At 44.9% G+C, this 72,089-nt stretch overlaps 1 protein-coding gene across 3 annotated transcripts; it reads left to right on the top strand.

Annotated features, from left to right (window-relative positions):
• Positions 1-27,931: 27,931 nt before the first annotated feature.
• LOC309567714 (uncharacterized protein) lies at positions 27,932-62,890 on the top strand. Of its 3 annotated transcripts, none has more exons than XM_082273156.1 (7): positions 27,932-28,064; positions 28,255-28,391; positions 34,158-34,331; positions 38,285-38,371; positions 45,952-46,032; positions 55,105-55,297; positions 62,507-62,890. In XM_082273156.1, the coding sequence occupies exons 2-7, from the start codon at positions 28,304-28,306 to the stop codon at positions 62,604-62,606; spliced, it is 723 nt and encodes a 240-aa protein (XP_082129282.1). In that variant the 5' UTR covers positions 27,932-28,064; positions 28,255-28,303; the 3' UTR covers positions 62,607-62,890. The 3 variants fall into 3 exon arrangements, with proteins under 3 accessions (XP_082129282.1, XP_082129283.1, XP_082129281.1); XM_082273157.1 differs by having other exon boundaries at positions 28,230-28,391; XM_082273155.1 differs by having other exon boundaries at positions 27,932-28,391.
• The last annotated feature ends 9,199 nt before the right edge of the window (positions 62,891-72,089 follow it).

Below are 72,089 nucleotides of genomic sequence, written 5' to 3'. Positions count from 1 at the left end.
TACAGGAGATGGTCAGAGACTGAGGACATGATACAGGAGATGGTCAGAGACTGAGGACATGATACAGGAGATGGTCAGAGACTGAGGACATGATACAAGAGATGGTCAGAGACTGCAGACATGATACAGGAGATGGTCAGAGACTACAGACATGATACAAGAGATGGTCAGAGACTGCGGACATGATACAAGAGATGGTCAGAGACTGCAGACATGATACAGGAGATGGTCAGAGACTGCAGACATGATACAGGAGATGCTCAGTCAGAGACTGCAGACATGATACAGTATATGGTCAGAGACTGAGGACATGATACAGGAGATGGTCAGAGACTGCAGACATGATACAAGAGATGGTCAGAGACTGCAGTCATGATACAGGAGATGGTCAGAGACTGCAGACATGATACAGGAGATGGTCAGACTGCAGACATGATACAGGAGATGGTCAGAGACTGAGGACATGATACAGGAGATGCTCAGAGACTGCAGACATGATACTGGAGATGGTCAGACTGCAGACATAGTACAGGAGATGGTCAGAGACTGAGGACATGATACAGAAGATGCTCAGAGACTGCAGACATGACACAGTAGATGGTCAGACTGCAGACATGATACAGGAGATGGTCAGAGACTGCAGACATGATACAGGAGATGGTCAGAGACTGCAGACATGATACAGGAGATGGTCAGAGACTGCAGACATGATACAGGAGATGGTCAGAGACTGCAGACATGATACAGAAGATGCTCAGAGACTGCAGACATGATACAGAAGATGGTCAGAGACTGAGGACATGATACAGGAGATGCTCAGAGACTGCAGACATGATACAAGAGATGGTCAGAGACTGCAGTCATGATACAGGAGATGGTCAGAGACTGCAGACATGATACAGGAGATGGTCAGACTGCAGACATGATACAGGAGATGGTCAGAGACTGAGGACATGATACAGAAGATGCTCAGAGACTGCAGACATGACACAGTAGATGGTCAGACTGCAGACATGATACAGGAGTTGGTCAGAGACTGAGGACATGATAGAAGATAGAAGAGCACTAGGGGGGCCGGAGAGCACAGGTGAAGCAGAGAGCACTGGAGGAGCTGAAGGGCACGGTGGGGGGGCTGGAGAGAATTAAGAGGGGGTTTGGAAAGCATTGCAGGGTTGGTTGGAAGGCACAGGGGGTGGAGAGCACTGGGGGGGGGGACAGGGAGCACTTGGGGGCGTGCAGGGAAAACCAGGGAGGTGGAGAGCACTGGGGGGACAGGGAGCACTTGGGGGGTGGGCAGGGAAAACCAGGGGGGTGGAGAGAACTGGGGGGGACAGGTAGCACTTGGGGGGCGGGCAGGGAAAACCAGGGGGGTGGAGAGCACTGGGGGGGGACAGGTAGCACTTGGGGGGCGGGCAGGGAAAACCAGGGGGGTGGAGAGCACTGAGGGGGGACAGGGAGCACTTGGGGGGCGGGCAGGGAAAACCAGGGGGGTGGAGAGCACTGGGGGGGGGGCAGGGAGCATTTGGGGGACAGGCAGGGAAAACCAGGGGGGTGGAGAGCACTGGGGGGGGGCAGGGAGCACTTGGGGGGTGGGGAGCGAAAACCAGGGGGTGGAGAGCACTGGGGGGGACAGGTAGCACTTGGGGGGTGGGCAGGGAAAACCAGGGGGTGGAGAGCACTGGGGGGGGGACAGGTAGCACTTGGGGGGGTTGGCAGGGAAAACCAGGGGGGTGGAGAGCACTGGGGGGGACAGGTAGCACTTGGGGGGTGGGCAGGGAAAACCAGGGGGTGGAGAGCACTGGGGGGGACAGGTAGCACTTGGGGGGTGGGCAGGGAAAACCAAGGGGTGGAGAGCACTGGGGGGGGGGGACAGGTAGCACTTGGGGGGTGGGCAGGGAAAACCAGGGGGTGGAGAGCACAGGGGGGGGCAGGGAGCACTTGGGGGGTGGGCAGGGAAAACCAGGTGGTGGAGAGCACTGGGGGGGGGACAGGTAGCACTTGGGGGGTGGGCAGGGAAAACCAGGGGGGTGGAGAGCACAGGGGGGGACAGGTAGCACTTGGGGGGCGGCCAGGGAAAACCAGGGGGGTGGAGAGCACTGGGGGGGGACAGGTAGCACTTGGGGGGCGGGCAGGGAAAACCAGGGGGGTGGAGAGCACTGGGGGGGACAGGGAGTACTTGGGGGGCAGGCAGGGAAAACCAGGGGGGTGGAGAGCACTGGGGGGGGCAGGGAGCATTTGGGGGACAGGCAGGGAAAACCAGGGGGGTGGAGAGCACTGGGGGGGGGGCAGGGAGCACTTGGGGGGTGGGCAGGGAAAACCAGGGGGGTGGAGAGCACTGGGGGGGACAAGTAGCACTTGGGGGGTGGGCAGGGAAAACCAGGGGGTGGAGAGCACTGGGGGGGACAGGTAGCACTTGGGGGGTGGGCAGGGAAAACCAGGGGGTGGAGAGCACTGGGGGGGGGGACAGGTAGCACTTGGGGGGTGGGCAGGGAAAACCAGGGGGGTGGAGAGCACTGGGGGGGGGGACAGGTAGCACTTGGGGGGTGGGCAGGGAAAACCAGGGGGTGGAGAGCACAGGGGGGGGCAGGGAGCACTTGGGGGGTGGGCAGGGAAAACCAGGTGGTGTAGAGCACTGGGGGGGGGGACAGGTAGCACTTGGGGGGTGGGCAGGGAAAACCAGGGGGGTGGAGAGAACAGGGGGGGCAGGTAGCACTTGGGGGGTGGGCAGGGAAAACCAGGGGGTGGAGAGCACTGGGGGGGGGGGACAGGTAGTACTTGGGGGGCGGGCAGGGAAAACCAGGGGGGTGGAGAGCACTGGGGGGGGCAGGTAGCACTTGGGGGGTGGGCAGGGAAAACTAGGGGGTGGAGAGCACAGGGGGGGGCAGGGAGCACTTGGGGGGTGGGCAGGGAAAACCAGGTGGTGGAGAGCACTGGGGGGGGGGGGGGACAGGTAGCACTTGGGGGGTGGGCAGGGAAAACCAGGTGGTGGAGAGCACTGGGGGGGGGGACAGGTAGCACTTGGGGGGTGGGCAGGGAAAACCAGGGGGGTGGAGAGCACAGGGGGGGACAGGTAGCACTTGGGGGGCGGCCAGGGAAAACCAGGGGGGTGGAGAGCACTGGGGGGGGACAGGTAGCACTTGGGGGGCGGGCAGGGAAAACCAGGGGGGTGGAGAGCACTGGGGGGGACAGGGAGCACTTGGGGGGCAGGCAGGGAAAACCAGGGGGGTGGAGAGCACTGGGGGGGGGGCAGGGAGCATTTGGGGGACAGGCAGGGAAAACCAGGGGGGTGGAGAGCACTGGGGGGGGCAGGGAGCACTTGGGGGGTGGGCAGGGAAAACCAGGGGGGTGGAGAGCACTGGGGGGGACAAGTAGCACTTGGGGGGTGGGCAGGGAAAACCAGGGGGTGGAGAGCACTGGGGGGGACAGGTAGCACTTGGGGGGTGGGCAGGGAAAACCAGGGGGTGGAGAGCACTGGGGGGGGGACAGGTAGCACTTGGGGGGTGGGCAGGGAAAACCAGGGGGTGGAGAGCACAGGGGGGGGCAGGGAGCACTTGGGGGGTGGGCAGGGAAAACCAGGTGGTGTAGAGCACTGGGGGGGGGGGACAGGTAGCACTTGGGGGGTGGGCAGGGAAAACCAGGGGGGTGGAGAGAACAGGGGGGGGCAGGTAGCACTTGGGGGGTGGGCAGGGAAAACCAGGGGGTGGAGAGCACTGGGGGGGGGGACAGGTAGTACTTGGGGGGCGGGCAGGGAAAACCAGGGGGGTGGAGAGCACCGGGGGTGGGGCAGGTAGCACTTGGGGGGTGGGCAGGGAAAACTAGGGGGTGGAGAGCACAGGGGGGGGCAGGGAGCACTTGGGGGGTGGGCAGGGAAAACCAGGTGGTGGAGAGCACTGGGGGGGGGGACAGGTAGCACTTGGGGGTGGGCAGGGAAAACCAGGTGGTGGAGAGCACTGGGGGGGGGACAGGTAGCACTTGGGGGGTGGGCAGGGAAAACCAGGGGGGTGGAGAGCACAGGGGGGGGCAGGTAGCACTTGGGGGGTGGGCAGGGAAAACCAGGGGGGTGGAGAGCACTGGGGGGGACAGGTAGCACTTGGGGGGCGGGCAGAGAAAACCAGGGGGGTGGAGAGCACTGAAGGGGACAGGGAGCTAGGGAAAGATGAATTCCTCATATGCAGCTGCCCCATCCCCCTCCTATTCAGCACACACTTCGGCACTCACCTTCTTCCTGCCGAGGCTGAGACTCCGCCCCTTCTTCCCACCGAGGCCCCGCCCCCTTCTTCCGCCGCAGCTCCGCCCCTTATTCCCGCCGCGGCTCCGCCCCTTATTCCCGCCGCCGTTCCCCCCCCCCGCAGTGCTGACTGAAGGAGCTGCCTTCACAGCGATACGGAACACGCCGGGCAGGACACCGGCTGACACCCCCCAGTGCGTGGCACCCGGGGCGGGCCGCCCCCCCCGCCCCCCCCTTGGTACGCCACTGCTTAGAACCCCCAAACATTATATATATTTTTTAGCAAAGACTTTGGAGAATAAAATGTCGGTCATTGCAATTTTTTTTTGTCACGCGGTATTTGCGCAGCGGTCTTTAAAACGCCATTGGAAAAATTACGAAAAATCACACTTGACTGCATTTAAAAAAAACTAAACAGCAAAGTTAGCCCATTTATTTGTATACTGTGAAAGATGATGTCACGCCGAGTAAATAGATACCCAACATGTTACGGTTTAAAATTGCGCACACCCGTGGGATGGCGACAAACTACAGTCAATAGAAATCTCAATAGGCGACGCTTTTTAAAATTTTTACCGGTTACCAGTTTTGAGTTAGAGTGTAGCTCTTTTTTTTAAATTATTGCTCACTCTCTGGCGAACGCGGCGATATCTCACATGTGTGGTTTGAACAGTGATTTAATTCGCGGCTCGACTTCCATATGCGTTTTCTTTCGTGCACAAGCTAACGGTGACGGGCGTGGCTAAAATGTTTTTTTTTTTTCCTATTTATTTTATTTATTTTTTTAACTTTATCACAGGTTTAAAAAAAAAATTAAAAATCTGATCACTTTATTGCTGTCAGAAGCAATGTAAACATCCCTTGTGACAGCAATATGCAGTGACAGGTACACTTTATGGAGGGATCGAGGGTCTAAAAGACCCAAGACCCCTCCACTACACTTCCATGTATTCAAAATGCCGCAAACAGCATTTTTGAATACCCTGTTTTTTTTAATTTGCCGCCTTTAGCAGCAGAGTAGCTCGGACGTGATGTCCGCTTCCGGGTTACTTCATCCGAGACCCGATTTGATCTGCTTCCAGCTTTGATCGGGACTCCATCCAGCCGGCGGACGTGCGGGCTGGGTGCTCGGGTCTCCTGGTGGGACGGGAGACCCGGGCAAAGCCACGGAAGGCGGCGGGAGGGGGGGGGATGTCCCATCCCGCTCCCTGGGGTAACGACCGAGCGGCACCCAAGCCGCATTGGTTGTTACCGCCAGAAAGGCGACCGCCGGCTCTAAACAATGGTACCAGGATGATGCCTCTAGTTAGAGGCATCACCCCGGTATAACACCGCAAAATCTGCCAACGTACCCATACGTCACTTTGCGGTAAGTGGTTAATACATAGAATGCATTAGGATAAAAAAAAAATGTACATGTACATTTTACTCTAATAGTGTTATAACAGACAATATTATTATTATTATACAGGATTTATATAGCGCCAACAGTTTGCGCAGCGCTTTACAATATGAGGGAAGACAATACAGTTACAATGCAATTCAATACAGGAGGAATTAGAGGGCCCTGCTCATTACAGCTTACAATCTAGAAGATGTGCTTTCTGTGACTTGCCCGACCCAGTTTGGGCTCTTTCACACGGGCGTTCTGATCAGATCCGCCTGTCAGTTTTTTAGGCGGATCTGATCGGATGCCCCATTCAGCCCTATGGAGCAGCGGTGACATGTCCGCTGACACCCGCTGCCATCCGCATCCAAACCTGTCCATGAAATCCGGACGGATGGAAACCCTATTTTCCATCCGTCCTGGGGATCTGATCGGATCGGATGGGATCGGATGAGAGCGGACAGGCGGTCCGCTCTCATCCGATTCCCCATAGAGAGTAGTGGGGCTCTGACACACAATTCGGAGACGGAGCTGTCATCCGCCGCCTCAGCGGGGATCGGCGGATCGATCCCCGCTGAGCAGAGCACGGTCCGCAAGGGAATGCAGACCGTGTGAAAGAGGCCTTAATCACAGATCAGACGTCGGCCTCTGCTTTTCGCCCCCGTCTAACGTCTGCAGAATAATTTACAATGATACTTGTCCTACTTGAACTTTTGATTATTTGCATAAATTCCTAGTTACCTCTGTACAGGTATGAACAACAACACAAAAAAGAAATGTGTATAAGATTGTATTGATGCTATATATGCAATATTTCTAATTGGTATGTTCTCATTTTAGAAGATAACCTCTTCTCCTAAATATGTTCATGCACCCCTGAAGAAGAAAAGAAAAAGAAATTAAAATTTGAAACGCGTTGGATATCCATCACTTTAATTTCCTGTTTGGTGTTATCAATTGGAAATCAGAGTGCCCTATAGAATATCTAGAAATTGTGTAATAATAATTTTATTATTGAATAATGTATATATATCTTTTATATTTGTGTTACAATTATAAAGGTTTTGTATAATTTTAGCAGTTGACTCAAAGTCCCAACTCTTTATGTTTAACTATTTGTTGCCATTAAAAGTCCCATTATGAGGGTTTTTCTCCACAGAAGGACACTGCCACCACCATGATTCACTGTAGGCAGTGCTGCATCTTGGCCTAGGCCAACAAGGCCCAGGCCTAGGGCAGCACTTTGCAGGGGGGGGCAGCAAAAAAGCTGCAACCCGCAAGAAAAGAAACAGTCCCCGTTGACTTGCGCTACAATTTTAGTATAGTGTCAGTCTTATGGGGCGAATTGGGCCGGGGTCCAGGATCCAGGAGGCAAGTCAGTCTGGCAGCCCCATAAAGCGGTCACACTGCTACCTCCTGGTATGATAATATTGGCCGGTGAGGACTTTTGGACAGACTGCAGGCACTAATAGGCTGCACTGATGGCCACTGATGAGGCAGCACTGATGGGCACTGATATGATGCACTGATAGGCTGCACTAATGAGCACTGATAGACTGTGGTTGTGGTCTGTGGTTTACAGATGACAGGGCGGGTCATAAACAGGAAAGGGTGTGGCCTTTACAGGAAGGGGTGGGTCCTATTTAAATTAGGGGCTGCCCAAGTTTAGTCAGGCCTAGGGCAGCACAAAACCTAAATACACTGCTGACTATAGGCACCATGCATTCTTCTTTGTACTCCTCACCTTTGTGACGCCATATAGTTTTGAAGCCATCCGTTTCATAATAAATGTATCTTGGTCTCATCCCTCCACAGTACAGAGTCTCAGTAGTCTTCTTTTTCAGCATGGGCCCTGGTAAATTCTAGGCAGGCTTTTTTGTGCACGGGCTTTAGGAGAGGCTTACTTCATGGATGACACCCATGCATTACATTCCCCTGCAGTGTACGCCGTATTGTGTCACAGGAAACAATCACCCCAGTTTGGCTTTCTACTTCTTTACTAACTGCATTGAATTAAGATAGCAATTTTCTTCACTTTTTCTCATCAGAAGGCGCTCCTGTCGAGGTGTTAACTTCCGTGGGTGGCCTGGACATCTCTCTGTGAGATGATTGCAGTTCCATCTTTGTTACGTTTTTGTATCACTTTTGCTGCAGTATTCTGACTGATAGGTAAAGCTTTGCTGATCTTCTTGTAGCCTTCAATTTTCTTGTGTAAAGAAATTATTTTCTTTCTCAGGCCTTGTGACATTTCTCTTCCATGTGGTGCCATTGCTGAGTGCATGAAATAGGAAGGGGTTGTCTTTGTTAACCACTTGCTGACTGCCTAACGTCTATCTACGTCGGCAGGCAGCCCCTCACAGGCAAAGTGACGTAGATCTACCTCGCTAGCCTTTGAGGCTCCAGGGAGCGCGCGCGCGCCGCCGGAGGCGTGCTCCCGCTCGCGCCGCCGGAGGCGCGCTCCCGCTCGCTCACTGACCCCCCGCGCGTGTGAGCGGCGGACGCGATGCCCGCCGCTCACTCGCGATCGTCGGTTACACCGGGAGAAAGGCAGGCGGCTAATGTAAACACAGCCGCCTGTCATTCTCCCCTGTGTAACAGCAGAGATCATACGGTCCTGCTATGTAGGTCCGTAGATCTCTGCTGTTACATCACTAGTCACATCCAATCACAGTTAGAAGCACGCCCCAAGGGACACACTTAACCCCTCCTTCTCAAATAAAGTTAACCCCTTCCCTGCCAGTGTCATTTTTACAGTAACAGTGCATAGGTATAGCACTGATTACTGTAGCAATGTCACTGGTACCCCCAAAAGGTACTGTCCACTGCTATGTCGCAGTCCTGCAAAAAAAATCGCAGATCGCTGCCACTCTTTAAAAAAAATAAAATAATAAAAATGACAAAAATCTTTCACTTAGTAAACGCAATAACTTTTGCGCAAACCAATCAAAATACGCTTTTTGCGATTTTTTTTTTTTTACCAAACATATGTAGCAGAAAACAAATTGGCCTAAAATGTTAAAAAAATTTGATTTTTACATTTGGGGGGGGGGGGGGATTTCACATAAAAAAATGTGAAAAATATTGTTATTTTTGCAAAATTGTCGCTCTTCTTTTGTTTATAGCGCGTGATCAAAAAATTGCACAGGTGTTCAAATACCACCAAAAGAAAGCTCTGTTTGTGGGAAAAAAAGGACGTCAATTTCATTTGGGTACAGCGTCGCACGACCGCGCAATTGTCCGTTAAAGTCACACAGTGCCGAAACGCAAAATAGGCCATGGTCAGGAAGGGGGTAAAATCTTCCGGGGCTTAAGTGGTTAAGTAACACCCTATTATAATCAGCTGTCTGCTGGACACCTGTTAAATGAATAATTAGACTGGCCTGTAGTTGAATTCTTGTTTATTAGGGTTTTGTTGTCTAAAATTTAGCTTTGCCCCTAAGACTTCCATTGGGGTGTATTCATTTTTGCAACATGGTCTTGAATTAATCAATGGCCCGCATTTGTGGGAGTATTTTGTAGTATAGTGTCCCATGGAAAATGTTGATTCTGAAAGGAAAGTAAAGGTTTTCTGACAAATCTTTTGGGGTGTACTCATTTGTACATTACACATATACAGTATATACAGGCGCACCATCAAAAAGTTAATTTATTTCATTGATTCAATTAAAAAAGTGAAACTCATATATTTTATATAGAAGCATTACACACATATATGATATGTAATATATTTCAAGCATTTCTTTCTTTTAATTTTGATGACTATGTCTTAGAGTTAGGGAAAACCCAAAATTCAGTATCTCAGAAAATTAGAATATTACATAAGACCAATAGAAAAAAAATATTTTTAATACAGAAATATTGGCTTACTGAAACATATGTCAATTTACAGTATAGTATGCACTCAATACTTGGTTGGGGCTCCTTTTGCATGAATTACTGCATCAATGTGGCTTGGCATGGAGGTGATCAGCCTGTTACATAGTTACATAGTTACATAGTTAGTGAGGTTGAAAAAAGACATCAGTCCATCCAGTTCAACCTATGATGTGTGTGTGTGTTTGCTTTTAAACGTACATTGTATACCCCTGTATGTTGTGGTCTTTAAGGTGTCCATCTAATAGTTTTTTGAAACTATCAATGCTCCCCGCTGATACAACTGCTTGTGGAAGAGAATTCCACATCCTTACCGCTCTTACAGTGAAGAACCCCTTACGCACTTTAAGGTTAAACCGCCTTTCCTCAAGTTTTAGTGAGTGGCCACGTGTCTTATTGTATCTCCTTTCTCTGAATAGTTTGTTCCTTATGCTCGGGTCGCCAGTACAGTATTTGTACATTGATATCATATCCCCCCTCAATCGTCTCTTCTCCAGAGAGAATAGGTTCAGTGCTTGTAGTCTTTCCTCATAGCTGATGTCCTCCATTCCCCTAATTATTTTTGTTGCCCTTCTCTGGACTTTCTCCAGTTCCAGCACATCCTTCCTGAGGACCGGTGCCCAGAACTGGACAGCATACTCCAGATGTGGCCGGACCAAAGTCTTGTAGAGTGGAAGAATAATCTCTTTATTTCTGGAGTGAATCCCCTTTTTTATACAACCCAGTATTCTGTTGGCTTTGCTTGCGGTGGCTTGGCATTGCATGCCACTGCCAAGCCTGTTGTCTACCAGTACCCCCAGGTCCCTTTCCATCCTAGACTCACCCAGAGGTTCCCCCCCTAGTGAGTAGCTTGCTTTCTGGTTTCTGGCCCCCAAGTGCATTACTTTACATTTTTCTACATTAAATCTCATCTGCCATGTAGTTGCCCACCCCGTTATTTTGTTCAGGTCTGCTTGCAAGATTTCCACATCCTGCATAGAAGATATTGGCATGCCTAATTTAGTATCATCTGCAAATACTGAGATTGTACTAGATATCCCCTCCTCTAGATCATTTATGAATAAATTAAACAGGATTGGTCCCAGGACAAAACCCTGGGGGACCCCACTTTCCACACCCGCCCAATCCGAGTACTCCCCATTGATCACCACCCTCTGTACTCTCCCCTGGAGCCAGTTCTCTATCCAGGTACTCACCTTATGGTCCATACCTACCTTCCTTAGTTTGTACAGTAAGCGTTTGTGGGGAACGGTGTCAAAGGCCTTTGCAAAGTCCAGATACACCACATCCACAGGCATACCTTTATCTAAGTGGCAGCTCACTTCATCGTAGAAGGTTAATAGATTGGTTTGGCACAAACGATTTTTCATGAATCCATGCTGATTACTACTTATAATACCGTTTTCATTACTAAAGTCTTGTATGTGGTCCCTTATCATCCCCTCCAAAATTTTGCAGACTACTGATGTTAGGCTGACCGGCCTATAGTTACCCGGGATATATCTCGGCCCCTTTTTAAATATTGGTACCACGTTGGCTTTTTTCCAATCAGCTGGCACCATACCCGTCTGTAAACTATCCTTAAAGATCAAGAATAATGGTCTGGCAATCACCTGGCTGAGCTCATTAAGAACCCTCGGGTGCAAGCCATCCGGTCCCGGGGATTTATTTATGTTAAGTTTCTCTAGTTTAGCTCTAAGTCTAACCTCTGTTAGCCATGGCGGCACTTCCTGAGGTGTATTATTTAGTTCGGCCTGTGGCACTGCTGAGGTGTTATGGAAGCCCAGGTTGCTTTGATAGTGGCCTCAGCTTGTTTGCATTGTTTGGTTGTATGCCTCTCTTCTTCATCTTGACAATACCCCAAAGATTCTCTATGGGCTTTAGGTCAGTGGAATTTGCTGGCCAATCAAGCACAGTGATACCATGATCATCAACCCAGGTATTGGTACTTTTGGCAGTGTGGGCAGGTGCCAAGTCCTGCTGGAAAATGAAATCAGCATCTCCGTAAAGCTGGTTAGCAGAGGGAAAAATGAAATGCTCTAGAATTTCCTGCTAGAGGGCTGCACTGACTTTGGACTTAATAAAACACAGTGGACCAACACCAGCAGATGACATGTCTCCCCAAATTATCACTGACTGTAAAAATGTTGCATTTAATTTGGAAATCAAGGTCCCGGAGTCTGAAAGAAGAGTGGTGAGGCACAGAATCCATGTTGCATGAGGTCCAGTGTGAAGTTTCCACAGTCCATAATGATTTGGGGAGCCATGTCATCTTCTGGTGTTGGTCCACTGTGTTTTATCAAGTTCAAAGTCATCGCAGCCCTCTAACAGGAAATTCTAGAGCACTTCTTTCTTCCCTCAGCTGACCAGCTTTATGGAGATGCTGATTTAATTTCCCTGCAGAATTTGGCACCTGCCCACACTGCAAAAAGTACCAATACCTGGTTTATTGATCATGGTATCACTGTGCTTAATTAGCAAGCAAACACTGACAACACTGAAGAAATGACACTTTGCTACAATGTAAAGTAGTGCGTGTAAAGTGTAAATTTGCTGTTCCCTCCAAATAACTCAACACACAGCCATTAATGTCTAAACCACTGGCAACAAAAGTGAGTACACCCCTATTTGAAAATGTCCACATTGGGCCTAATTAGCCATATTCCCTCCCCGGTGTCATGTAACTCATTAATGTTACAAGGTCTCAGGTGTGAATGAGGAGCAGGTGTGATAAATTTGGTGTTATCGCTCTCACTCTCTCATACTGGTCACTGGAAGTTCAACATGGCACCTCATGGCAAAGAACTCTCTGAGGATCTGAAAAAAAGAATTGTTGCTCTACATAAAGATGGCCTAGGCCAGTGATGGCCAACCTTGGCACCCCAGATGTTTTGGAACTACATTTCCAATGATTCTCATGCACCCTGCAGTATAGCTGAGCATCATGGGAAATATAGTTCCAAAACATCTGGGGTGCCAAGGTTCGCCATCACTCGCCTAGGCTATAAGAAGGTTGTCAAAACACTGAAACTGAGCTGCAGCACGGTGGCCAAGACCACACAGCAGTTTACCAGGACAGATTTCACTCACAACAGGCCTCGCCATGGTCGACCAATGAGTTAGGTGCACGTGCTCAGTGTCATATTCAGAGGTTGTCTTTGGGAAATAGACGTATGAGTGCTGCCAGCATTGCTGCAGAGATTGCAGGGGTGGGGGGGTCAGCCTGTCAGTGCTCAGACCATACGCCGCACACTGCATCAAATTGGTCTGCATGGCTGTCTTTCCAGAAGGAAGCCTCTTCTAAAGATGATGCACAATAAAGCCTGCAAACAGTTTGCTGAAGACAAGCAGACTAAGGACATGGATTACTGGAACCATGTCCTGTGGTCTGATGAGTCCAAGATAAACTTACTTGGTTCAGATGGTGTCAAGTGCGTGTGTCGGCAACCTGGTGAGGAGTACAAAGACAAGTGTGTCTTGCCTACAGTCGAGTATGGTGGGGGGAGTGTCATGGTCTGGGGCTGCATGAGTACTGCCAGCACTGGGGAGCCACAGTACATTGAGGGAACCTTGAATGCCAACATATACTGTAACGTACTGAAGCAGAGAATGATCCCCTCCCTTCGGAGACTGGGCCACAGGGCAGTATTCCAACATGATAACGACCTCAAACACACCTCCAAGACAACCACTGCCTTGCCAAAGAAGCTGAGGGTAAAGGTGATGGATTGACCAAGCATGTCTCCAGACCTAAACCCTATTGAGCATCTGTGGGGCATCCTCAAATGGAACGTGGAGGAGCGCAAGGTCTCTAACATCCACCAGCTCAGTGATTTCGTCATGGAGGAGTGGAAGAGGACTCCAGTGGCAACCTGTGAAGCTCTGGTGAACTCCATGCCCAAGAGGGTTAAGGCAGTGCTGGAAAATAATGGCGGCCACACAAAATATTGACACTTTGGCCCAATTTGCAAATTTGCACTTAGGGGTGTACTCACTTTTATTGCCAGTGGTTTAGACATTAATGGCTGCGTGCTGAGGTATTTTTAGGGGACAAAAAATTTAGGGCTCTTTCACACGGGCGGTCCGATCAGATCCGCCTGTCAGTTTTTTAAGCGGATCTGATCGGATCCTCCATGCAGCTCTATGGGGCAGCGGATGTCAGCGGAGACACCTCCGCTGAAACCCGCTGCCATCCGTATCCGATCCTGTCCGTGAAATCTGGACGGATGGAAACCCTATTTTTCCATCCGTTCAGGGATCGGATCGGGTCGGATGAGAGCGGACCGTCTGAACCCCCATAGAGAGCAGTGGGAGCTGTGACACCTCCCTCTCCGCTCTGCAAGCGGAGACGGAGCTGTCATCTGCCGGCTCAGCAGGGATCGGCGGATCGATCCCCGCTGAGCAGCACGGATCCGCCTACGGAGGCGGACCGTGTGAAAGAGCCCTTACACTGTTATACAAGCTGTACACTCACTACTTCACATCGTAGCAAAGTGTCATTCCTTCAGTGATGTCACATGAAAAGATATGATAAAATATTTACAAAAACGTGAGGGGTACTGTATATCTATATATATATATATATATATATATATATATATATATATATATACACACATACACATATGAAGAAGTGCTGGTGGTTCTGTGGTTTCCAATGTTTACCCCTCCCTTCACCTTGCTATTTTTGATGATTTATTGACCATTTTTATATCTGTTTTTCTATGACCTCTACTACTACATTTTTTTTTTTTTATCATGAGCTCGGTTTAATTTGCCCTTGTTTAAGACACGTTTCTTTAAATTGTATATCCCATTGTAATTGAGAACATTTTTGATCATACAGTGGAAATTCACTTAGTCTTAGTAGTGGCAGGAGATAGAGAGGACAAGCCTCCATGCCCAGCATGACAGTTCTATATTATTTCTACAAGGACCTTCACACCATTGCTTGGAACAAATGACATGGTATGTGCAATGGCCGATCGATGCAAAATGATAGATATTAACAAGAAAACATTTTACTCCAGCTGTAAATAAAACAAGTTTTGCCTCCCAAACATTCACTCACAAGCTGAAAAATTGTTTAAACTGCTATATAGACATATCATTGTGTTAAAATGTTTTATTATATCATTTTGTTGCACAACATAAAAAAAAATCAAATAAACATCCAAGTAACATAGAGGAAAACAGAAAATGTGTGGTAAATGTTTGAGAAAAAAAATACGCTCCCCCCCCCCCCCCCCGTTCTTCTCTTTAATATTCATCTAACACTAACAGGCGACTCGTCTTCTCCGTAGACATAGATGACGTCAGTGCAGGGACAAGGTCATCTAGAGCCCGGGGCGAACATGAAATTGCGCTCTTCCCCTACAAGATGCATGCTTAACCCCTAAGCATAAATTGCGCTCCCCCTAAGCATAAATTGCTCCCAGTACAAATCCAGCCCCCTACTGAAATTCCCTCCTTCCCAAATCTTTGCCCCCCCCCAGCTAAAATCCTCTGTCCCCATATGCCCCCAGCACAAATTCCCCCCCCCCCCCCCGAAAAAAAATGTCCCCCTCCTAGCACAAACCCCCTAAATGCTCTCTCTGAGTACGATTCCCCTCCCCCCCCCGCTCCAAATCCCCCCTCAGCACAAATTCCTCTCCCCCAATTCCCCATCCTTACACAAATCCCTCCCCCTCAAAGTTTCCCTCCTGGCACAAATACCCTCCAATCATCCATAATTACACAAACCCCCCCCCCCCAAAAAAAAAAAAAAATCCCCTCCAAGCACCAATCCCTTTCACCCTCTACCATGTCGCCGTTTCTGGCACAAACCCCCCAAATCCCCCCTCCTAGAACAAACCCTGTTCCTACCCTACCAACACCAATCCCCCCAAATCACCACTTCTAGCACACTTCTAGCACGATTTCCTCCGCCTAACACAAATTCCCTCCCCCTATCTCCTTGTGGTACCCTCCCACCTCACATGACATCACAGTGCCCAGGGCAGCCGTCCCCTCCTGCCCACCCCTTGTCCTAGCCCTGGATGACGTGTCATGTGAGCACTGTTGATTTTGAAGAAACTGAGCCCCTAACTGGTTGGTTAAGCACAACCAAGTTCTACATCAATAAACAATATCAAATGCATGTGTTGAAATGATCCTACTATTCACTATGTAGCTCAGCCTCTCTCACCCTTTACAATATGAAGGGTCTATTAACATTTGATAATAACTGCTATATTCACAGCTCAGGGTACATTGGTGTGATCAGATAAGATATAAGAATACTTTTAAAGCGGAAGTCCAGCCTAATACCTTAAATTCTCCCCTGCAATCATTAATGTGAGCGGAGTTCAGCCTTATGTGTCAAAATGTAAAAATCACAGTTTTTCTACCTTTATTTTGCAGTATTCAGTGTGCTGTCACATGACTTCAAGTCCAAGAGCAGCAAGTGGGTGTGGTTACTAAAAGCTAGTGACATCACTTCTAGGGAGGGGCACTGTTCCTGTGTAGCCGGTGGGCGTAAACAGAATGGGAGGAGCTGATCATAGGTTCCCGCCCAGTGTTCCCTTATCAATAAGGATGCACTTTACATCCTAATTCATGAGAAAATGAAGAAATAATTCACATTTGATACAGAGGGGGGGAGGGGGGCGGAGGGGAGTGCACATATACAGTATTGCTGTGCTGGCTTTGAATGAAGACTCCCATAGGATAAGGGAGCTGGACACGGGAGGGGAGGGGGGGAACTGTCAGTGTAACTGGAAGTGCCCTGGAGTCTCTGTTCACAGTCTACAATGATCATAGTACAGGCAACCACGTGAAATCTCCGTTTCCACTAGTGCGACTTGTTATTTAACTTTGGACACACAAAATTGCATGACACGTCACAGCCCATTGATTTCAATGGCACCCGTTCCAATCTATGCAACTTTGAAAAGGTACCTGCACTACTTTGATGCAACGTTTCATGCGACTTAGATCCAGAGAGTGTAAAGTTGTATCAAAGCTGCATTCAAAGTCACATCAAAGTCGCACTTCAAAGTCGCACTCTAGCCTAGTGGCTATGTTTTCAATAGTGCAACTCTTAAGTTGTACGATTTAGAGTGCGACTTTGAGTGCAGCTTTGATCCAACTTTACACTCTCTGGATCAAAGTCTTAAAAAAGTAGTGCTGGCACCTTTTCAAAGTTGTTGATTTTCAAAGTCGCATAGATGTGAACGGGTGCCATTGAAATCAATGGGCAGTGACTTGTCATGCAACGTTGTGTGTCGAAAGTGCATGACAAGTTGCACTAGTGGAAACGGAGCCCAAAACGTATTACTCACATGTAATGACCAATTGAAAATCAATCTGTATCCTTCTAAACTTAAAAATGTTCCTTTGTACCTTTTTTCCTTCAAATATTGAACCGGTCATGTGACCCCCCTTTCTCACTCTCTCTCTCTCTCTCTCTCTCTCTCTCAGGAGAAGCTGCTAGCCTAAACGAAGCAATGAAGACAGGAGATCATGTTCTGTGAAGGATCGGAGGGATGGTTGTGGGGCTGGGCATTTATAGACATGTCTGTCTAATGCCCCATACACACGTACAGATTATCTGCAGACTTTTGTCTGCAGACTTACCTTTTCTATGTAGTGCAAGGGCCTGCCGGATTGCATACAAATTGAAAGTGTTTAGGTTTGACCTCATATTATATGGTTTTGGTAAGTCTGCAGACAAAAGTCTGCAGATAATCTGCACGTGTGTATGGGGCATTAGAAAGACAGACAACCTTTTCAGGAAGTGAAAGGCAGCTTAGCAAATTCAGATAAAGGGAGATAGCGTTGTCAGTGAAGAACAGGAAGAAGCTGATTGTCCAGCTTAGATAAGACTTTCTAAGCTAGTCAAGCAGCTAGCCAGAAAATGAATATTATCAAAGATAAAATATTTAATATACGATTAATAGGAACATTTTCATTTTTGACTGGAGTTCCCCTTTAAAGCACAGTTCCGGCCACAAAATCGTTACATTAGATTTTGTGGCATCCGCTTCCTTATTGTCACCTGTAAATGAATTGGATATTCCCGATTTTTTTTTTTTTTTTACTTACCTTGTTTCAGAATAAAATATACTCACCTTTCCTTCCACTTCCTCCCTCCTCGGCCGCGGCCCGTGCCATCACTTCCTGTCCCGCAATGCGTCCTGGGAGCTCTTACTCATCACTCCCAGGATGCAATGGGCAGTGACGTAGGCGGCCGGCCGCTCCTCTCATCGCGTTATTTCCAAACAGGAAATGACGCGATGATAGGCGTAGCCCAGCGCGGACAGCGCCATGGAAGGTGTCCCTATGGAAACACATAATATGCCGATCGCATAGTACTGGGCATGCGTGCGATTTCGCGCTGCATTCACCGGCCTCCTCCATCTACAGCCAGGAAGCAGGGCAGACATTTGCATACAGCGGCTTCGAGTGACCCGGACAAAGATGGCGGCGCTCTGCACACATTTTATAAACTAAGATTTTCTGATTGCCAATCTATTATTAAACTGTATAAAACCAGATTAGCTGATGTATGAAGGGCGGTGGATCACTGTTTGGGAAGTATTTATAACAAAAAAAAAAAAAACGATTCTGTGGCCGGAACTCCGCTTTAAGGATGAGAAATATTGTCTACTTAAAGTTATTGACACGGCTGCTCTATATAATAAAATAATTTCAGTAAAAAGAAACAAAACAAATGAGCAGAAAAAAATGCAGTGAAAATTGTAGCGTACCATTTCCTCACATTGGTGGTTAGGGAAGAAAGGCCCCCTTATATTGGTGGTCATTGGCCCATTACAAATATGTTCAGTGGAAAGAATGCCCCTTACATTGGTGGTCAGTGGGAAGAATGCTCCTTACATTTGTGGTCAGTGGGAAGAATGCTCCTTACATTTGTGGTCAGTGGGAAGAATGTTCCTTACATTGGTGGTCAGTGGGAAGAATGTTCCTTACATTGGTAATCAGTGGGAAGAATGCTCCTTACATTGGTAATCAGTGGAAAGAATGCTCCTTACATTGGTGGTCAGGGAGAGAATGCCCCTTATATTGGTGGTCAGTGGGAAGAATGCTCCTTACATTGGTGATCAGTGGGAAGAATGCCCCTTACATTGGTGGTCAGTGGGAAGAATGCCCCTTACATTGGTGGTCAGTGGGAAGAATGCTCCTTACATTGGTAATCAGTGGGAAGAATGCTCCTTACATTGGTGATCAGTGGGAAGAATGTGCCTTACATTGGTGGTCGGTGGGAAGAATACTTCTTACATTAGTGGTCAGTGGGAAGAATGTTCCTTTCATTTGTGGTTAATGGAAAGAATGCTCCTTACATTGGTGGGCACTGGCAGTAGGAAGAATTCCCCTGACATTGGTGGTTAAAGGAATGAATGCTCCTTACATTGGGAAAGAATGCACCTTACATTGATTGTTAGTGGGAAGAATGCTCCTTACATTGGTGATCAGTGGGAAGAATGTCCCTTACATTGATCAGTGGTAAGAATGTTCCTTACATTGGTGGTCAGTGGGAAGAATGCTCCTTACATTGGTGTTCAGTGGGAAGAATGTTCCTTACATTGGTGGTCAGTGTGAAGAATGCTCCTTACATTGGTGATCAGTGGGAAGAATGTTCCTTACATTGGTGGTCAGGGGAGAGAATGCTCCTTACATTGGTGGTCAGTGGGAAGAATGTTCCTTACATTGGAGGTCAGTGGGAAGAATGCTCCTTACATTGGTGATCAGTGGGAAGAATGTTCCTTACATTGGTGGTCAGTGGGAAGAATGTTCCTTACATTGGTGGTCAGTTGGAAGAATGCCCCTTACATTGGGGGTCAGTTGGAAGAATTCCCCTTACATGTGTGATCATTTGGAAGAATGCTGCTTACATTGGTAGGATTTTACAACATAACAAATCTTCACATTTTGAGTTCAGTCTTACCTCTCAGGGACAGTTGTGTGCTCTTAGGGGAGGATTTGGATTTACCCCATGGACAGTACAAATAAAGGTAAAACTAGTGGCTCAGTGTAGAACTGCCCCGACCTTAATCAGCGTAGGACCTGAAAATAGTGACAATAAAGTACTCCTTAATTTTTAGTTCTTCCCTTACAATCCTCCATTTTTAGCACATATACTGTATGTGGAAATCTTTTATGTTACAATAATCCATATTCTTTAAGACAACAACCACAGGGAACCATCCCTACCATGATATGACCAGCCTCCAGTGCCAAAAGCTACCAGTCCTTTACTATGTGCACTGTAATATTTTTGTATTCTCTCCCTGTCAGCTCAGTATCGGGCCTTCAAAAAGACTGCCCTGTCTCTTTCCTGAACTCACAGCTGGATCATTGATCCTTTTATTTGGGCTGCTGGAGGAAGGTAAACCTCAGTTAACAAGCTTTTATTGTTTTTTTTTTTAAAGTAATTTTAACAGTAGCTAGGTAGGCAAGTCTGACACTTCTGCTCTGACAGGGTGAGAATACAAGTAAATAATAAGCAAATTAACGCATCCCACAGAGCTATGGCTGCATGAGAATAACAATTCAAGAGGGAATATTCAGCTTATTATAGGTGGCCACTAGTAAGGCTCCATTCACACTATTGCAACTTGTGTTGTGACTTTGGACCCGTTGATTTTAATGGCACCCATTCCAGTCTATGCGACTTAAAGTCGTAGCGACTTTGAAAATGTTCCTGCACTACTTTGATGTAACTTTCTTGTGACTTGAGTGCCAGAGAGTGTAAAGTAGCATCAAAGTCGCACTCGGAGTCGCACTAGTGTGAACAGCACTCCCAGTGTTGAGGATCATTTTTGCCAAATTGCCATATCTCTGTTCTAGGCAATAGCGTGAGAATCCAGCATTTTAAGTACCTTGTACAACACGGGAAGAATTTGCAGCAATAAATCAAGCGTGAAAAACAAAAAGGACTGTGTATAAATCACCATCAGTATTTTCCAATTGCTGCAGCAGATTCTAGTGCAGGAATCAGTTCAAGATAAAAAAAAATCTCTACATTGCTCTTGCAGATATATCTGCCCATCTATAACTCCTGTATTGTACCGACAGGCACAAGATGATACTTTTAACCATTATGGGCCAGTATTGTCCACATCAGATAAAACAGGGCTTTTTTTCAGCGGGAACGCGGGGGAACGCAGTTCCGGCACCTCCAGGGCTGAATGTATGCAGGGGGTTTATTGTTGCTGAGGAGGTCTATTGTTGCTGTTGGGTGATCTGTTATTGCTGGGGGGGGGGGGGGGGGGTTGTAGGTTGCTGGGGAGTCAGTTTTTGCTGGAAGAAATCTACTGTTGAGGAAGAAATCTATAGTTTCTGGGTTCTACAGAGCGTATTGATACTGGCTGCTGAGAGAACTATTGTTGCTGGGGGGGGGGGGTCTATTGTTGCTGGGGATATTTTGTTGTGGGGGATATAATGTTGCTTGGGGGTATATTTTGTTGTGGAGGATAAATTGTTGCTGGGAGATCTATTTATATTGGGGGGGGGGGGTGGGTTTGTTGTTGGCTACAGGGGATCTATTTCACTGATTTTCTTGTTATCATTACCAAACTCCATACATATTTCTTATCACCACAAAATGATACTTGGTTCTGTATTCTCTAACAAGGCAGTACTGGGAGTTGGATAGAGGATGAAACCAAGGGATGGTGCTTGGAGGTGGGTAGAGGTTGGAACTAAGGGACGGTGCTTGGAGGTTGGTATTGGGTAGAACCAGGGGTTGGTGCTCGTAGGTGGGTAGAGGGTGGAGACAAGGGGTGACTTGGAAGGGAGGAGTACCTGCACCTATTCTCTGAGTAAAAAAGCCCTGGATAACAATATTTGTCTATATGAGAAACCACGTGCTGGTCACCAACTGCCTGGGAGAAAATTAGTTGAGGCAATTCAAAATCTGGCCCAATCAATATTGTTGAGATAATCTCTTCTCTTTTTACATGAATAGTAATGTTCAGTGAGCATAACTCTACTGTTCATGGATTTGCTCCCTGGTGCTCTACGGGATTTCAGATTGTGCATTAATTTCCAAATGCCCTTGTGGGTCAATAGGCAGCAAAGATCACTGTGGGCTATTGTACTTTGCTAATTGATGTTTGCCTTATTTGACAAGTCTTTTGGTTTATTTGCATGTGAAATAGAACAGAATAAGTTTTCTTTTTTTTTCTGTGAATTTGTAGAGCTGGTAGAATATGGCCTTCTCTCCCTCCTGCAATAAAACGGTGTACAATGGGCAGCGGTGATTTACAAAGTGCAGTAATCTAAGGCAATCAATTAGATTTAATTTTTTTTAACATTTCAGAATTTTATTGAAGGTTTCAAAAAGGTTACACATTTTACAAAATTACACATTGGGGCATGAAGCATAACATTTTACAAGTATGTTTTAAAAATAGCATTGTGAACATTCTCATATTTTCCATAAAACAAAGAATAAAAAATAAATTATACAAGTAGGGGAGCCAGGAACAATGATAAAGCCTTTAAATGTTTACTAAATTGTCATCCTGCAACACATATTAAAAGAACATTTTACAAGAGCTTGTAATAGACAATAAGATTTTATAACTAATAATAAGCTGGAAAATAAGAAAACCACTATTAGTAGGCCTGCTAAGCCACTTGGCTGTAGGTGAAAGGCCAATAAGTACCTTTTTGGTAAATCAGTTGCCATTACGATGAACTGCTGCATTAGTTCACTACCTTTGCAAACTATAAGCCACTTGGGTTCACGTCCAACTCATATTCGACCTGAACCTGAAGCTCAGTCCAAATAATATGTACAAGGAGGCCATGCTCATTTTCAGGTCCATGCTCATATTTGTGAGCATAGATGTGCAGATGGACTTGCAAAAAGGAGAACATGAGCATGCACGCGCCACGGTGCACATGTGGATGTATGGGTGCGCGCACAGGTCCTGGCACCCTACGCCCTATTTAAACCTGAGGCTTGCTTAGTATTATTTTTGCTGCACGCTGCGTGACGTCACTGGGGACCGTGGATGACACGACGCGTTTCAGAGCCGCGCATGGCTCTCAATGGGCATGCACGCTCTTTTTTCAAGTGTAGGATCCTGCCCTGCATGCCCATTGAGAGCCGTGCACGAGCTCTGAAACGCGTTGTGTCATCCACGGTCCCCAGTGACGTCACGCAGCGTGCGCTACGTTCCAGCGAAGTCCTTTGGTGTTCATCTCCACCCGGAAACCCGAAAGACAGAGGATTCCCAGCACGGCGTCCGCCCGCCTATCCGATCAGGATTCGGTGCTTCACCCTCCAGGACCCCTGTGACTGGTACCATCCCTGACATACCACTGGAACCAACAAGCCTTACTACATCTCAATCTAGTGAGTTGTTATTTACTTGTGAATTATGCTACAATAAATTGTCTCACTTAGAGGCGCTCTGTTCTCTCTTCTTTTACATGCATCCACAGCACAGAACGTGTTTCGGAGCTAGCCCTTAAAGCAGCAACCATCTACTTATTGACATATATTATCTCCCTTATTGGACTTGGATTTTACATGGACTTTTATGGACTTTAACCTAATTATTTATTTTTCAGTCCAATTCCTATCATTGCCAACCATAGTCCATTATTTGTCCCCTTTTTTTTTTTTCATCATTTTTATGTTATGTATTTTTTATAGTACCGCCACTATCCCACCTAACCTATGCCAGAGCGCTTGCTCTCTTTTCTTAGACTTTTTAATAGGATTCTGCATGCTGATTTTGTACCTTACTGCCAGTACTTTGCCAATCCCTGCCTGCATCTGGCCTTGATTCTGATCGTGATTCTGTACCTATTTGCCTGGCTGTTAACAAACTTGGCATGTGACCCCTCGCTCCTGCTCATTCAACTTTGGTATCTTCAAGATCAAGTTTGCGGACCCAACTTCTGGCACCTGCACCCTTCCACTGCCCTAAAAGTTTATTTTCCACCACCAGGGGTGCTTGGCCAAGATTTGTGCAAGAGGCCACCATCGTCATCTCGAGCTCCACTAACAGGTATGTGACCAGGGTCTAGGTTTTTCACCATATTTCTAGGCATCCATTGGTGTCCCTGCAAAAAATCTGTCTCATGTAGCCTAGTTTTACTGTCAAGTATCTTGTTTCGAAGGTACTCCACACTGATTTCTGCTTGCAGCAAGTCATCCATTATAACAGGTCTGCAATTGCAATATTTGAAGAAGTAGATTGATGGCACTGGAACCTTAGGTAGATATAATTATACAAAAATGTCCTGGTGGTATCCCATGGACCTGGCTGCTCTCATGAACAGAAGAACTGAACCTGTAGCCTCACACTGAAGAACTGGTATTTAAGTGGGATACTGAAACATCTGTTCTACAATCTGAGGCCACTTTTTTAGTTCCCTTGATTTACAAAAGCAACCAACTCATCACCTAGATGCCCCATTGAGGACTAACTCATTTTGGAGTATCATTCAAATAGGGACCAATTTAGAGCACAAATATACGCCTCTCAAACTTAAGCGCAATCCCTCTGTCCAAACTGGATAGGAAACAAGATGATCTTAAATTAGATCTTCACTGCATCTGAGCATCACAAACCAAAAACACTATTTAATTAATTTTTAATATTCAAAGCAAACTACCCCATCCTTCCATATATCTATGCTTTATTTTGTTGAGAAATCACTTTGAAAAACACCCCACTAGCATTTCTGGCCATGTCCATCTTCAGTAAGGGAAAATAATTAATGTAGCATTTACTTTCTGGAATCCATCCACCCATAGCTCAAACATGCATGCTGGAGAGTGTGCTTTGCTGAGAGCCCCCCCCCCTCTTCTTCTCCCCTCCTGAATACTCCAGGGATGTATGACATCATTTGATCAGGCAAGAAACCAAAAAGTAACTAAAGAAATGATAAATGTTGTTATTTTTAAACAAGTAAATCTGATATACTTCCCTATCTATTTACTACGACTAGCAGCAGGAGGTTTAAAAATAATCAATGTTGATTGGGAATGTGAAGTTCCACTTTAGGAGCCCATTCACATTGAGGCGACACGACTTCGGGGGGCGACCTGTGAAGTCGCGTGCACCGCGACTTCGGCGCGACTTGCAGAGACTTCACATAATGGAAGTCTATGCAAGTCGCTCCGAGGTCGCCTCAAAGTAGTACAGGACCCTTTTTCTAAGTCGGAGCGACTTGTGTCGTTCCTATTAGAACGGGTCCTGTACTACTCAATGGACCGCGGCATACCGCGACTTGTCAGGCTGACAAGTCGCCTGACAAGTCGCGCTAATGTGAATGGGCTCTTATCTGTTTAAAGAGTTTGCCCAATTAACAGAAAAGGAGACTAAACAGACTCTAGATATTCAATTTCTCGAGCACTAACAGAGAAACTGGTCCCCAGGGGCCTGAGAGTGACTGTCTCATCAGCCATCCCAGAAGACCATGAATCTACCAGCAACTGGTTTAGTTTTTCTGATGAGAAATCTACAGACTTGATAATCTGCAAAAGGAGGAATCTCCTAACAAAGCTCAATTTGAAAATTATTAAGGTGAAAAAACACTTGCTTCCACATACACAACTACCTTTTGTAGTGAAGAATCTTGAAAAAACTCTGCAAAATGAAGGAGGACTATTACAAGAAATTAAATAAATTAGAATAAGATAGCTATGACTATGCACAGAAAAGACAAAGCTGTGGCAATACAAGAGAAAAATTGATAAAGCAACTGCAATATGGCAGCAGTAGGATTGGACATACTCCCGGCTGCTACAGCTGTGTAAGTCTGACAAGTCAGCTGTCAGGTGGAAGTGATCAGGCCGCGCACCTGGGACTGGCATGGTGGTGGGTGCCGCTGGTTAGAGAGAAGGGGACCAGCAAATGTCTGTTTGCTGATCTACCCTACCTAGTAAGAGCCAAGAAGTGATGTGTGTTACCGTATTTTTCGCTCCATAAGTCGCACCTAACCATAAGACGTACCTAGGTTTTAGGGGAGGAAAACAAGAAAAAAAAATATTCTCAACCAAATGGTCTACTAAAATATTTATTAAAATAATAATTAATATAGCATTGAAGTGTCTACTGACTGTCCGTATATGTGAACATGATGATACACACCATGCCACCTGTTGTTTTGGGGCTAATCAATTAGCCTTACTACGTCTATAATAGATGATACAAGGAGCTCAGTGTAATAGTCTAATGAGAAACCCCATAATTAGTAACCTTCTATAGGTAAAGCTAATGCTGGTTACATACCGTATATATTATATTGGTTCTTTACGATTAACTTCTATGGGCTCCTAAATCATGAAATCAGTTTCCGAAATACTTCTTTACACTGAGCCCGGGAGGAAGCATGCAGCTGCAGTACAGAGCAAAGCTGCTGCTTCCTGTGTTTGACTCTTCCTGTCACAGGCGGAGTGCATCTGATATCACTCCGCCTGTGAGCCGGTGTTCTAAAATTTTGTCGGACCCATGAAAATTCCGGACCTCGTCACCTCCGGCTGGTGTGAGCCCCGGTGCGCATGCGCACAAGACATTTTCAAGGTCCGATGAAATTCTAAGACTTAGCGAACAGCTGATTGAGAGGAGGAGGGGCTGAGGTGGGACGCACACACCGCCGCGGGAAAATTGCTGTCACGGCCGAACCAAAGGTGCTGGAGACCCCAAAATTGTATCGCAGGTAGCCAAGATCCAGACCAAGACCGACAAGCCGAGAACCGGGTCTCGGGGTCACTGCTCCGCGCCCTTTCATCCCCGAGACCCCAAATTTTTATCAGCTGTAGGGGAGCGTCTTGGCTACCTACTTTTTTGGGGTCTCCAGCACATATGGTTCGCCCGTGACAGCAATTTTTTCCCGCGGCAGTGTGTGTGTCCCACCTCAGCCCCTCCTCCTCTCAATCAGCTGTTCGCTAAGTCTTGGAATTTCATCGGACCTTGAAAATGTCTTGTGCGCATGGGCACCGGGGCTCGCACCAGCCGGAAGTGACGAGGTCCAGAATTTTCATGGGTCCGACAAAATTTTAGAACACCGGACCTATACAGGAAGTAGCGGCTCCGTTCTAGAAACTGACAGCTGAGCCGGGAGTCTGGACACAGCGGGGAGACTCGAGGACACCACGGGGTGACTCAGGATCAGTGTGCGCGGACCGCCCAGTACCCAGCATGTAGAGATTTAGTCAGTATTCGCTCCATAAGACGCTCAGACATTGCCCCCCATTTTGGGAGGGGGGGGAGTGCGTCTTATGGAGCGAGAAATACGGTACTTCAATTCTGAGTTCAGCTGTCACTTTCCGCAGCCACAATGGCGGGGGAAGAAACTAATTAGCTTCAATGGAGGGCAGGTGAGACATCAGGGGTCAAAAAGACCCACATTATCTTATTACAAAGAACCTGTCCCAACCAAATAGTATCACACAGGGACTTTTGGACCCATAAGTGATAAAAAAAAAGTATAAAATAATTAAGTTACATCAAAGCGCTTAAACCCCCCCACCCCCCCTGCAAAAAAACACTTTGAGCACATAAACACATGCAGTGGGAGGAGTGCCTACATACGAAAATACGATTTATTAACAGTTAGCTCTAACCGTAAAAGACTTTTAAAGCATCAACTCTGGAAAATATAAGATACTGAAGTTTGTCGCCAAACAATTTTAAGGCTTAACATGTTGGGCATCTATTTACTTGGCACAGCCTCATCTTTTATGTTTTACCCAAAAATTAACTTAAGTGTATTTTTCACTGAAATTGTGTGCTTTAGAAATCATTGGGCTAATATTGGGCAACATAAAAAAAAAATAACTACCACCCTTTTATTCTCTGGCGTCTCGTGTTTTAGGGGGTTTTATGAAGTCTTCAGGCCTAAATTGATTTTTTTTTTTCAAATACGTGTGAAAAAACTGCAAAACTTGCCGTGGCAGTAAAGGGTGGGAAATAATCCACTTTGGTCAACTTGCATTGGGCGGCACAGTGGTGTAGTGGTTAGCACTTTCACCTAGGATGTATGCTCCATGAGGGCAGGGACTGATGTGAATGTGTAATGTATAAGTAAAGCGCTACGTAAATTGACATCGCTATATACAAGTACCTGAAATAAAGTCAAACTTTTTATTGTAATATAAAAAACATCCACTAGATGGCACCATGACCATAGCAAAAACCCCTCTAGCACTGACCCAAGAATGACCTGAACAATTAAATGACCATTTAAGATTTGACCCCTTCTGATTATAAATCATCATACTGACCTGAGCCCTTCCAATAATACTTGTTTCTGTCATTATTTTTTCTGTTGCGGTATCATTAGGAGTCCTGTATGCCTGTCAGTTTACAGTAACTCTTTGTTTTCCCAGATAAACTTGCAGGGAGTGCCCTGCAGTTAATAACAGGTTGAGATCTGGCAGCCAGCCATGCAGATACATTCAACTGAAACTCTGGTAAAGCAACGCTACCCGAAAAACATTGAGCAAGAGAAACCCCGATTAGAAGCCTATTAAATGCTGAGGCTTCTTGGAAGAAATTCATTGTGAATGGATAAGGATCAGTTAGAGACAATCCACCTACATTACCAGTAAGATTCTTCGTCTCATTGTTTCTGATGTACGGGAAACTGCTTATTCTTGTTCTACCACTATTTCTGGTAAAAGCCTTTTCCCCTGTCCTGCTTTCTTATTATTCAGCCACCTACCACGCTGTCCATGAACATCAACACCTTAATCACTTGGTCCTCCACCAGTGATCCCATCCTGTCTGACCTGCAGAGCTTGCACTTGACTGCATTCAGAGGAAGTCTGCTGAAGATCTGGCAAGATGTACCACACTGCTACTGTGCCATTCGCCATCCTGAGCAATCTGACAGCTGAACTGGGCAGCAGCACCAACCAGCCATTGTTAACAGGTGAGGATGAGCAGGTAATGATGTTTAAAATAGAATTCTGACCAAAACATTTTTTATCCATTTTTAGATGTCCTTTGAGGTTTTATGTGCTGCCTATGTACCCTTTGGGAAGATTTTGCCATTACTTTGAAGAATCCACTAGGGCTAGTAACACTGTTTTCTAAGGAATGTACAAAGAATGCATTTCACTGGAATGGGGCGGGGGGTGGGAGATGATCATGACAGTTATTTTGCATAGTCAGCACAGGTCATGGCCTAGGGAGGCAAGCCTTTAGGGGTTGCTGGCTACTAATAACACATTCCCCCCAAAATACAGGATATTTCCTTTGCACTTTGCAGAGGATACTAGGCTTTCTAATAAGAAAGCCCAGCAGTGCATGGATGCATGGGTGGTAGACTTTCTGGGAATATATAGAGAAGGCATGTCATTGACTCTTGAACTTCATTAATCACACTGGCATATATAATTATATTATAATATAATATATGTATTGTAAGGGGTTAGCTCGGTAGCGGGTGTGGGTGACCCCTTGGGTGGGTTTGTTACACAGAGAGACAGCCGAGGAGTGGTTGAAAACAACGGTCTAGGGTTTATTCTTCCAATTTGCTGGAAACAAGTGCAAGCATTAAAATAGCATAAATCAAACAAACATAAAATAAACCCTGGCCACTTGGGGCGTCTACCTTCACAACACAGGAATCTACCTATGGTGTCTGTCCCAACCTACTGCTGGGCAGACACTGCTGGTCATACAGCAGAAAAAACAATAGTCTATTTGTTTTCTTTTTCCCACAGAAAAAGTCAAGACCCCCTCACCTTCAGAAGTCTCTCAGCTCACTGCTCTCCTTAACGCACAAAGCCTCAGGATGCAGCAATCAGTAGTCATCCTCTGGAGGCCTTAATTGCCTCATTCTGAATAGCTGAAGCTTTTTCAACATCCTAAACCTTTCTGGCTACCTCTCGCAGCCGACACCTAATAGTAGACACCTAAGGCAGGCCATAGACGATTCGAATTTCGTTCGAAAATCGTAAATGGCAGTGTTATCGAACGATTTTCGTATCAATAGTGTGGTATGTAAAACGTTCGATTTTCGTACGACAGCAAAAATTCACATATCCAACATGTTGGGTTTTTTTGCGAAAATTGGCCGAATTTCGTATCATTAGTGGGGGAGTTGTATGATTTCGCCTAACAAAACACAGAACAGTAGGGAGTGTGTCCGGTAGAGATGTGGTTAAAAGGCACAAAAAATAGTGTTTTGTCCTACGATTTTCGGCTCACATTGATGGTACACTCGATGATGTGCACGAGTGCCGCTTTCGTTTATCGAACGATGAATCGTACGTAATTCGAATCGTCTGTGGCCTGCCTAATAGTAATTGGTGAATTGTCTAAACAAGGCAGAAATGTATCTCCCGTCTGTGACAACACCCACAGATTTACCTGACTTCCTGTCACAATATATATATATATATATATAAATATATATTAATATATAATATATAGATATATATATATTGACTGGAAGACTGGCATCTTTTCTGTCATTGTAATCCAGCTGGAAAGTGTATGGTCAACACAAGTCATAGTCTAGGGTGGCGGGACTGCATAGGGCGGCACAGATATCATATTGCTGGGTTTAAGTACCACATTCCCATACAATACAGGACATTTCCATTGTACTTAGCACAGGATACTAGGCTTTACAATAAGAAAGCCCAGCAGTGCCTGAATTGTTAGTCATTTTAGGAATATATAGAAAGGGCATGTTATGGACTTCTGACCATCAGTAACGTATTGCAAAATACAGAATGTTTGATTGGCAGCCATTTTTGCCATTGTAATCCACCTGGATCCTCAGTGTTATTAAACCTGAAGTTTGATCACTTTTGCTTCTGGAAATTTGTTCAGTTTACCCACCCTGTGTCTGACAACTGGATGCCAACTGCTACCAGAATAAGATGATGGCATGCCCTACTCTTCTAGTCACCTCTTCCAGATGTACTGACACACAGTGGGATAACTATGTGCATTCCTAGTCTTGAGGTATCTTGTGTACATTGACATCTGATCCTGTTTGGTACTAAGGCTAGGTAGTCAACTGGGGTAGGAGTAGGGCAGGCATAAATCAACGGGTGTAGGGGGGACAGAATGTTTAAATCAAAACTTGGGAGTAATATGTATGGTTTTGCTGACCATAAACCAGTGATTCTGGGTGGGGGGCAGGGGATAGGCCATTATTTTTCTAATTGTCAGGTACTGACATCACTGAAAACCACGCACACTGTAAAGAGAACAAAATCTCCAGAACAGAAGAACCCTTTAGGGTAGTGTGGAGGCAATTCTGCCCCTTTATAAAAATATTAACAGGAAAATCCACTTTTGCCTCTAGAATTTGAGTGTACACCCCTATATTTCTGTAGTTATGGTCCTGTGGTCTTGTAATTTTTCGTCAGTTTACCCACATATAACTTCATAATAGTTAAAAAATAAAGGTGCCTATCCTAACCAAGGCACTATTTTTGTTTTTGCATAGGCAGAGCAAGCCTTTTCTTTAGGCTGCCATACATCCATCCTTGACTTTGTATTGCAGACCTAAGACTTTAGAAGATGGCTGGTTGTGTGGATATGATTCAAATGTCTGAGGATGTCTGAGTGTGGCTTTAGGCATAAACAAAGATGTTTGATAATTCATGTTTATACAGTGGGACAGGACATAGTAGGGCCAATGCAGACACTACCAGTGCTGGCTGGTAGTAGTGATGGATAAGGTTTTATATCATGTTCAGCTGGTTTTTCCAAAGTAGATTTCTATCTTTAGGTTTGCAGGGAATGGGATATGCCATGATCTGATCTGGTTGAAAGCAGCTGGACATCTTACATCTATTCACACCTTACATCTGCCAGACACCATCCTATCTGATTCCAGCATTATTGCAGGGAAATAGGACTTTTTTTTCTAATTTCTGTTGCCACAAATTCTACAGAGAACATTGTAGAGGTTAGGTTAATGTTAAGAGTTAGGGGTTGCATTGAAGTTAAGCATTATAGTTAGGATTAAGTTAAGGCTTGGGGATAAATGTAAGGCTTAAAGGTTAAATTACATTTAGGCGATTGGTTGATGTTAAAAAAAATTGTAAGGGTTAGAATACAGTGGGGATCGAAAGTTTGGGCACCCCAGGTAAACATTTGTATTAATGTGCATAAAGAAGCCAAGGAAAGATGGAAAAATCTCCAAAAGGCATCAAATTACAGATTAGACTTTCTTTTAATATGTCAACAAAAGTTAGATTTTATTTCCATCATTTACACTTTCAAAATAACAGAAAACAAAAAAATGGCATCTGCAAAAGTTTGGGCACCCTGCAGAGTTAATATCTTGTACTGCCCCCTTTGGCAAGTATCACAGCTTGTAAACGCTTTTTGTAGCCAGCCAAGAGTCTTTCAATTCTTGTTTGAGGTATCTTTGCCCATTCTTCCTTACAAAAGTCTTCCAGTTCTTTGAGACCTCTGGGCTGTCTGTCACGCACTGCTCTTTTAAGGTCTATCCATAGATTTTCAATTAGGTTGAGGTCAGGAGATTGTGAAGGCGATGGCAAAACCTTCAGTTTACGCCTCTTGATGTAATCCCCAGTGGATTTCGAGGTGTGTTTAGGATCATTATCTATTTGTAGAAGCCATTCTCTCTTTAACTTCAGCTTTTTCACAGATGGCATCAAGTTACCATCCAAAATTTGCTGACATTTTATTGAATCCATTTTTCCTTCTACTCGTGAGATGTTCCCTGTGCCACTGGCTGCAATACAACCCCAAAGCATGATTCATCCACCCCCATGCTTAACAGTTGGACAGAGGTTCTTTTCATTAAATTCTGTGCCCCTTCTTCTCCAAACGTACCTTTGCTCATTCCGGCCAAAAAGTTCAATTTTAACCTCATCGGTCCACAGAACTTCTTTCCAAAACGCATCAGGCTTGTCTATATGTTGATTTGCAAAGTTCAAACGCTGATTTTTGTGGTGAGGACGTAGAAGAGGTTTTCTTCCGATGACTCTTCCATTAAGACCATATTTGTACAAGTATCTCTTTATAGTGGAATAGTGTACCACAACTCCAGTGTCTGCCAGATCTTTCTGGAGGGATCGTGCAGTCAAACGTGGGTTTTGAATTGTTTTTATCACAATCCTGCGAGCTGTTCTGTCTGATATTTTTCTTGGACTTCCACTGTTACTGATGACTGCCATTTCTTAATTACATTTCGAACAGAGGATATTGACATCTGAAAACGCTTTGCTATCTTCTCCAGCTTTGTGAGCGTCAACTATTTTCAGTTTCAGTTTTCTAGACAACTGCTTAGAAGATCCCATGGTGCTGATTGTTAGGGCAAGGTCAGATGAGTCTGGGCATTTAAAACCTTTGAGATTGACATCACCTGGTCTTCCCAGATGATGATTGAGAACAATCCATGACACTGGCAGGTCTCAGCCTTGCAAAGGGGGCAGTGCATGCTATAAATTCTGCAGGGTGCCCAAACTTTTGCAGACACCATTTTTTTGTTTTCTGTAATTTTGAAAGTGTCAATGATGGAAATAAAATCTAACTTTTGTTGACATATTATAAGAATGTCTAATCTGTAATTTGATACCTTTTGGAGATTTCTCCATCTTTCCTTGGCTTCTTTATGCACACTAATACAAATTTTTACCTGGGGTGCCCAAACTTTCGATCCCCACTGTAGGTTAGATCATTAGCTTGTCTTTATCTGGCATTTGGGGCACTTTTCCTTGAACTAATACAAGGCACTCTTCCTCCAACTGACATCAACAATGGGGCACCGTTCCTTCCGCTGACCCCAAGAGTTTGGCATAATTCCTCCCACTGACACCAACAATGTGGCACTATTCCGTCCACTGATACCTATGATGGGGTACTATACCTTCTATTGACACCAATGATGGGGCATAATTCCTTCCACTGATACCAACGATGGGGCACTATACCTTCCATTGACACCAATGACAGGGCACTATTACTTCCACTGATACCAACAAAGGGGCACTAAACCTTCTATTGACACCAATGATGGGGCACTAGTATTCCCCCCACTGATACCAATGATGGGGCACTAGTATTCCCCCCACTGATACCAATGATGGGGCACTAGTATTCCACCCACTTACATCAATGATGGGGCACTATTCCTCCCACTGACACCAATGAGGGGGCGCTATTCCAACCACTGACACCATTGAAGGGGCACTATTCCTCCTCCTGCTGACTACAGGTGCTATATCATTTTTTTATTTCCACTGACCACCAGACCTAAGGCTTTTTTTTACTCCCACTGATGCTAACAAGTTTTCTACTTCCACTGGCCACAATCCACCGCCCTAAAGTCTGAAGGACAGTAATCTAGCCCAGCCTTTGTTTAGAAAGTTTGGCGACCCCTGGGTTAGGAACAAGTGGACAAATGGACAATTAACTTGATTACTTACTACAGAGGTGTAAATGACATGTGCCTAAGTATCAAGTATTCCATATTTTTGATGAATGGCAAAGATGTACAGATGAGAAAAATTACCTGCATAATTTTTAGGTACTGAAAATATGTTTGACAAAAAATTCAGAGCTTGTACTCCATTTCCAAACACAACGGTGCCAATATTCAATATACTGTGTCTTTTAATCCAGGATTCCAGAGCTGCCAAGCAGACGTGACAAAAATGTACCCTGCTCCCCATAATAATATGATTTTTCCCTCTTTTAGAATATTACCCTAATCCAAACTCTTGGGAGCAGTCAGAGTACAGCTTTGAAGCAAGCGATGCAGATTTACCATTTTTGGCTTTCCTCACCTCTCCTGAATGTTCCTCAAAGGATTCAGAGATCTGGAGCGTGACTGACAACACAATCATTGATGAGACAAAACCTCAGTTCACAGGCGAGTGTGCAGATGACAAATACATTTACTAGCTTGCTTGACATTGAGATACAGTAGGCTTGATAAGTACCAGTAAGATAAAATAGCAATCGCAGTTCCTATTTGGTGTAATGGGTATCAGGATTCCCCTTAAAGTAAACCTGCGCTTTGCTTATGAAGTAACAACACCGTTGCGTACTTTCCGTGACATGTTTTTATTTATTCAATATAGAGACACCAAACTCCTGACAGCCCATGTGTTTTTTTTTTATCATATTTTTATTGAGAGAAAAATACGTTTTTACAATTTACAAGGCAAAAACATACAAAACAAATAATCTAATAAAAAAAAAGCCCATGTTAGGGCAGAAACCACCTCTATGACTAAGCCCCGTGCCTGGGGCGAAACGCAGGGTTGGCCTGGGAGGAGCCTAGGCTGAGGCTGCTTTCTGTCTTTACATAGTACACTGTTAGAGACAGCAAACTTCTGACAGCCTATGTGTTTTTTTGTTATCATATTTTTATTGAAAGAAAAATACGTTTTTACAATTTACAACAAGGCAAAAACATACAAAACAAATCATCTAATTAAAAAAAAAGCCCATGTTAGGGCAGAAACCACCTCTATGACTAAGCCCCGTGCCTGGGGCGAAACACAGGGTTTGCCTGGGAGGAGCCTAGGCTGAGGCTGTTTTCTGTTTTTACATAGTACATAGGCTGTTAGGAGTACTGTGCCTCTACATTAAACATTACATACTGGGCTTGGATGAGCACTACGGATGCCGACACCTGGATTTAGCAGATCACTGTAGTAGAACCATTGGCGCTTGGAGTGGTGCTCTAAGTTATCTAATGCTATTACATTTTTATTTGCAAATTGCAATAACAGTTTTTTTTTTTTACAAGCTTTTGGTGGGTATAGCCCCCTTTTCCAGGTCCAAGCATTACGCAATGGTTTAGCAAAATGCTAAGATAAATCTGCAGTTAAAGAAAAAGTCCCACTCCTATTTTTAGTAATGTGTTTTGTTTCCTAAAAGCACATGTAGTACTTTGTCCCATCTTCCTATGTGCTGTCTAGGGCTAGCTATGAGGTCGGACAGGCGCCCCTCCTCCATTCATGGGCCTCCGATAACACAGCTACCAAAGAGACTACTGCTTTGACAAATGGCCCTTTTCCCAGTTTCCAAACATTTGCCCTGGAACATTTTAGCTGACATGTCCCCTTTCCCTCCCATTCCTTGACTTGGCAAGTGCTTGGAGATGGAGTAAAGTGCTGGCTGTCCAAGGAGCTATCTCCTTGCTTTCTGCATTGCTGGATGGCTGTGGAGGTATAGCAGCTAAAAGTTAACCACTTAAGCCCCGGAAGATTTTACCCCCATTCCGACCAGGGGGTATTCGGCACTGCGTGACTTTAATGGACAATTGCGCGGTCGTGCGATGCTGTACCTAAACGAATTTGGCGTCCTTTTTTTCCCACAAACAGAGCTTTCTTTTGGTGGTATTTGATCACCTGTGCGATTTTTTGATCACGCGCTATAAACAAAAAAAGAGCGTCAATTTTGCAAAAATAGCAATATTTTTCACATTTTTTATATGAAATTCCCCCCAAAAAAAATTTAAAAATCAAAATTTTTTTACTTTTTCGGCCAATTTGTTTTATGCTACCTATGTTTGGTAAAAAAAATCGCAAAAAGCGTATTTTGATTGGTTTGCGCAAAAGTTATCGCGTTTACTAACAAAGGGAAAGATTTCTGTCATTTTTGTTGTTTTTTTTTTTAACGTGTAATGGCGGCGATCTGCGATTTTTTTTGCGGTACTGCGACATTGGGGCGGACAGATCGGACCCTTGACTGACATTTTTGACACTTTTGGGGTTACAAATGACATTTCTACAGTAATCAGTGCTATATATATGCACTGTTACTGTAAAAATACACTGGTAGTGAAGGGGTTAACTTTATTTGGGAGGGAGGGGCTGTGTGTATCCCTAGGGGCGTGCTTTCTACTGTGATTGGCTGGGGCTTGAGCTGTATGGACACTGATCAACGGATCTACATACTAGATCCGAGTGATCAGTATCCTAACAGCAAGGAGAATGACAGGCAGCTTGTTTACACAGGCTGCCTGACATTCTCCCTCTCCCCCGCCGATCGCCGAGTGACCGGCGGACATCGGGTCCGCCGGTCACACGCGCGGGGGGGTCCGTGACCACGCGGGAGCGGGAGCGCGCCTCCGGGGGCGCGCGCTCGCTCCCTAGACCCTCACAAGCTAGTGACGTAGCCCTACGTCACTTTGCCTGTGAGGGGCTGACTGCCGACGTAGATCGGCGTTAGGCAGTCGGCAAGTGGTTAAGTAGCAATTTTTTTTTTTAAACTATGCTGTGTGATCTTGAACATGTAACAAAATAGGATTTCAAATCAGGTAACCGCTACCCCCCCACCCACAAAAAAAAAAAAAAGAATGTAAAAATGTGAAATTCCGCTTTAAAGGTATGTCCAGACGTGCAGCAGCCCTTGCCACCCTCTGAAAAGTGATCTACCATGGATTGACGGGTCACAGGGAGGCTATACAGGTGTATCTCATAGAATTAGAATATTATCAAAAAGTTATTTATTTGAGTAATTCAATTCAAAAAGTGAAACTCATATTTTATATAGATGCTTTACACACACAGAGTGATATATTGCAAGCATTTTTTTCTTTTAATTTTTATGGTTATTGCTTACAGCCAGGGCAAGGGCAATGTTTTTCACTTTCTGCTATATAACATTCCCCAAAAAAATTTAAAAATCAAAATTTTTTTAACATTTTAGGCCAATTTGTTTTCTGCTACATATTTTTGGTAAAAATAAAAAATCGCAATAAGCGTATTTTGATCGGTTTGTGCAAAAGTTATCGCGTTTACTAACTACGGGAAAGATTTATGTAACTTTTATTGTTTTATTTTACTAGTATTTTTTGAGGGACTGCGACATTGAGGCAGACAGATCGAACCCCTGACTGACATTTTTGACACTTTTGGGGGGACCGGTGACATTACTACAGTAATCAGTGCTAAAAATATGCACTGTTACTGTAATAATGATACTGGCAGAGAAGGGGTTAACAGTGTGAGTGATCAAGGGGTTAAATGTGAGCCTATGGGAGTGATTCTAACTGTGGGGGGGGGGGGGGTGTGGCTTGTGAAATGACCATAGAGACATGTGATCCTATATAGAAGGATCACATGGGCTCTATAATCATTCCAGGGAGAAGGACGGTTGGCTGGGCTTACAACAGCTGACCGTTCTTCTCACTCAGCGGGGAATAATCGCGGGTGTCAGGCAGCAATCGGAGCTGCCTGCCCGCTGCATCGGCTTCCCTGCTAAAGAGCGGGGGCGGGAGCGCGCCGCTGGCGGCGCGCGCTCGCCCCCTAGCCTCCTGCACGCGACCAACGTATAGCCCAGGACCGACCGACATATATTGTATAGCCCAGGACACGACCAACGTATATTGCCCAGGAGCGGCTGCCTGCCGCAGTATAACTGCAGCAGGCGGTTGTAAAGCGGTTAAAAGTCAGCAGCTACAGTATTTGTAGCTGCTGACTTTTAATTTTCTTTTCTACAGCTGGAACACCGCTTTAGGAATTGGTATATATATATATATAAAATAAATGTTTGTTTTTGGGTTTAATACGGCTTTATTATCAAATAATATACAGCATTAAACTAAAAATTTTTCCTGATTTTCTTGGAATATAATTAGCTTTTTTTTTCAATTAAAAAAAAAAAAAAAAAACTTTTTGTGATGTAAGTTCCAGAGCAGAAAATAGCAGAGCCTTGGTCATAAAGAGGTTAACAAAATTCCCCTTGCTCTGGGAAAATATTTAAAGGGTTTCAGTCCAGTATCAACCACAGTTCCCGTCTATAGGAACAATATACTGTATGTCTGCACTCCTCCCGCTGTTTACCGTTAATGTTTCCCCCTCCTCGCAGACCTGTTAGACACGGTGACAACACGCAGAAGGAATTTGGACCAACAGGTTTTACAAGAGGATGCCGAGCCTGAGACTGCAGTCTGTGGTGAGCAGAATAGGGCATCGCCTTACCATAAGGGTATGTTTGGATATTACTAATGTATACACACAGGCTTTTATCTGCATTTTATTACGAAGTTTAACCCTTGCATGCATAGGCATTTAAAGTGGAATTTTGCCAGCAACCCCCCCCCCCCCCAAAAAAAAAAAGAAAAAAAAAAAAGCCTGCAAGGAGAGCTTTTTATTTTTTTTTTTTTTGCAGAAGGGACATGCTATGGGGTATATTTATAAAAAAAAAAATTACAGAGCTATACATCCTGTTAAATTATATGTATATTCTTTCTGTGTAAATGGGAGCAAAAAAAAAAAAAAAACTTTTTAGGCCCCATGCACTCGTTATTAGCATTTATTTATGCTTCCAGAAGCGAAATAGTGTTATCCTATGTGTCCATGCACACTACTCTAGGCTATTAGCGTTTTTTTGGGCTTCAGGCCCCATTCACACCTGAGCGATTTTCTGCTTGAAGCTTGTAGCGTTAAAACGCTCAACAAACCAAATCCCATTCATTTCAGTGGCCCCTGTTCAGATCTGAGCCTTCTGTCGCCTAAAGCAAAATGCCTGAAGCTCGAAAAAGTACATGAGCTTCTTTTTGGAAGATTACAAGTCAGTGGCGGCTGGTGCTCCATGGGCCGGGGGGGGGCAGACGGGTGGCAACATACAACCCCCCCCCCGCCGGACCACACCAGGCCACGCGCCCTACACCCCTCCCCCCGACCACAGCAGGACCTCCCCCATACCCCCCCCGGACCACAGAAGGACCCCCCCCGGACCACAGCAGGACCCCCCCATACACCCCCCGGACCACAGCAGGACCCCCCCATACACCCCCCAGCTCACTCACCCTGCCTGGACGCAACATCTGGACAAGGGTGGCGGCGGCAACTTCGGCTTCTTCAGCTTCTCCTCCCTCCTCCTCCATGCCCAATGGCATAGCTTCAAATTTCGGCCAATCGGGAAACGGGTCTCACGACCCGCTTCTTGATTGGCCAGGAGGAGGATCCATGTGACAATAGCGAATTTTCATTCGCTATTGTCACACAACTGGGCCCCAAGCCCACCCTTTCTTTTTTAACCTATTAGAGCCTCTGGCTTTCACATGGCAAAAAAAAGCCCCATTGAACTCCATGCTTTTGGCGCCCCGCATGTAGATTAGGGGCCGGACGCATGGATGGGGGGGGGCGGTGCCCCTGCGCCCCCAATAAACCAGCTGCCACTGCTACAAGTGTTTTTGGCCCCATAGACTTCAATAGAAATGTCTGACTTGAGCGTTTTACAAGCATTTTGTCCCTTGTTTTCTGTTCAAACAGCAGCTCTCCATCCCTAGTTTTCTATTGGCTAAACAAAAATGCCTGAAGCTGTAAGTCCCGGTTCACACTAGGGCGACCTGTGAGGCAACCTGGTCGCCTCACAGGTCGCCGCAGGTCGCCTCCCATAGGGAAGCTGCGGACCCGTTCTAATAGGAGCGACACAAGTCGCTCCGACCTAGAAAAAGGGTCCGGAGCTTCTTTGGGGCGACCAGGAGGCGACCGCCATAGACTTCAATGTTATGAAGTCCGTGGCGGCCGCTCCAAGGTCGCGGCGCGCTGCTCGCACCGCAACCTCGGAGGTCGCGGAGCGAAGTAGCGTCGCCCCTATGTGAACGGGGCCTGAAACTCTTGTAATACACTTCTAAAACACCTTAAAACGCTGCAAAAAAGCTTAACAAATGCCAGCAAATCGATACACTCAGGTGTGAATGGAGCCTAAGTGTCTAGGAGCAGAAAAAAATAGTTTTTGTAGAGTTTCCGAAAGGGTTTTAAGCGCAGAAACGCTGCTAATCGCTACTAAACGCTACTAATCGTGTTTATTGAGCTTTTTTTTTTTTTTAAAGGAACTGCAAAAATACTCCTAAAACGCTACCACGAAAAGTTATTACCAGCGTTTTTTGTCCAGCGTTGTTTGGCTTAAAAAAAATGCTAGTGTGCATAGAACCTTGTTAGGCTATAGTCTTACTAGATTAATATTATTCATACACAGTAGTAGGAATCAGAAAATTACACATTATGGCCACTAGATGGAGATGATGATGATATTTTATTTACTTATTACAGGTACTTATATAGCACTATTAATGTACACAGTGCTTCACATTCTGTACATATTTTACATTCACATCAGTCCCTACTCTCAAGGAACTTACAATCTGAGGTCCCTAACCAGGGCTGCTGATTGGGGGGGGGGGGGGCACCAGTCCTCCTGTACGGGGCCCAGGCACACAGGGGGGCCCCAACAGCATGGGGAATCTGTGTAGTCAGGCGAGCCCTGTGCGGCTCTCTGCAGCAGCCAGCTGAAAGCCAGTCTCTCCCCCTTCTGCCAGCTTTCAGCTGCTGCAGGGAGAGACACAGACACAGGGCATCAGTCCTGTAATTGCTTCTCCGACACCAATCCCCCTTCCTATTCTGCCTGCTTCTGATCCTCCCTATGTGCTCCCCTTTTGCTGATGCCAGAGGTTTGTTATAGGGGGGGCTGCTAAGATATTTGAAAGTACACCCTCATTGTATAAAACACATACGCCGTCATTGCTGATCTGCTTCTGAAAATCCCATTTGTAGGCTCTATCTATACTTAAGGCGGAACGTCACTCTACCAATCAACACTGATTATTTAATCCTTATGCTGTTAGCATTAGCAAATAGATAGGAAAACATATCATATTCACTTGTTTTAAACTTTTTTTTTTTTTTACATTTCTTTGATTACTTCCTGGTTTCTTGCCTAGGCAAATAATGTCATACATCCCAGAAAGTCTTCAGAAGGGGAGGAGAAGAGAAGGGTTTTTTTCAGCTAAGTACACTCTCCTGCATACATGCCTGAGCTTAGGGCAGATGGATTCCAGGAAGTAAATGCTACAGTTATCATTTTCCCCAATTCAAGATGTCCATGGCCGTAAATGCTAGGGGGCTGTTTTTCAAAGTGAAATTAAGCATGGAGGCATGGATGGATAGGGAAGTTTGCTTTGAATATTACAAATTAAATACATATTCTTTTTAGTTTGTGGTGCTACGATGCAGTTTCTTTAATACTTTTGAGTCACAGATCCACAGATCAAAAAAACACATGCAGCAAATAGGCTCAGCGCATGGGAGGCAATAGGCTTAGTGCATGGGCTGCATCAGGGGTGTGGTAGACCCCTAATGTCCCCATAAGAGGACCTCCCATCTGCACAATACTTTTAAATACTGTAGGTGGCTATTATTTATAATAAACAACACAAAATATTATGAAATAGAATTTAAAAAAAAGACAGGCACAGCTGCGCTGTGTTTCCACTCTCAAGAACGGCTTCCCCATATATTCTTATAGAGGGGCCCGTACGACCAGCATTCATGCCTAGGATGAAAGAATACCCCAGGGCCACAGATAACGGGGAAGACTTGGAAGAGGATCAAATGCTATTATGGTGCCCATTATGCCACCATTTTCTAAAAAGAAAACATACAGTGGGCGCACCAGCCTAGTAGGTTTTCTTTTTAGGCTTCACTTGGGTTTCCACGACCTGTTGAGAGTGGGAGCACAGCTGAAACGACGACCATAACAGCTGACTAGTATCTCCAGGAAACTAGTTGCATGAGAACCCCTCAAGCGCAGGAGCAATTTCTATCTTTTCCATTGCCACCATTTTCTTTCTGTTCATCCCTAAGCTTCATATATGAAAATACAGCTTTCAGCTAAAAACTATACTGTTACAGGGAAACTAAAGTGTATTTTTTGTAATTGCATACTTTTAGTTATTGTTTTAACATTTACCGTAAAAGTAGTTTTGCCTTTCTTTTTATATTGTTACTTGTTTGCGGTTTTATATGGTTATTGTATTTCATATCGTTGTAAACACCCCATCTACTGGTCATCAGGAAATGTGATTAGTAACCCCACCCAAAGGATAGCTATTATGGTTTGTATTTTTTAATCTATACAGTGTATAACATGTAGCATGTAATGCAGGGTACACCCATGACACAGTGCATCATTGGCTCTCTAAAGAAGAGAGAACAGCAGAAGCTGTTTGCTTTCAGGCTCTCTCCTTAAGATTAAATCTCCATGTATGAAAAGAGCATAAGGGAGGGAAATGGTGAGAGTTAAAGCAGGACTAAAACTTCCTATCCTTTACAAGCAAGGAAGCTGCCATCTTAGCCTCTGTTTGACCTGCAGTTGCCTTAGTGATGCACAGGTGATTCGTTAAGACACCAGCCATTTGATGGCTTTATGGTTCAGTTGGGAGCACAAACAACTGTTAGGCCTCATGCACACAGGGCGGCAGAAAAAACGAGCTGCAGAGCCACTTCTAACGCCAGGAAAAAGCAGCTGTAAAAACATGCTTTTTCCATTTGCGTTATTGCACGTTTGGCCACGTAGCTTTTAGCAGCGTTTTTTCTGCCTCCATTCAAAATCAATGGTTCCCTATGGGAGCCTATTGATTTGAATGGAAGGCGCACTGTGAGAATCTTGAGGGGGAACTCCACGCCAAAATGGGGAAAAAACGGGCCTCCCGGGGACAGCGTCGGAGGAGGACCGGAGGAAGACCAGAGGAGGCAAAAGAAGAGTTAAACAGAAGAGAAGGATGGCGCTCAGGTGTGCTCTTGTGATAGAAAAATACAAATATGACCTCAGAGAATGGTCTTTGTAATGAGCCTCAAAAGTTTAATGAACTCATACAATAAAAATATTAAATGAAGATACTTTCAAACCGGACTCTGGAGCCTCTGGATATCCTAGGGAGCCGTAGGAATCCCTGGTGGTAATCATGGGACTCGCAATGACATCAGGTGACTCAGATAGAAAAAGATGCTCCCTGATGGAAGGCTGAATCTTCCGATGGTAGTGACTCGCACGGTTCTGTGTGCAGCCGCTACACTGAACCGGGGCCAATGCGTAGTTGAAAGCCGAGTCCTACGAGCAGACCGGAAGTGACGCCTGGATGACGTCACTGGAAGTAGCCGGAAATGGTGCCGTGGGGATCCACGGAGGCCAGGCTGGGCGGATGAAGTATCGCAAATGCTTCTGAAGAGCTTCTGGTTGCCACAACTACATGTTTCGCTGTATAAAGCTTTGTCAAGTTTGGCAGAAGTGCGGAGGGGAGAAGAGCGGAGAGGAGAAGACCAGAAGAGAGGAGAAGACCAGAGCGGATGAAGATTTTTTAATAAACTTTTCAAAACGTCTCCTGTCATTATTTAAATACACAGCCTTTTATGGGGTGAATGGGTAGGGGTACAATGTACCCCTACCCATTCACATAGGGAGGGGGTCCGGGACCTGGGGGGGACCCCTTGTTAAAGGGGGCTTCCAGATTCCGATGAGCCCCCTGCCCGCAGACCCCCACAACCACAGGCCAGGGTTGTGGGGATGAGGCCCTTGTCCTCATCAACATGGGGGCAAGGTGCTTTGGGGTGGGGGAATGCAGAGCCCTCCCTGCCCAAAAGCACCCACACCCCCCCCATGTTGAGGGCGTGTGGCCTGGTATGGTCCAGGGGAGGTGGGGCTGCTCGCTCGTCCCCTCCCCTTTCCTGGGCTGCCGGGCTGCATGCTCGGATAAGCGTTCGGTATGGATTTTGGGGGGGACTCCATGCTGTTTTTTCTGGCGTGGGGCTACCCTCAAATTCCATACCAGACCCGAAGGGCCTGGCTTGGAACCTGGGGGGGGGGGGAACCCCACGCCGTTTATTCCCCATTTTGGCGTGGATTTCCCCCTCAAGATTCTCACAGCGCAAGTCGGATCATCCTGATCCGACTTGCGGTGCGCCTTCCATTCAAATCAATAGGCTCCCATAGGGAATCATTGGTTTTGAATGGAAGAAAAAAAATGTATAATGTGGCTTAACGCACGTTAAGCAACGTTATTCAGCCTTTAGCAGCGTCAGACGTTTTTACAGCTTGACACTGCAGCTCCAGAACGCACAGGTCCTGTTTTTTTTTTGGAGCTGTAAAACGCCTATGCCACTTGGAGCTCCTAAAAGCTCTATGTGTGCATGAGTCCATAGAATAACATGGACGGGCGTTCTGCAGCTGCAAAAAAAAATGTCTGACGCTGCTAACAGCAGCTCCAAAAACGTCCAGTGTGCACGGGGGCTTATAGTTATTTTTCAGGGCATGCCCTAAATATAAAACGGTTTTATGAAACAGTTAAACCAGTCACTCCAATTACTCATTCAGTTGTATGTGTAAATTGCAGCTTGAGCTACTGAGCTCTGTGAAAATACTTTTTAACATAGCAGCTAAGAATAGAAAATTAAGCATGATAAAAGGAAGCTGGAGCTTTGCATTCTAGGTGCAAATGAAATATACTACACAGACTATTGAGATAATCTATGGAGACAATTGAGTACTGTCCGTGATACTTTATTTGCACTAACATACAATTTTTCAGGACAAGCTTTCGGGGTATGTCCCCTTCATCAAGGTCCAAGCAGTACTGATTCACAAAATGTTAGCAGAATGGTAAAAAAAACACAGAATCTCTAAGCCAAAGGAAAAAAAAAAAAAGGAGAAAACCAAACAAACATAAATTGAACTGGCATGGTAATAAAACTAGCATATTTAGTAAGATAAGACAGAGGGAGAGCTGAAGATGGGGGAAGGTGGGAGGGAAAGTCACAGAGGGGGTCGTAAAACTGTAGGATAATGAGCAAGGAAACCCATGTCTAAGTTTAAGCCGTTATGTTTTGTGTCAAAAAGAAGTATCATTCTTAATTCAAAAGTTTTCCTTTCCTGGATAGTTCTGAAATTCCCTTTAAGAACTAAAACATTGAGGTCTTCTATAGTGTGGTCCGGTTGTGAAAAATGATGTCCCACAGGTGTGCAGAAACTATCTTCTTTATGTTCTTTGATGGTGTGTCTGTGCAAATCTATAGACAATCTATGGACAGTCTTAGAGAATCTATTGTCTTCATGTTGGTTAGATCTCATCCATAGTCATTCTATGTAGCAGTGAAGCACTGTCACTAGGTAGGCTGCCTGTATGTACATATGATTGCAAACAAGACACAGAATCAAGGCTTCTACTACATAAACAATCATTTATTTATATCTTTTTTTTTTTTTTTTTTAACTAAAAATTGAAACTGATCCCACTCATTCATGCACACTGGGGGGTTTTGTAAAGGCTTTTCTCTTGGCTGGAGAAAAATAGCTTTAAAAAACTGCCTAACCCGCGATTAGGCACATCAAGCTCTTGGCCTTTTTTTTTCATTGTCCAGAATATTCTTGCCATTGAAATAAAAATAACGTGCCTAGAGCTTAGGCGCGTTTTGGTGTTTTTTTTTTCAGCCATACCATGTCTCTCGTGAACGCACAAGTGATGTTTTTTTTTTGTCTGCCAGTATGGACACATAAGCTAACATGGAGTGGCGTTTAGAGGCACGAAAAAAAATGTCAAATGCCTGTAAAACATTTTTGAGCTCAAGTGTACACGAGGCCTTATACAGTACAAAAGTCTGTTTCTCTTTGATCAATAATAGCCAATGTTGTTACAGGATGACATAACAGAGCCGCATTGTCTATTAAATTTGTAACCTTTGTTCTGTGTTAACAAGAAACAGGAATTTCAGAGCTGAAACCAACTGAAGTGACTCGAAGAGAGAACCACCGTAGAAGAAACAAAGGAAGCAGAACGAGTGAGTGAGACCTCTGGACTTGTCAATGTAGAAACTGTGTCACAGAGAGATGAATTCTGATTGGGTCTCTATGGCAGATTTATATCTCGTTAAATAAACTTACAATGCGTTTTCCTATGTTGACCTCAATAGTCAATGTGTTGGGCTTAGTATTGGTTTTAGAGGTATACATTTATGCAGAATGATGGGGTCAGCAATGTTGTTGAAATTTCCCAATGCGGTCAATGGGAGACACCAGGTTTCCCTGTGTAGAATTTAAAGTAGAGTAGAATGGATTTTAAAGAGAAAGGGATACTAAACCCCAACCTGATCCTTCTTGATTCATCTTAAGAGAATGATGTGGGCTGCCATTACTGACCTCCCTCCAAAAATGCTAGCTGCCTGGTGATATTAATCCGTATTTCTCCATTGGATTTACTTTAGCTTCAGTTGTTGCTTTTTAGTTCTGGGTCAGTGATTCAAAAAAGTATAAAAGAGGAAGTAAACCCTCCTCGGCAAGTTGTACCTATAGGTAAGCCTATGATAAGACTTACCTATAGGTACTGTAAATAGCTCCTAAACATGTACAGTTTAGGAGATATTTACCTTCGATGCATCCAGTGACGTCACTGGCGCATGCGCTCTGAAGGAATGGCCACTCGTGCCGTTCCTTCAGAACTCCGTGCCGTGACCGGCGGCTCCCGCGCGTGCGCGAGAGTGACGTCACCGCGGCTCCGGCCAATCAGATGGCCGGATGCCGCGATCCCGGAAGACGGGCGACTGGACATGTCGCCCGTCAGACAGGTAAGCGGGCAGCACGGCGGGGGCTCGTTCTAAGGTAAGTATTTCATAATGAGCTAGTATGCGATGCATACTAGCTCATTATGAGCTAGTATGCGATGCATACTAGCTCATTATGTGTTTGTCTTTCAGGGTAAAAAGGAAAAAGGAAAAAGAAAAAAAGGGTTTACAACCTCTTTAAAGCCAAGAGATCAACATGACAAGCAATAGCAATTACAAATAGGAGGTCAGCATTGGGAAGCCTTTGTATTTTTACATAGTTACATCGTTACATAGTTAGTGAGGTCAAAAAAAGACATCAGTCCATCCAGTTCAACCTATGATGTGTGTGTTTGGTGTTAACCGTACATTGTATACCCCTGTATGTTGTGGTCTTTAAGGTGCCCATCTATTAGTTTTTTTGAAACTATTGATGCTCCCTGCTGATACCACTGCTTGTGGAAGAGAATTCCACATCCTTACTGCTCTTACAGTGAAGAAACCCTTACGTATTTTAAGGCTAAACCGTTTTTCCTCTAGTTTTAGTGAGTGGCCACGTGTCTTATTGTATTCCCTTTCTGTCATGCTAGGTTTGTTTTAACTGTGCCAAATGCTTGGAACTGGGTATGTTGCATGCAGTTTGTTCACTATACCATATGAGAAGGGGTGTATATGGGCGCTTCCGTGGGATGAGAACCTGGATCTTGATGGATAGTGCGGGGATATCTGCACCCAGGCAGCACTTGGGAGAAGAAGCAGCTCTATGGAAGGATTCAAAGAAACAAGGCGCCTCTAAGTGCAGTATAGCACATTTATTGCAGGATTAGAGGTTAAAAAAAAAAAAAATCCATAAAGAATTAAATGAGGAGCTGGAGTGAGTCAGTAGCGATGGACAGGATCAGAGGAGCCGATGCTCGGGTGAACGGATGTCCGAGACACAGCTTCCTGTGTGGGCGAACACTAAGCAGGGAACAAATTTCCGGAAACCATGCTGGGACGTAAGCAGCCGGTACCCAGTGCAAGTGGATGGCAGGTTACATGTTTCGGAGCATGCGCAGCTCCTTTATCAGACCTCCGCATGCTGAAGATCTATGGGTATATATGGACAAATGGGGCCGGGATTGGGAGGGGCCAGATGGAACACTTGGCATTTCTGGATTTAGATCTGTACCATGACAATGGCCAGATCCACGCTAAGAATTACTACAAACTGACCTCTGGGAACTCCTTTTTGCATCATGACAGTTGCCATCATCCACGCTGGCTAATAAATATACTTAAGAGCCAATTTTGCAGGCTTCGACGGAACTGTACCAAACTCACAGATTACCGGGCACAAAGCCAATCCCTTAAACAAAAATTTGTAGAAAACGATTATCCAGCCCCTTTGATAGAAGAGGCATATGCCGGGTATGACACCTCTGATCCCCAGAAGACTGTAGCCAACAATCAGGCAAACACTATCCGCATCAACACTATTGGCGCTTTTCCACTGCATGGAACCGTACCGGTTCGGCACGCTTTTGTGCTTTTCCACTGCTGGTACCGCATGGTATAGGGTCGGAACGGTTCAGTACGGTACGGTATAGGTTTGCTTTTCCACTGCATGGAACCGAACGGTACGGTTCTGAAAAAACAGTACCTACTCGATTGTGGTTCCAACAGGTACCAAACTGGTACCATATCCCACAATCCTTTGCATGCAGTCACTACTAGCCACTGATTGGTCAGAGAATCCCACCCCGTTGTTATCCCACCCACTTAACTTAGTACTACTTTAGTGGAAAAGCAAACCTATACCGTACCGTACCGAACCGTTCTGACACTATACCATGCGGTACCAGCAGTGGAAAAGCAAACCGGGCCAAGCAGGGCCGAGTAGAGCTGAGCCGGTACGAGCCGGTACTTGCAGTGGAAAAGTGCCATATGTTTCACAATCAACATAAACACATGGAACACATCATGCGGAACCATTGGCCCATTTTACAACAGGAGCCCCACTTGAAAAACAGTGTATCTATAAAACCTAGAGTCTCATACAGAAAAGCTCCCAACATCAAAGGTAAAATAGCGCCCAGTAAGCTAAAATCCAATAAATACATATCACCATCACTCAAATGTTTCTCTATTATTGGGATGCATCAATGCAGGAAACCTTCATGCCTTACTTGAACACCCACACAGGAAGCAACATTTCGGACATCCGTTCATCCGAGCATCAGCTCCTCTGATCCTGGACATCACTACGGACTCACTCCAGCGCCTCATTTAACTCTTTATGGCTTACTTTGTGTAAGTGTTTTTAACCTTTTATCCTGCAATAAATGTGATATACTGCACTTAGAGGCACCTTGTTCACTATACCAAGACTGTTTTTTACTATCAAATTTAAAACCTGTGTGCTTTTCTTTTTCTTTCATTCATTTTTTTTATACTTTGGACTGTAAAATATTGACAGGTCCTCTTTATAGGTGTCTATGAAGGGTTAGTATTTGGGCAGGTTCCTGGCTAGACAGGAATCCGTCCCGATCGATGACTGATGTGGGCTCACTAGGTAGGCTGTGACCATCAACTTAATGTTTACTGGAAGGAGGTTGGTTGTTTGTCATGTTAGGCAAGGTGGTGGGGAGATGTTAAGTATAATAAAGAAAACAGGTGAAGTACAGCATATCTTATACCATCCAAGGCTCTGAAGGTGTGTTATGTATTGATGAGGGTCAAGCATTGCTAAACTATTCCCACGAGGACCAAGCATGGAATACACTGCATACCTGCCAGGTCCTGAGGGACTGCAGCACATTTGCTCATGTGTGGAATCTTGCAGCGCGCATGCACCATAAGACACACTGGGAGCGCAATGTCATTTTCACCTAGACAAGAAAGTAGGAAGTGCCGCCCTGGAGCACAAAGAAAAGGAGACACTTAAAAAATGTAATCTACCGGTAGTTTTGGGAGAGGGAGAGGTAAGAAGCCAGGTGCAAAAAAAACTATTTTATTGGGTGAAGATCCACTTTACACGCTAACTTGTAAAGTATAGCTCAGATGGAGGAAAGAGAAAACCAGCAGATGTAGCCTAATGGCACTTTTCCACTGCAGGTACCGGCTCGGCTCTACTTGGCCCTGCTTGGCCCGGTTTGGTTTTCCACTGCTGGTACCGCATGGTACGGTGTTGGAACGGTTCGGTACGGTACGGTACGGTTTGCTTTTCCACTAAAGTAGTACTAAAGTTAAGTGGGTGGGATAACAACGGGGTGGGTGGGATTCTCTGACCAATCAGTGGCTAGTAGTGACTGCATGCAAAGGATTGTGGGATATGGTACCGGGTATGGTACCTCTTGGAACCACAATCGAGTTGGTACTGTTTTTGAGAGCCGTACCGTTCGGTTCCATGCAGTGGAAAAGCGCCGCCGTACCGTACCATACCGAACCGTTCCTACACCGTACCATGCTGTACCAGCAGTGGAAAAGCACAAAAGCGAGCCGAACCGTTCGGTTCCATGCAGTGGAAAAGCGCCATTAGTTAACTAGGAACTATTATGCTGAGCAAAGTTCTCTAAAGCAGTGATTGAGCCTCATAGCTAAATCCATACATCTGAACAGTTTTTCTACAACAGAATCTGTAATTCTGTTCAGCCCGTCTTTTGAAGCATGCAATTCTACCTCTCATTCCTATTTGCAGTTCCCCACTGCCTGCCTGAACAATGGACATTAAAGCAGCACCATAGCACTGGTAGTTAATTGCCCAATTAGCAGGCATTCATGCATCAGTGTTGTTTCTAATGTCCCCTTGGGGCATCTGAGTAATACTTGGGCAGTTTCTGTGCACTGAGGAACTAGTACCCCAACCTCGGGATGTGAAGACAATATTTGAATTTGAAACTGAATTGTCACACCAAAATATTTGAGTCCAAAGTAAGGTTATACTCCAAATATTACTTAAGTAAAAGAGCCAATGCGTTTCGGGGGCCAAACAGCAATGCTCCAACCAGCTGCTGAATGCTACTTATTTGGACAAGATACCATATCCAGAGCATAATCACTGCTAAAGTCAGCACAAACCAATCTCCTATTCCCACAAGCCCTGTTGAAGGGGGCAATGTTTATTTCCTGTAGTAATTCACCCCCCTTCCCTAGGTCACGCAGGTCTCCGCCCCCTACACACTCACAGAACCGCCCCCTTTAGAGAACAGGGAACCAAGTATAATTTGGGGGGCTATACAAGTAATTGGTATGAAGTTTGTTAATACAAAGCAATGTATAATATGCTCACCGCTACTGTACAGCTCCTAGCACCCATGTGCATGAGCCCTTACAGTTTGTTATTGCAGTAAAAGCAGTAATAGACCTACTACAGAAAGAATAGATCCCTCCAGCAGCAATAGAACCCCCCCCCCTATATACCCTGCAAATATAGACAGCCCCCCATATATCCAGCAAAGGCAGCCTCATATTTTCAGCCAAGAGACGGCCCGATCCAGCATAGGGACATCACCATATATTCAGTAAAGAGACAGCCCCCCCCATATTATCCAACAAAGAGACATCCCCTCATATACCCAGCAAAGAGACAGCCCCCAGATATACAGCAAGGAGGCAGCCCCATATATCCAGCAAAGGGACAGCCCAATCCAGCAGAGACAACCCCATATATTTAGCAAAGAGACCGTCCAGTGCAGCAAAGAGATGGCACCATCCAAAGAGACATCCCCATATATTAAAAAAGACATCACATCCCCATACTGTATGTACAGAAAAGATAAAGCACAATCAAGCAAAGAGACAAGACATCCCCATATAGCAAAGAGCCAGCCTAATCCAGCAAAGAGACAGCCCAATCCAACTAAGAGACATCCCCATATAGCAAAGAGCCAGCCTAATCCAGCAAAGAGACAGCCCAATCCAACTAAGAGACATCCCCATATAGCAAAGAGCCAGCCTAATCCAGCAAAGAGACAGCCCAATCCAACTAAGAGACATCCCCATATAGCAAAGAGCTAGCCCAATCCAGCAAAGAGACAGCCCAATCCAACTAAGAGACATCCCCATATAGCAAAGAGCCAGCCTAATCCAGCAAAGAGATAGCCCAATCCAACTAAGAGACATCCCCATATAGCAAAGAGATATCCCCATATAGCAAAGAGACAGCTCAATCTTGCAAAGAGACAGCCACAGCACAGGTCCACATCCAAGCAGAATTAGCAGACAGACACAGCCCCATCCAGCAACTTTGTCAATTTACCAAAAAAGCAATGTCTAACAACTTGTCTCCAGAGTAGTTATTTAGGACAGGCTACCCTCACACACTGCAGCTGGTGCCAAAACAAACATCCACTGTGCAGTAGAGGCGAAGTGCACATGATATCACTCTGCTCTCTCAGGCTCAGCCAGAACTATGTGAGCTCACTGAACTGTATCAGGTTATGCGGCTGCCAGCTCACTCTGCGACCACTGTGATAAGTAATATAGAGTGCGCTTCGCTCCTTCTCATTCTCTGGCGGAGGTGCCAGAATGCTGTTCCGGTACGTTCCACCAGAAAAAAAAAGCCCTGGTAATATTAAAATAATGCCTTATTGTGGACTCAAATATTTCAGTCTGGCACTTTGATTTCGAATTCAAATGAGGTTTTTATTGCTGTCTGTGTTCCTGTTGGAGAGATTCATCCTCTCTATTTGTTGTTTACCGTTCTCACTAAAAGTAAATGTCAGGAATAGAGAGGAAAACATCCAAAGGGGACACTAGTTCTGGTGACCTAGGTGACAACCAGGGACTCCCACACTTTAGAGGGATTTCTTCTTACTTCCCATTTTGGCTATGGGACAGGAAGGGAAATCTTCCCAAATGGGACACAGATGGCAAAAAATGGATGGGTTTTTTTTTACTCAGTTCAAGATAAAAGTTTTGCCTTTAGTTCTAATTTAACCACATCCTACCCACCCGCCGTCAAATGACGGTGGATTGGTGCACCTATTGTTCTGGGACGCCGTCATATGATGGCGCACCAGAACAGCCTCTCTCGCGCGCCCGCGGGGGCGCGCAGAGCGGCGATCATGGCCGCGCCTTGTTGCTAGGACCCCGATCGTGGTAAAGAGTCAATGACATGATTTTTTACCCATGTGTCCAATCACAGCCGGTCACATGTAAACGAGGAAGTGCTGTTATTCGTCTCTCCTCGCCTCACACTGTCAGAGTGTGAGGCGAGGAGAGCCAATCAGCGGCTCCTCCTTACAGACAGGGGAGACAAGGACATGTAATCAGGGCACTGATCATCAGTGCCCTGATTACAGAAAATTGCAATAGAGTGCCAATTAGTGCCCACCATCAATGCCCACAGTGTCCACCATCAGTGCCCATAGTGCTGCCAGTCAGTGCCCATCAGTGCCTGCTCATCTAGGCACTGATGGGCACTGACTGGCAGCACTATGGGCACTGATGGTGCTGCCCATCAGTGCCGCCCGTCAGTGCTCATCAGTGCCACCCGTCAGTGCCGCCTCTCAGTGCCCATCAGTTCCACCTTTCAGTGCTCATTAGTGCCGTCTATCAGTGCCACCTATCAGTGCCCATCAGTGCGGCATATTAGTACCTCCTCATTAGTGCCACCTCATCAGTGCCCATCAGTGCTGCCTCATCAGCGCACATCAGCGAAGGAGAAAAATTATTTATTTTCAAAATTTACTCACAGAAAATAGGAAAAACTTTTTTTTTTCAAAATTTTCTGTCCTTTTTTGTAAGAAATAAAAAACCCAGCGGTGATTAAATACCACCAAAACAAAGCTCTATTCGTGTTAAAAAAATTATACAAATTTTGTATGGGTACAGTGTAGCATGATCGCGCAATTGTCATTCAAAATGTGAGAAAATTTGTGAGAAGCGTGACCCAACTGTCCCCTAATTGCAGGCATATTGGTGAACCATAAGCAGCTGAGCAATTAGCAGAGTGTTGTCTGCCAGAAACATCAAGACTTTACAAGCAGGGTACAGCTAGGGCCTGTCTTTAGAGAGGCACTGGGCCAATATACCCATCAGGTGGATTTACACTTAAAAGAATGGGAGAAGTGGGCAAGGCTGGATATTTATGCCAAGACAAAGGCTGTGGGGTTGGTAAAGAAAAGAAACTGTCTTTCAGTTTATTACCGATCTCTTTCTCTATATATATATATTTATAGGCCTCTGAGTAATGTGATTGTGGTTACAGCAAGATCGGGACTGTATCCAGATCTTATTGTTGGGGAAGGTCTGCCAAAGCCCTTCATTTTGTGTTAAGTATGCTTATTAAGGACCTGTTCATACAAGACGTGGTAGTCCAGAGCCCAAATGCATAAACAAGGCAAAATGCCTTATTTGCAAAGTTGTCAGTTCACACCACAGCATTGCCCTGAAAAAAGAAATACAGCAATGCATTCTCTGTGTTAAGTTAAAAAATGTCCCACTAGCTGTCCTACCCCACTGTGTCACTAATCACTTACCTGGCTTCATGTCACTACACCAGCGTCTCTCCCCTAACTTCCTGCTTTTACAGTAGAAACTGAGGGCAGGTTCCTGTTGCTGACAATTTTTTTTGCAGAGCATACTGGACTTTCTAAAGCCTCGTACACACGCGTCGAAAATCGGCAGGGAATTTTCGTCGGATGACCGATCTGCCGATTTTCGGCTTGTTAGTATGATGCTTCCGACAACCGACTTTTCAGCCGAAAAAAATCTGGTGTGCAGGTTATAAAATTTTTGTCCGCCGTCAAAACACGTCCGATTTTCGTGCAGTCAGTACAGATTTCGACAGGGAAAAATCTAATAAGCAAGACTGGGCATGCTCAGAGAAGAAAGAACACAAATAAAGCAATCCAACACATGACATCACTTCTGAAGTAGAATTTTGTTGGGCGAGAAAATTCGTGTGCAGTCTAGGCACATTCCAACCAACAAACACCACTGGACAAAAGACGGACGATTGGTCGGCCGATAATCGTTGCGTGTGTACTAGGCTTAAAAAGAAAGCCCAGCAATGGCTTTTCACTTGTTGGCTACTTCTAATTTTTTGCTAATAAGCTGAATAAACTAACAGACATAGTGGGGTCAGTGTGCACTTTATTGATAATTAAGCTGTGTGAATCAACCCCAGTATCTCATATTCATTCCAGGAAAACTTTGAAAGTACACAGTGGCAATATAATGCAGAACCATTTCTGGTTAGGCACCCTTTGAGTCTGAATGTATTTGGAAGTCGCTCATGCATATCCATTATATTGTGTCAAGTGAGCAGAAGCTTCTGTACTAATCTCGGAACAAGCGCTAAAAAGAATTCTGTCTTTTCCATTTCAGACCAAAGTGTGCACCTCTGGGAGTTCGTACGTGACCTATTGCTGAGTCCGCAGAAAAACCAAGAAGCTGTACGATGGGAGAACCGTAAGGAAGGAACGTTCCGTGTCATTAGGTCTGACATGTTTGCCCAGTTATGGGGAGAGCAGAAGAACAACAAATGTATGAATTATGAGAAGTTAAGCCGGGCGCTAAGGTATACATATAAGGGATAAAATAACTGCATTATACCATAATTTGATAGGTCAAAATACTTCTGTTCCAGCCAGAGAGAGACGACATTCAGATTGTGCATGCATGGTCAGCTGTCATCTACTGTCTTTGGACACCAACAAATAAACACAGGGAAGGTTAACTTAATTTTTTCTATTACAAATCTACAGATTTTATCTATTTATCATGGTGACAACAAAAGACATTAACAAAAAAAAAAACTGTTAAATATGACATTTTGTGTGTAAATATTTAATATTTTTTGCCAGTAGGTAGAGCTCTAAGCTTATTTTTAGATGTTTTTATCTAATTCTTTACAGCCTATTGAAAAAGCCTGTTTACAGACTTCAGTAGTCAAAGGGTTAGTTCACTTTTCCTGTACATTTCCCATAATTCTCCCCAAGCATTCCAACTGCTGACTGATAAAAATGGTTGCAATTTGGGTGGGTGGTGCGCTTCAGAAGTGGAAATATAACTTAAAAGGGTGTGGCTTAAAACATGGCTTAAAATTGTGAATATATAAAATACAATAATAAAGACGTGTTCCTGTGGTAAAGTTGTGTTATCGTTAAATTATGCCGTGGTGATCAAATAAATTAAAATGTAAATAAACCATTACAATATATCTTCTATACGAAAAAGTGCTGAGTACTTCAATTTCATAAAAAACTCAGTGAATAAATAATCCGTTAACAAAGTATAAATATATAAATAGAACTTCAAAAACAATTAAAGGTGCTTTGTGCTTTCTGAAATAAATAAATAAAGTGCACTGTTCAAGGTGTCCATTCATAAAAATCCAAAAGTCAGGTGAAATTCCCTTCAATAGCTTCAAAGAATAGTAAACGTGCTCTCATGCAAAAAATAAGGGTGTTGTGACTTGCTGCCTCCACCAGGTGTCACATCTAGGTGTTCTATATTCTCACCTCAATAAGGTGTATATTGCCCCTGAGGAAGTCACGTGATGTGACGTAACGCGTAGGAGGAGCCGCCAGACTACCGGAAGTGACGTTGGAGATCGGAGCGATATCGCTCCCCACGCTGCATTCATATATTATTTGCGAATAAATGATCTACAAATTGTAAGTGCAACTATGTTTTTAACAATAAACCTGATTTAATATACTGCACCATGATTGCCCTCTATTTTAACTGAGCCCGAGGTTACGATAAGGAGTTAAGGACGCCAGAAAGCTTAACACCCCAAAAGCTGAAAGGACAGGACAGGAAAATACCCGGAGGTCGAAACAGGAGATTGGAATTAGCAAAAGCCTACATGTTACCCGGAGGCTAAGCTTTATATACAGGCGCAATATACACCTTATTGAGGTGAGAATATAGAACACCTAGATGTGACACCTGGTGGAGGCAGCAAGTCACAACACCCTTATTTTTTGCATGAGAGCACGTTTACTATTCTTTGAAGCTATTGAAGGGAATTGCACCTGACTTTTGGATTTTTATGAATGGACACCTTGAACAGTGCACTTTATTTATTTATTTCAGAAAGCACAAAGCACCTTTAATTGTTTTTGAAGTTCTATTTATATATTTATACTTTGTTAACGGATTATTTATTCACTGAGTTTTTTATGAAATTGAAGTACTCAGCACTTTTTCGTATAGAAGATATATTGTAATGGTTTATTTACATTTTAATTTATTTGATCACCACGGCATAATTTAACGATAACACAACTTTACCACAGGAACACGTCTTTATTATTGTATTTTATATATTCACAATTTTAAGCCATGTTTTAAGCCACACCCTTTTAAGTTATATTTCCACTTCTGAAGCGCACCACCCACCCAAATTGCACACATTGTATTGACTGGTTCCTGGTGCCAGTACTGTGGTGCAGCAGCAGGAAGGGAAACATATACGACCTCGGATAGCGCAGGAACCACTCATACATATAAGATTGATAAAAATGGTGCTGCTTTTCCACTCCATATATGTAAACCGCGTACCGCTGATGCAAGAGGTAGAAAGCGCATTGTGCATGTGAGTAGTTTGAACAAGATCCCCCTTCAGTGTGACAGCGGGAGGGAATCGTCTCCCCCCCTAGCCGCTGTCACAATTAAAAAAACAGTGCATGTGTGTGGGCGTAATTCATTCACAGTTTGCTGTGAATTAATGAACTACAAGTACCGACAACCACTGCGGCAGATGGCTTGTAGAGCTGAATAAACTATGAGGACACTGATGAGTCCCTTTTGCAGTTCATTCACAAGCCCTGCAGCTTAAAAAACAGTCAAGCCCTATGGAGGTATGGGCTGAAAGCTGCAGGGCTTGTCTGCAGAAGCCTGACATTGTGCTTGTGATCCACTGATCATGGGTGCAATGCTTTTCAGGCTCTGGCAGGAAAAAAATAAATATACTTTTTGTTTCTGCAAAAAATATGTCAATTTACTACTTGTTCTAAAAAGGAGACATTATCCTTTAAAAGCTGAAATTTACACATAGGTGGATAACTTATTCCTTGCTTTAGTCTATTGAAAGGGCTCCTGTTTACATTGTAAATGTAGTTGTAAAAACTGTATTTTTGTTTTACCGTAATATCCTTTTCTCTGATGTTCATTGAGGGACACAGCTCTAGATCTTCTTGACCCTTGGGTTTATGCTGCCCCCTACAGGAGTAGGACACTAGGCGTAAAAAAGTTTGACTACACATATAGGGCAGTCCCAGGGGGTATAATCCCACTTCCTGCTATAGGTCTCCAGTTTTGTAACAAACGGGGTCAGAAGAACATAAAACCCAACTCAATAGAGGGGCGGGTGCTGTGTCTGTCAATGAACATCAGAGAAAAGGATTTTACGGTAAGACGAAAATCCAGTTCTCTTTTGTTCATGGACGGACACAGCTCCAGATTTTCTTGATCCTTAGGACGTCCCAAAGCAGTGTCAACATGAGGGGTGGGAAGAACACAGCAAGAAATACACTTCCCAAAGGCTAAACATAGCCAACAAGGTAAAACAGGAGCTCAACCAGAAACAACTGGAGCTCATCTGAGAAAAACATTTTTTTAGAGGACTAATCCTCTCCAATAGCGGCCTGCAAAACCTTGCAGCCAAAGGAAGCATCTGCAGATGCCAACACATCCACCTTATACATTTTGTGAAAGTGTGCATGGACGACCAGGTGGCCGCCTTGCAAACCTGCACTACCGACGCCTGACGACGGAAGGCCCAAGAGGCACTAAGCGCCCTCGTAGAATGCGCCTTAACAGGGAAAGGAGGATCCTGACCCTTAATGGAATAGGCCTGCACCACCATCTGCCTGATCAATCTAGAAATGGTCGCAGCAGACGCGGCCAGCCCCTTACGGGGTCCATCCGTAAGGACAAATAAAGAATCCAATTTTCAGAATGACTCAGTCGCCACCAGGTACACCCTGATTGCCCAAACCACATCCAAAGAATGTAAGGCAATCTCTTTAGGATGCTTAGGCTTAGGACACAGAGAAGGCAACACAATGTCTTCATTTAAATGGAAACCAGAGATGACTTTAGGAAGGAATGACTGGCAGGGACGAAGCACCACTTTGTCTCTGTGAACTACCAGACAGGATGAACGACAACACAATGCAGCCAACTGCGACATCCTGCATGCATAAGTAATAGCCACCAAGAAGGCTACCTTCTGTGACAGTGTAAGCAGAGAAAGCTCAAAAATATTTTGAAAGGGCAGTTTCTGAATCAACATCACCAAATTGATGTCCCACGGAGGTAACGAAGACCTCACCGGGGGAGCCAGGTGGCAGACCCCCTGGACAAAGGTGCGAACCAAGGAATTTGTGGCCAACGGCACTGAAAAAAAATTGCAAGCGCCGAAATCTGGCCCTGATGGTACCCAAGGCCAAAGGCTGATCTACACCTCTTAGGGAAAGCTCCAAAACACGAGTCGCTGAAAAGGAAAAGGGGGAGACCCCCCGAGACTCACACCAAGCAATATACGCCCTCCAGACTCCATGATAAATCTTCCTAGAGGGAGATTTTCTAGCTTTTAACAGCACAGGAATCACCGAATAAGGCACCCCTCTATCCCTTAGCACCTGGCTTTCAACAGCCAAGTCGTTAAAGCCAGCCACTGTAAAGCAGGATGAAAGATCGGTCCTTGAGCTAACTGATCTTCTCTGAGAGGGAGTCTCCAAGGTACATCGGCGTCCAGCCATTCTAGGTCTGCATACCAGGACCTGCGAGGCCAGTCCTGAGCCACTAGGATGACCAGAATCCCTTCTGTCTCAATTCTTTGCAGGAGTCTTAGCAGAAGAGTTATCGGGGAAATGCGTACATCAGACAATACTGGCTCCGAGGAGCCACCAGAGCGTCTGTGGCGTCGGCCAGAGGATCCCGAGACCTTGCTATGAACCTCTGCACCTTCCTGTTGAGACAAGAGGCTAACAGGTGCACATCGGGAGTCCCCACCAGAGACACAGTCAATGAAACACCTCCTGGTGGAGAGACCATTCTCCCTGATCCATCGTCTGCCGACAGAGGTAGTCCGGCTGCCAATTTTCTACTCCTGGAACATGCACAGCAGAGATGGTTGGAATAAACCACCTTAGAATTCTGGCTACTTCCTTGGCCACTAGGACACTTTTGGTGCCCCCTTGATGATTGACATATGCCACGCCCGTGGCATTGTCCAGTTGAATCCTTACCGGGCACCCCCGAGCACAATGTGTGCCCAAGACACCTCCCCACCTGGACAGGCTGGCATCCATGGTGACCACTGTCCAATACAGGGGGAGAAAGGATTTTCCCTGTCGAAGAGCCGGAGAGTGGAGCTACCAGATCAGGGATCCCCTCGTACCCCGGCTCAATAGGGTCAGATTATCTAGAGACTTTGGGTTCTTGTTCCATTTGGCAAGAATCACCTTTTGCAGAGATCTGGTATGGAAGTGAGCAAACAGAACCGCTTCGAAGGTGGAAACCATCAAGCCCAGCACTTCCATACAAGTCCTGAGAGATGACCGCCAGGTGGACAACTTCTGGAGTTTCACCTCCGGAAGAAACACTCGGGCTGAGGCCATGTCCAGGGTCAGGCCCAGAAAGTCCAGCTTGGTGGACGGGACCAGAACAGGTTTTTAGAAATTCAGTTTAAAGTCGAACTGAGAGTTTTCACTGAAATGGCCAGACTGTCTTTAAAAGCATTCGGAGACTCTGCTCGCAGAAGGAGGTCGTCCAAGTACCCCAGTAGTGCAATCTTCTGCCTACGGAAAAGCGAAGGAAACGCTGATGCCTGACATTAATTGGGATATGAAGGTAAGCATCCTTGATATCGATAGAGGCCAGAAAATCCCCTTGATGAAGGGATGCCACTACCATGCAAATGGACTCCATTCGAAATTTCTGAGCCCGCACAAAGCGGTTTAAAGCCTTGAGGTCCAGAATTGGACAGACCTTGCCTTCCTTCCTGGGAACAGTAATTAGGTTTGAATAAAACCCCTAAAAATTTTCAGATTCCAGAACCGGTACAATGAACTCCTGTGAAAGCAGATTCTGTACCACCCCAAGAAGACCTCGTAGGCTATCTGGAGCTAAACACAGGCTGGAAGGGAAGAACCTTGCCGGAGGCAAGGACCAGAACTCAATCTTGTAACAGGACCTAGTCAACTCGTAGACCCATTTGTCTTGAATCAAGGAGATCCACGGATGCAGAAAGAAGCGAAGACGCCCCCCCACCCCAGATACGGGTGAGGGCGTCCCTTCAGGCAGAAGTGGGCTTGTGTGCGGTCCTGGAGGAACCCGCTCTCGACTTACCAGGCCAGAGCCTCTTGGAACCCCCTGGGGGGTTACAGGCAGATTTTGATCCCTGGTTCTTATATCCCGAGGGACGAAAGGACCGATAAGGGCCCGAGAAGAAAAGGCCACGTTTGCGACGGGACTTTTTGCTCCAGGTAGTCTGTGGAAGCAGAGTACTCTTACAGTATCTCACAAAAGTGAGTACACCCCTCACATTTTTGTAAATATTTTATTATATCTTTTCATGTGACAACACTGAGGAAATGAAATTTTTCTACAATGTAAAGTAGTGAGTGTACAGCTTGTATAACAGTGTAAATTTTCTGTCCCCTCAAAATAACTCAACACACAGCCAATAAAGTCTAAACCGCTGGCAACAAAAGTGAGTACACCTCTACATGAAAATGTCAAAATTGGGCCCAAATTGTCATTATTTTCCAGCACTACCTTAACCCTCTTGGGCATGGAGTTCACCAGAGCTTCACAGGTTGCCACTGGAGTCCTCTTCCACTTCTCCATGATGACTTCACGGAGCTGGTGGATGTTAGAGACCTTGCACTCCTCCACCTTCCATTTGAGGACGCAAAACTGATGACCAATAGGGTTTAGGTCTGGAGACATTCTTGGCCAGTCCATCACCTTTACCATCAGCTTCTTTAGCAAGGCAGTGGTCATCTTGGTGTTGTGTTTGGGGTCATTATTTTGGAATACTGCCCTGCGGCCCAGTCTTCAAAGGGAGAGGATCATTCTCTGCTTCTGTATGTCATGTTGGCATTCATGTTTCTCTCAATGAGCTGTAGCTCCCCAGTGCCTGCATTACTCATGCAGCCCTAGACCATGACACTCCCACCACCATGCTTGACTGTAGGCAAGACACACTTGTCTCTGTACTCCTCAGCTGGTTGCTGCCACACACAATTGACACCATCTGAACCAAATAAGTCTTGTTCTCATTAGACCACAGGACATGAATCCAGTAATCCATGTCCTTAGTAGTGTGATCCTCTATTGACCTTTGCCACAATCATGCAGCTACTGCGAACTTTTGACTTGGCATCGCTGGATAGCTTCGGCCTTGCAGCACCTTACAAGACCAGGGTAGTCTAAGATCACTAAAAACAAACACAAGGGCGCACCGGCCTAGTGCATTATCCTATAAAAAAGTTTTTTTAATTAAAAAGGTATAAAAATACTCACAAATGAGTTCTTGGTACAAGCATATCAAATAGGTAAGTTGCCATCAGCATCAAGATACAGGGTGTACCGTCCTCTGAAGCTTGGAAAGGCTTACACGTTTCGAGGCTTGGCCTCTTCCTCAGAGCCTATCTTTTTAACTAACCCCTAGTGTTCTAAGAATTCTATTTTAATATATGTTCATGTATAAAACAAAATTGTATGTATATTTTATTTGTATGCATTTAAGTTCTCACCTAACTTTCAGGCATTACTACAAATCTGGAATTCTGGAACGAGTAGACGGGAGACTGACTTACAAATTCGGGAAGAAAGCTCATGGATGGAAAGAAGACTCAACTACATAATTAGCTATAAATACAAGTGTGGCAAGACAAAAGTATTATAGACAGGAAAGTGGACTGGAGCTTGAGGCTAGCCACACAGAAACTTGTATATAACACAATTCTTTTTTTCAGAAATTTTTAAAACAATTTTATGTGAATAGCATACAGTCTTCAGAATTTCCAGAGAGCATTTCACTTCTAGAAGATCTGTGGACGGTGGACCACATGCCACACAGAACATTTCTAGATGTACAGTAACAACAGTAAAGTGTCTGAATGAAGGACTCCTTGTAGAAAATGTTACTGTCCCGGTCATTCTCGAAGAGCACTAAAGCGGACGTAAAGTGCTGGCAGGCTTTTTTAGGACACAAGATGTTTCTGTCTGTTGGCATTTCTTTGTGTACACTGGGCAACGTATGTGCAGCTCAGTGTACAGCTCCAGCATGATTCTGAGCCAGGCCGAAGTAACTCCCATGCACATGTGAAGGAGTTATGTCACCTGGGTCCAGCTAATCAAGTGGCTGAAGACTCCGAACCAGGAAGAAGACGAAAGCACTGACAATGACGTAGAATTGAGGGGGTCGTTTTGGTAGGCAAGTCTGCCATATTATGCTAATATCACTAAAGGTTTCTGGTGCCTATTTTTTTTTTTTGGTAGTTTACTTTTCTGCCATTGCTGACCTCAACTTCTAAACATACTAATCCCCTCAGTACTGTAAAAGTCAATGACCTGGACCAAGTATTCAGATTAGCAGTTCTGACTTCCTAATCTGCACGTGTGTTCCAGATCAAGAACTCACTATGAAAGCTGGAGGCAGCCAAGTATTTTTAGGAGCCCAGCAATGTCATTTTTCTCATTACAGGTTTTATTTAAGAGAGATTAAAATTAGTTAATTAGTAACTAGTCTAAACAAGAACTGCTCTCTCTTCTAACACTTTGGAGCAATGGGGCAAGCTGTAGAGAAGCCATTCTCAACTAGGGTTCCGCTAGACTAGAGGTTGTTAGGGGTCCCTCCAGCTGTGGCTAATAGACCCGTCTTGCAATAGTGTCCTCATATGTCCAGGGTCAACATCATTTGGCAGAGCCAGCAGCACGACCCTTTAGTCATCTGTAAGGGTGGCATTCTTCCCACTAACTACCAATGTAGGAGGCATGTTTCCCATTGACCTCCAATGAACCAGGGGTTTCTTGAGACCTAAACATTATTTTAGGGGTTCCACTGGGAAAAAAAAAGTTGAGAAAGGCTATTGTTGTGTAACAATGAACAAAATTGTGTATGAAGTTTAGTCATAAAAAAATGAAAACTTTTGTATTAAAAAAAACCTTTTACATTACTTTTTGTATTGCTTTATCCAAAGAAGGTCCAGTCCTGAAATAATCTTAAATCCAAACATTCTCCAGAAACAAATTAAAGTGATTGTAAAATCTAAAATTTCATTTGTTTTTTAAAAACAAATGAGGTTTGAATTGACCTGCTCTGTGCATTGTTATTGCACAGAGCAGCCCCAATCCTCCTATTCTGGGGTCCCCCGCCGGCACTCCTAGCTCCTCCTCTTCTTGGTGTGCCATCATAGGAAGCTGCTTCCTATGGTGGAACACCTGTGTGCTCTATCCCGAGCTGGGCTGCCTGTGACCATTGACACAGACACCTCGGCTCCACCACCTGCTGCCTCGTCACAGGATTTGACTGACAGCTGTGGGAACCAATGGCTATCATTGCTCTCAGCCAAGCCTGTGAGAGCAGAGAGGAGGAGAGAGCTGCTGCCGACAGGCACTGTAATGGATTATGTAAGAGCTGAGGTAAGTAAAATGGGGTTGAGGGGAGTGATACTTTAACCTAAACTTTTTTTTTTACCTTAATGCAAGGAATGCTACAGAAATAATTATTGAAAGGTCAGGAGAAGCCTACTTCATGCATTCATTGTTTTGCAAGGAGGGGTATCCCTAGAATCCTCATAGCGGTGACTGTTTTGCCATTTCCTGCAGGTGATTTGTGGCTGTAAGCATGTACCACTAAAGAGATGCCAGGGAATACTGACCTCTTATGCCAACCCCTACGTCATTACTGAGTCCTGTAGTGCTGCGGGGGTTATCAGTAGGGCCTACTAAGGGGTCACAAGAAAATAATAAGAAGTTTCTACAGAGACCTTGGGGGAGGATTAAAGCCCCGTACACATGCACCGATTGTTGGCCGTAAATTTTCGGCCAAGATCGGCTGATTGTCGGCTTGTTAGTATGATGCTTCCGACAACCGACTGCGACTTTTCGGCCGAACAAAATCTGGTGTGCATGCTATAAAATTTTTGTTGGCCGTCACCAGAACGGCCGATTGTTCGTCAGTCAGTACAGATTTCGGCCGACAAAAGTCAGATGAGCAAGACTGGGCATGCTCAGAGAAGAAAAAACACACGAAAAGTAGACCAGAACATCACATCCCTTCTGCAGTTGGTTGTTGTTGGCCGACAAAATTCGTGTGCAGTCTAGAGCACATTTCAACCAACACAACAACACTGAACAAAAGACGGCCGATCGTTCGGCCGACAATCGGTGCGTGTGTACGAGGCATTAGTCCTGTTTGTTGGTATAGCTTCTCCTGTACTTCTAAAAGGGCCAGCACCTGTGCTACACCTTTGATTGACAAAAGCATTGTTCTGCTGTCCCCAACCCTGTGTAAGCGTTACCATTCACAGTAGCCTGTGCTGCTATGACCTTGCATACAGTTTCTCACAGATGTAAGTACACCCCTCAGATTTTTGTAAATAGTTTATTATATCTTTTCATGTGACATCACTGAAGAAATGACACTTTGCTACAATGTAAAGTAGTGAGTGTACAGCTTGTATAACAGTGTACATTTTCTGTCCTCTCAGAATAATTTAACACACAGCCATTAATGTTTAAACCGCTGGCAACAAAAGTGAGTACACCCCTAAATTAAAATGTCCAAATTGGGCCCAAAGTGTCAATATTTTGTGTGGCCACCATTATTTTCCAGCACTGCCTTAACCCTTTTGGGCATGGAGTTCACCAGAGCTTCACAGGTTGCCACTGGAGTCCTTATCCACTCCTCCATGATGACATCACAGAGCTGGTTGATGTTAGAGACCTTGCACTCCTCCACCTTCAGTTTGAGGATGCCCCACAGATGCTCAATAGGGTTTAGGTCTGGAGACATGCTTGGCCAGTCCAGCACCTTTATCCTCAGCTTCTATACCAAGGCAGTGGTCATCTTGGTGTTGTGTCTGGAGTCATTATTTTAGAATACTGCCCTGCAGCCCAGTCTCCAAAGGGAGAGGATCATGCTCTGCTTCAGTATGTCATGTTGGCATTCACTGTTCTCTCAATGAGCTGTAGCTTCCCAGTGCCTGCACCACTCATGCAGCCCCAGACCATGACACTCCCACCATAATGCTTGACTGAAGGCAAGACACACTTGTCTTTGTACTTTATTTTGGTCTCCTCAGACCATAGGACATGGTTCCAGTAATTCATGTCCTTAGTCTGCTTGTCTTCAGCAAACTGTTTACTGTTCTAAAGATTATGCACAAAAAAGCCTGCAAACACCATAAACAGAAGCGCAGTAAATCTTTAGAACAGGCTTCCTTCTGGGACAACAGCCATGCAGACCAACTTGATGCAGTGTGCGGCGTATGGTCTGAGCACTGACAGGCTGGCCCCCCCACCCCTCAAACCTCTGCAGAAATGCTGGCAGCACTCATACGTCTATTTCCCAAAGACAAATTTTGTATAGGACGCTGAGCACATGCACGCCCCACCTTTGGTTGACCATGGCGAAACCTGTTCTGAGTGGAACCTGTCCTGTTAAACCGCTGTATGGTCTTGGCCACCGTGCTGCAGCTCAGTTTCAGGGTCTTGGCAATCTTCTTATAGCTTAGGCCATCTTTATGTAGAGCAACAATTCTTTTTTTTTCAGATCCTCAGAGAGTTATTTGCCATGAGCTGCCATGTTGAACTTCCAGTGATCAGTATAAGAGAGTGAGAGCAATAACACCAAATTTAACACAACTGCTCCCCATTCACAACCACGCCCTTGTAACACTAACCAGTCACGTTACACTGGGGAGTGAAAATGCCTATATGGGTCCAATTTGGACATTTCCACTTAGGGGTGTACTCAATTTTGTTGCCAGCAGTTTAGAAATGAATAGCTGTGTGTTGGGTTATTTTGAGGGGGACAGCAAATTTAAACTGTTATACAAGCTGTACACTCACTACTTTACATTGTAGCAGAGTTATTTCTTCAGTGTTGTCACATGAAAAGATATCATAACATATTTACAAAAATGTGAGGGGTGTACTTTTGTGAGATACTGTATGTTTTCACTAACCATTGCAGTTCTCTAAAATACAAAGTATATTTTTGGTGAAAGTTCAGTTCCGCTTCAAAAGTGTGTAAAAATACACTTACACAAGGCATTTAATAATAAATTCTTCAATACATCGCTACTTCAAAGATGAGCACTAGCAACACTAAGAAATAACTGCTAGGACCTGTGGCCTTCATACACCAAGATGTAATGTTCACAGCACACAGCAGTGGTATTTTAGTTCAGGTTGTAAGTATGGGTGCATCAAAGGTCACTGACGGCTCTGAAAAGGCTTGAGAAGTTATTGAACGGGCCATTCAATCCGGGAGTTATTCATACAAAACTTATGTTCACTGTCATGCCGAGAACTGCCAGACAGTCCCAGCGCTCAGTGTTTAGCTCTAACTAGCTGTCTTCAAATAAAAAACCCATTGAACACCTATGGAAGACTTATGCTGGATCAACATCTTTTTGTGCCCGTCTTTATATGTTTTTATGTGTGTTAAAAATCCTTATTTTCCCGCACTGCCATTTTTATCAAGAGGACCTATAAAGTGCATCAATAAAAGAAAAGTATGCACATAAACATATGCAAATGTAAACTAGCACCATTTCAAAAATGGGCTAATGTGTGTTAGCTAATGCGCATATTAAAGACAAAAGGTTTAAATTGGCAATAAAACATTTGGATTGTGAAGTAGGCACTAAACATCACTTTTCTCCTGCTGCCTGTATTCCTGCTGGACAGTGCTGTTACCAGGACAGACGGTGAGGAGAATAACATATGGCAAAAAAAAAGAAGCAAAAAAGCACAAAACTTAAAGCAGTATTAAATCCAAAACCAAACATTAATTTTATTGCAGCTCACCAATTCTTAGATAGGATGACTGCATTCGTTCTTTAGGCATTCTGCGTTCAATTTTCATGTGGTAATCGAGCCATTAAGTCCGTTGTTTTCACAAGCTCTACAGCAGAATGTATTATTTTGTATGGATGAGACAAACCACTTTACAGGACACTGGGAATGTGTCCTGGATGGCAGGTACATTCCCCATATATTTGAGTTGTAGTCCCTATAATTGGGACAGTTGCAGAGCTTTTGTGGTACTTAGGGGTTCTCACCCATGCAGGGTGAGGTGTCCCAGGTTAAGTTTGGCTGGAGAGGACTGACTTCCAGGACTCTGGATTGCCAAGTTTGTATTAGGGACCCGGGATTTTGAAGGTTCAAAAAGACTTGGGGGGGGGGGGGGGCCTTCAAACCCTGACCACCAGGATTTTGGTCCCGAAGTTGTTAAGTTCCAGGTGCTGGAGGCTTGAGAGGGAAATCAGCACCTGTGTCAAGGAAGTGAGTGGAAGAGAGAGACTCGCTAGCTGTGTAGCAAGTGGAAGCTCTCCGACAAGCGGAGACACAGGCTGCTATCCCCCATGTGGCCTGCCTGACTTTGGGGGAGTCTGACCGCTGTATGAGACCAAAGACTAGCGGTAAGCCTGCTGCTTAATTACCAATACCAGGATTTGGACTGGGTTTACTTTGGCTGAAGTAAGCTGTCTTTTGTTTAGCCGTGATTAAAATAAATGAACTGTTTTGCTTTCACCAAACTGGCTGGCGGTCATTCCAGAGCTACCCCAGGTTACACCACGTAACACTGGCAGGGGTGATATTAAAAATGATCAGTTTTTTTTTTTTTTATTCATGTAAAACCTTTATCCCAAAAAAAAGGAAAAAACTGGTTTGTTGTAACTAATTATAAGGTGCAAGCTGGAATTTGGCTTCAATTCGTTAGTGTATCTAAATCTGCCAATACATTTAACACTACCATTCCCCACAGACAGACATTGATACTGTCTGCTGTGCCTTCTGTGCTCATTCCTCGGGAGTGATGCCTTACCAATACAGGAGGGGTGTTACTGGCCAGATCACCAGGTGAAAGCAGAAGGGAAAAAAGTCAAAGAACTGATGCAGCCACCACATCTAATAATTGGTTAGCTGCAATAGATTATATTTTTAGGTTTTGGGTTTAATACCGCCTTAACAAATACAGTAGAGCCACACAATGATCACCAAACCAAAATGTAAGAGTGCCAATTACTCTAAAGCTGAATTCCAAGTATGGTATATTTTTTCAAAGTTTTTTTTCAAAGTTTTATAGGATTGTTGCTTTTCCTCCGAGGCAGCGTGACGGACCTTCAAGTTCAAAATAGAACATAATGAGAAACATGTATAAAATATAAAATTATGGACGTCAAATCCTACAACGTGGCTGAAACTAGAAAGCCACTTACAGAGAAAGTGGATAGAGGATACCTATTATATGTGGAAAAATAGCCTGTGAGTACCATTTAAAAGCACGCCACGCCATACATCTGAATGGCAGCTGAAGGGGAGAAGCCCAATTGCACCCACAGAGATCCTAGCGGAGCTTTAAAAAAAAAATGTAATGTGGGGGGCGTGGCCTGACGCAGCTTGGAGTAGGACGTGTGATTAGAGCTCCACACATTTATCCTCTTCTAATTGATCCTGGACTCTGAATACCACCTAAAACTGGCTTGTCTGCTTCTCCTCAAGCCCCTGCACAAAGCCTGCTGCAACCTCACAAACTTTCCTTTCACCCAGCGGTCCGTGCGGAGCGGCGTTTTCTTGGCCGACCGAGGCATTTAGGCGAGACCGCAGCTTCGGCCTAGCACTGGAAGTCAGCAGCCATGTTGCTACACCCGGCCGCTCTGACAACCCAGCACCCCAGTCTGGCTGCTCCACACGACCTTCACCAACAGGTACCTGTGGCTGCCCTATCTAACTGCCAACCCCCACAGTCCCCCTGGGGTCCCCATAGAGTACCACCCTGCACAAACTCCCCTTGCAACACCTGAGAAACGGCGGCCATCTTGACACACCAAATCCACTAACTTACCTCTACCATATATCCCCCTACTCCTACAACGGCCCTGTCCCAGCCATGGCCCCGCCAAAACTTAGGCCTGAAGCTACCACCAAATGTGATAAAGACCGCAGACAAGAGCAAGATCAACCAGGGGATGAAGAGGGGAACCATACCGGAGGGGAAGGGGTCAGCAGGTGCTGACACAAACAAGGTCTTGGAGGTCATATCTGCCCTACAGGCTACCCTTACCACAAAAATCGAAGAAGTGAAGGTAGACATCTCCCTAGTCCAACAGGACCTCCATAAACTCAAAGAACGGGATAAAACGTCAGAGACTAAGAAAGGAGAAGTAGAAGATGCAATACCGCCATTGCAGACTTCCTCTGAACGTATGCAACATCAAATAAAAAAAAAAAAAAAAAACACATTGTGCACTTGGGCATTGTATTTGTGATGTCCGTGGACAAGATGTTTGTTATGTATGACAGAAACATGTGGTTATAGGTGTTACAACACAGAGGCATAATATGATTGTCTTCCAGGAATGTATTCTCTTTAACACTATATGGCCTGTGAATACACATTTTCTTTTTTCTATTGTATGTTTTTAATTTTATAATAAAGCTTTGTTTATGTATATATTGTTCAATGTACGCTGACTAAAAAAGGTCCCTTCCACCCACTTTCCTTTTGTGCTTTTACCTACTTCAATACTTGGCACTTTCACCCCCTTCCTGCCCAGGCCAAGTTTTAGCTTTTAGTGCTGTCGCACTTTGAACGACAATTGTGCAGTCATACAACACTGTGCCTAAATTATTAGTTTTTTTTTTTTCTTCTTCACACAAAAAGAGCTTTCTTTTGCTAAAAAAAAAAAAAAAAAAAAACCTAAAATTTTGAAGGGGAAAAAAAAAAAAAAAAAAAAAAAAAAAACTGGATTTTTGTCTTACCGTAAAATCCCTTTCTCTGAGGTTCACTGACTAATATAGTTTCAAGTCTTCAGACTATTAGGCTTTATGCTCTATCTCTAGGAGTAGGACTAGGTGGAAACCTTTTTGGTTATGCCCCTGGGGCAGTCCCAGAGGGTATACTATCACTTCCTGCTGTAGAACTCCAGTTTGTAACAAGCAGTGTCAGAAGAACAATTAACAACCCCAAAGAGGGGCGGTGCTGTTTCCGTCAGTGAACCTCAGAGATAAGTATTTTACGGTAAGACAAAAATCCAGTTTTCCCTTTCATTCACTGATATACACAGCTTCAAGTCTTCAGACCATTGGGATGTCCCAAAGCAGTGTCAAGGTCAGGGTGGAGAAAAATACAGCAAACACAGAATTCCCAACCAGGCTAAACATAACCAACTAGGTAAAAAAAACAGGAGCTCAACTAGGAACAACTGGAGCTCACCACCAAGAAAAATTTTCACCCTCAAGAAGAGGAAGTCTCTGCAACTGCAGCCTGCAAAACTTTGCAGCCAAACACTGCATCCAAAGATGCAAGTACATCCACCTTATAAAATTTTGAGAATGCGTTTACAGATGACCACGTAGCCGCCTTGCACCACTGACACCTGATGATGGAAGGCTCAGGAGGCACTAAGAGCCCTCGTAGAATGCGCTTCAACAGGGAGGAACCTGACCCTTAATAGAATAGGCCTGCACCACCGTCTGCCTGATCCACCTGAAAATGGTCGCAGCAGATGGGGCTTGCCCCTTATGAGGTCCATCCGTAAAAAACAATCAAGGAATCAGATTTTCTAATTGGTTCAGTCACCGTCAGGTACACCCAAATCGCCCTTACCACATCTAAGGAATGCAAGGCAACTCCCTTAGGATGTTTTGGCTTAGGACATAGAGATGGTAACAATGTCTTCATTCAAATGAACCCCAAGACAACCTTAGGAAGGAACGCCTGACAGGGTCTCAACACTGCTTTGTCTGTATGAATCACCAAGTGATAGGACAACGCAGCTAACTCTGACACACGACGTGCGGAAGTAATAGCTACTAGAAAAGCCATCTTTTGCGACAGAGTGAGCAGAGGAATTTCTCAAATATTTTCAAATGAGGTTTTTGAAGCACCGACAGGACCAAATTGAGATCCCACGGAGGTACAAGGGATCGTACCGGAGGAGCCAGATGGCGAACAACCTGCACAAAAGTGTGAACTAAGGACTTTGCCGCCAACGGCCTTTGGCAAAAAATAGCCAAGGCGAAAATCTGGCCCTTGATGGTGCCCAGAGCAAAGAACATTGATCTACACCCATTTGTAGAAACTACAGCAAGCGAGATACAGAAACGGA

Source organism: Pelophylax lessonae (genome assembly GCF_965119305.1).
Source record: "Pelophylax lessonae genome assembly, chromosome: 12".
NCBI classification, from domain to species: Eukaryota; Metazoa; Chordata; class Amphibia; order Anura; family Ranidae; genus Pelophylax; species Pelophylax lessonae.
The sequence above is the reverse complement of the archived record's forward strand: the minus strand, read 5'-3'. Positions and strand labels throughout refer to the sequence as shown.

Coding starts and splice junctions, on each gene's coding strand:
- LOC309567714 (XM_082273156.1), top strand. CDS start 28,304: ATGTACCACACTGCTACTGTGCCATTCGCCATCCTGAGCAATCTGACA. Junction 28,392..34,157: donor CAACCAGCCATTGTTAACAG/GTGAGGATGAGC, acceptor TCCCTCTTTTAG/AATATTACCCTAATCCAAAC. Junction 38,372..45,951: donor GCCTGAGACTGCAGTCTGTG/GTGAGCAGAATA, acceptor TGTGTTAACAAG/AAACAGGAATTTCAGAGCTG.